Here is a 59890-nt window from a genome sequence, read left to right as displayed (position 1 = left end):
TTTAATTCAGTCATTTTTAAAAGGAAAAGTTGATTTTTTTTTAGTGTGTTCACATATAGAGTTTGTTATTCTTATTTCAAGAATAATACAAAATATATATATATCAATTTAATACTTTTTGAATCATAGTTTAGGTTAAAAGATTGGTATAATAGTGCCAACATTTAAAATGTATACATTTTATCGATTTCATATGAGTGTAATTATTTTTGTTATAATTGGATTTAATGGTGTCTATATCGAATTTTTGAATTTTTGTATTGAATCATTGAATTTAATAATGTGTATGTAATATGTTGAAAGGTTGAATCAGAATCAGATTTTCTTTATTGTCATTGCATACTTCAAATACAATTTGATTTTTGAGTTACATTTGTTTAAAAAATATATATAATATATCTAAAAAAATGTTTTTTATTTTGGTGCTGTTATCTATATTTTGAATTTGAATTTGAAAGGAAACTCTGGTTATTGCTCCTAATGATAAGATTCCAGGGTTGAGTCAGTACTTGGGCTACTTAGGTCAGTCTGTCAAACTGAGCCTGAGAAACCTGGGTGTTGTATTTGTTAAAGACATGTCTCTAGTTCGACACTGCAAAAACTGACCAGAAACTGTTTCCTTCAACTGAGAAAAAACTCTAAATTTAGGAAAATGTTGTCATAACATGATCTGGAGCTTATAATCCATGTGTTTGTTTCTTCTCGTCTCGACTATTGCAACAGTTTGTTTTTGTGTCTAAACAAGAAGGATCTGTCTCGCCTGCAGTTCATTCAAAACTCTGCAGCGAGAATTCTGACCCGCTCTAGTAGAAGAACTCACATTTCTCAGATCCTTAAAACTCTTCACTGGCTGCCAGTTTCATTCAGGATCCATTTTAAAATTCTGGCTCTTACTTTCAGATCTATTCATTGAATATAAAACTCTACATGTAAAAGAAAATTTTATTTGGAAAAGAATCAATTATAAAAAAAAAGCAACCTTTTATTTTACAAATAATTTAATTCAATACTTAAATAAATTCAATCTTTCAATATAAAAATAATGGAATTAAATTATAAAACAAAACATCACTACTTAAAAAACATGAAGAACATTTCAATTAAAAGGTTTCAACATTTAAAATATAGTAATGGCACTGATATACTTTAAAGTCCACTTGATTTTTCATATATTCCTGAAATATAGCAACCTTGGATTCCACAGTTCCCATAATGCCAACACCTTAAGTTTCCACAAAATCCAACATTTTTAATTTAAAATAACATCTATTTATTTCTCATTAATAATGATAAAAACAGTGACCATTTCTTCTCAGATTAAAAGTGGAACATTGAAAATATTTTGGTCTCATCAAAGTATATACACAAATGTGTACAATGTCATTTTGAAATGAATCTGTGTTTTATTTCTGCTTTTATGTAAAAAACACTCTGTGACTTCTGTATGTCAGATGTCCATTTGTCTTCTACCTATTATCTGAGGTGGAGTCGCCAGGGCAGCATCCGCACCAAAGAGACCCAGATTTTCTCCCGACACTAATGACCGACCCAAACTAGTTCTGGCCCCTCGTATCTGCGACCTTGTTCTACAAACATGTCCATTATGGACAGACGAATGGTTAAAAATGTCCTGGAAAACTCATTTTAACATCTGAGAGTCAGTTTTGACCTCTGGGCTCCCTTGACTTAAATAGAGAAACCAGCATCCCCTCCTTCGTCTCCACAGGGTTGCGTGTCGCCGTCATTGCCACCATTTGTGTGTGTGTTTAGACGACACAGCTTCCTAAATGAACCCTAGTTTGGACGTCCTGTAACAAGACCGGTCAATGGAGGGTGGCTGGACGCATGCCGTCTGTTGTACATTAAACAAGAGTCATAACTTATTTTACAAGACGGTCACACTGACGATGAGATCAATGTACAGACGGTGACAAATAAGGAAACTTGGCAGGTGTTTTACTGTGATTATTTCCTCATTTATTTCCTAGTTATTGATCTGCTTCCTGGAGGAGCCAAAGCATCTAAGGAGTTCAAAGGTCAGAATCAAGATTCAATGAAGATATATGGGCCAAAAAAGAAGAGTCAACATGTAGAGGTCGTTAGCATTGAAAAACACTTGTCGAGGCCGACGTAATTTCTTAACCCTTGTGTTGTCTCTGGGTCAAAGTGACCCGGATGCCTTAAAAAAAATGTGTTTGTGGTATCCCTTGTGTTGTCTCTGGGTCAAGATGAATGACCTTCACCCCTGTATATGTATTTGTGGAAGCCAGGGAGGTTGAAAACAAATCTGTCTTCAGGCCTTTGGGTCACCTTGACCTTGAGATAACACAAGGGTTAATGTCCAAGATTATAAAGTGAACCTTATTAGCTTACGGTTTAATTAAAATTATATTCTCAATTTTAAATGTTTAACGTGTTAAGTCTTGTTTAATCTTGATTGTTGTTTTGGTAAGTTTGTGACTAGATTTATGATCTGTACCTAGTATGGACTTTTCGAGGAGAACTATACTTTGAACTGATAGTTTTATTAGACATTTTAGGTGAGACTTTAAATTGAAATGCATGCAATGAAATTCAAAGACTTCCTCACAAATTAATAGCAGGGAAAACATGATAATATGTTTGTAAAGACGTGTAACTAATGATCAGATTTCCATTTACGTATTGTTTAATACATTTGAATGATGATATATGTCGAACATTTATTCTTCCTTCAAGTTGTCACAGCACTTCAAAAAAGTTAATACATGTGATATTAAGACATACAGTACACATGTTAAATATATTCACAAAAACAAAAAAATATATAATAATAATAGAAAGAATAAAACAATAATAATGATAACAGAACAATAATAAAAGAAAAATCATGAAATAGCTACACATTATATCAAGATAAACATTACAAATATTATGAAAAATAACAAAAATAATAATAGATTAAAAAAAAAAGATGACAGAATAATATTAAAAATAATAACAGAGTAATACATAATAATAGAAACACTACTAGTACAAAATTATATAATATAAGTATAATAAAATAATAATAATAAAATAATAATAATACAACTAAATATATACACTTCACATCAAGACACTTGTTTAAAATAATAACAGCGTAATACATAATAATAGAAACAATAATAATACAAAATGATATAAGTATAATAAAATAATAATAATAATAAATAATAATAATTAAAATAATGATAAATATATCAAAACAATAAATTAACTTGAAAAGGTTGTGCTATGCCGTAAAAAGAAACTATAGAAGCAAATATAATATATATATATATATATTCCAAATTTAAGTAGTCCCTGCTCTGAAAATCTTAATTAAAAAAAATATATTATTATATAAATAGAAAACTAACAAGAAAATGACAGTTAAAGACATTCATTGAATTATTTTGTAAATTACACTTTCACTTCTACAACAAACAAAACAAGTTTACTAAACAATTTTCGTTGTGTTTCGTTTTACACTTTTGAAAACAGTGAGAACAATGTATCAACAAAGTAAATCATGTCTTCATTGAGTAATAATCTCGTTTGATCCATCATAAAAAATCATAAAATGAAACTATAAACAGTTGTAGCAGTAGAAACTGATTAATGAAATCTACTAATATCCAGAATTAATTGATGATATCTGGAAGTCGCTAGACTTTTTAGGGGGTTTCTTCTCTCTCTGTGCTCAGGTTTCCTCCCAGAGTTCTTAAAAACATACAGAGGTTGATGGAGGACTCTCAACTGTTTATGTGCCACATGACCTGTTCATTGTGTACCATGCGTCTTGCCCTAGGTAGCTGGAATAGGTGGTAGAAAATTGAATTTTTGGGGGAGAGTGTTGTTAGAAAAATGAGTTTGTCACTTTGACATGAATGTGCTGACACAGCAATACTTTTATTATAGCTCCATGAGTCACTGAGAAATACTAAACAGCAAATATTTCCGCAATCGTTTCCTTGAATGGATTTCCTCAGAGGAACAATGTCAATATTGATAAACCGTTTAATAAAGTTGTCAGTGTTCCTACAAGGCAGGTATTTTTTTTTATCAAACAAAGAAACATTATCAGGACATTTTTATTTTGACAATCACTTCCTCTTTGATGTTATTGCAGAGAAAAGGGCACCTTTTCCTGTGTGTAGTGTCGGATTGCATGACGATGGTCTTTGTTTACAAGTTGACAGTTTAAGTAACAGCTGCTTTGAAAATGCTGGTGACCTCTAAATCGGTCTGTCCTTTCTCCCTGACAAAATCATGTACCAAATATCAATGAAAGCATAAAATTACACTGGGATCCATTATCTCTGCTGGACTACTTGTGCTGTTCTGACTTATGCTTGCATCTGATTTACATGATTTGTCATTTTTATATACATATATATATATATATATATATATATATATATATATATATATATATATAAGAAATGGTAGGTGTGTGTTTCTTTCCAGCTTCATGTATGCGTGTCCACTAGATCGTAATGTTTATAGACTGCAAAACTACTCAAAAAAAGGGAAAAATACTATGTATACTGACCCCATATGAATGTAAATGTGACATCATTCTGTCTTTAGATGAACACGATCATGGGCTTGTAATCCATGCGTTTATGTTTTCTCGTTTAGACTATTGTATCAGTTTATTGTGGTGTCTAAACAAGAAGGATCTGTCTCGCCTGCAGTTAATACAAAACTCCTGCAGCGAGAATTCTGACCTGCTCTAGTAGAAGAACTCACATTTCTCCGATCCTTAAAACTCTTCACTAGCTACCAGTTTCTTTTAGGATCAATTTTAAAATTCTGGTTCTTACTTTCAGAATTATTCTAACTCCACGTTACATCAGTGATCTTACACCCCAGCTCGGGCTCTGAGGTCTGTGGATCAGAATCTACTGATGGTTCCTGAACACGCCTTCAAGAAACATCTGAAGACAATTTATTTGTGCTTTTTCCGGATTTTCTGGGACTCCTGTGTTTGTCTTATGTGTCTTGATAAAATATATATTTTAACTGTGTATTGTTTTTGATTGTTGTCTAGAAAGGCGTTTTACAAGTAACCATTACTTACGTACTTTTCTTACTTACTCACTTACAAATCAACAGAGGTAAATCCATTGATTTCGAGGTCGTCCACCTTGACCCAGAGACAACACATAAAAAAGAAACTAGCCCGTCTCACTCTAGTCTAGTACCCCGGTGTCTACTAGAAACTGGGTTATGGGAGCAGTTTAGTTTTACAATTGTTTTGTTCTTGAGATGTATTAAAAGTACACGTGCCAGAGGAACGATTTTACAATATTGTTTTGGAAAAAAAACATTTGTACCCATAACCGAGTATAACAAATGTGTGATGACAACATACCTTCAAAGGTAACCTGCTGCATCTAGGTCAGGACAAGGTGTCAGATTTAGGCGATAAACAAAACATAAAAGGAGGACGTTTTCAAGGATTCGGACACATTAACATGCTTTAAAGAGATTTCAGACAGTTGATTTTATACAGCAGGTAGTTTGACCGTAACAACGCATCATTGAAGTATCAGCAGCTGATACTTCAAAGTAAAGAAGCCACGTCAACACGTGAAAGATCTTTAACAGGGAAATTGAATTTATTTTCCTTCCGAAAACCTTTTGATGGTAAAAAAGAGTCAATAACAATTCCTTGAGTGGCAATAATCCAAATGTTATCATGGCTATCAAATACACAATTACGTTATAGTGCTTTGCTACCGAATCTGGCTGTTGTGTTTAAGACCGTCGATAAAATAATTTGATTCTGTTTCTCCTTTTATGATGTTTTGATTGCTTTGTCCTTCCTTTCCTCTTTAACTATCGCTTTTTTTTTTTTTTTAATCTTTACATTTGTTGTTTTCCAGATATCTGCATGACAAAAATATAGGATCACCTATTTTAGGTGGTGAATTATTGATATAGTTTGGTCGGTGATGGCAGTTTCATTCATTTCCGGATCACGGGTAGTATTTTCAGAAGCATCCAGGAAGAAAAACACAAATAAACCATTTATTTGTTCGAGACTTTGTCTCATTCAATGCAAAATATTGCAACGTGCCCACTACACTAAAGACTTGCAAAGATTTACGATGTTCTATCTTGGATCAACATTTTCCAAGATGTTCTGTACTTCTTGAAATTAAAAAAAAATTAAGCACACAATCTCATCGCACAAGTTCAATGTTGAAGAGTGTGGAGCCCTTCAGAAAAATCGGTGTCACAACACAATTTGTAGTTTATAATCCATGTGTTTGTGTTTTCTCGTTTGGACTATTGTATCAGTTTATTTTGTTGCCTAAAAAAGGAGGATCTGTCTCGCCTGCAGTTAATACAAAACTCTGCAGCAAGAATAGTGACCCGCTCTAGTAGAAGAACTCACATTTCCCCGATCATTAAAACTCTTCACTGGCTGCAAGTTTCTTTTAGGATCAACTTTAAAATTCTGGTTCTTACTTTCAGATCTATTCATGGTCAGACCTTCCATCAGTTATCTAAACCAGACTTACACCCCAGCTCGGGCTCTGAGGTCTGTGGATCAGAATCTACTGATGGTTCCTGAACACGCTTCAGGACCAGAGGAGAGAAATCCTTCCAGACTGTTGCTCCTAAGCTTTGGAACGATCTTCCTCTGTATTTGATGATCTACTGACTCCTTCAAGAAACATCTTAAGACATTCTTATTTGATCTTTCCCCTGATTTTCTGGGACTTCTGTGTTTGTCTCTATGTTTTCTTGGCCAATAACAGTATTTAAATGTGTAGGTATTTTTAACTGTGTAATGCTTTTGATTGTTCGAGTGCTTTGTGACCCTGGTCTAGAAACGCGCTTTACAAATAACTGTTACCTACTTACTTACTATCTGGAAAAAAATAAACTTTACACACATACCACATTAGTATGATTAGCAGATACAAACTAAATTGTATTAGTTGTTGAGGTCTTGAGTTTTATCTATTTTTCACTGCATTTTGCACAAGTGTTTTTATGTTGTTTATTTTTGTTTGTTTGGTATTTTAAGTATAAATAAGTCATTTTGTTTGCACTGTGTAATAAATTGTTTGATTTGAATTGTTTTGTTGTTCACAATGTTATTTACTTGTACCTATTATTTACACATTTGATTTATTGTTGTCAACTATTTGTAGACATGTGTTGTTGTTTTTATTAGATATCAACTACAACATTTTTATTCTTTAATTTTGAGACAAACCAGCGGGCCACGTTAAATGACCTGGCTGGCCCGGTTTGAGTTGGACACACGTACCCTAAAAATATACTGGAGGTTTGCCATGACACTAGTCTAAAAGTGGGCGGAGCCAGAAACAAAAGTTACCAAAAACTGCCATTTTGACCCCAATTCTAGCTCTGGCACACAAGGACTGAACCAGCCAATCATCTTCTGCGATCTGAAGAGCGTTTTCTTGATAGTCTTTTGTCAACGACAGGTTAAGTAAACAACCGGTGCTGGACTCTGGTCTCTTGGGTCTGGAATGACCATCACTAGGTTTTCCTTCTTCACAGGTTTTTGTTCATTTATAAGGCATCACATTTCTTTATTTTAATGTATCTATTTGAAGTTCAAAGAGTTGATACTGAAGCGACGCCTGGATTCTTTACTACAGAGCTTAAAAAAAATGAATCTGGGTCTATCTAGTGGACAGAAGCAGTTACTGCGCACAGAAGAGAGTGGCGACTGTTTTTTTTTTACCAAATAATATAAATTTATAAGTAAATATTAACGTTTTTTTCTCATTAGCTTCCAGATTTTGTTATGAAATCCCTCAAATTCAGCCCGAGATCATAGAACTGAATCCGATTTTTAATATGTTATCATTGTTTTTACTATGCACCTCTCAAAATATTTTAGATACATATTGCAGTAAAAATAAATACACTCAAAATATCCAAAATAATCTTGAACAGGTTGCAAAGAACATAATTGAACTTTTTTATATATATACTACTGTTTACATGTACATTGATGGTACAACTTGCTAATAGTAAGTATTTAAAGTAAAATATGAGATACTCCTTGGTTGGTCGAGTTAAGTTACAAAAAAAACTAAAAACTAAAATATACAGACTTATTCAAGTTGTTTTTTTTTGGAACAATTGAGCGTAAGAGATGAGCAGTATGGAGGTATTTGGATGTTTTTACGTTCCTTTTTGGACGAAGACAGTCGCTACATTAAAATGAAGAAACATTTTATACATAACTCTAAAAAGGAACAGATTATAATCCCAACACTTAGTCGACATGAGGGTGAGTAGAGTATGAATGAAGTTAGAATTTTGGGTGAATTATCCATTTAACTTATGTTATTAAAAATATTGTATCAGTAGATAAAGGTGACGAAAAGAGGTCCTAAAGACAAAGCTCTTATCATTCCATATGAATTTAAATTATTTTATTTTTTAAAGGAAACTTAAACTAAACTATGAAATACTCTCAGATCCTTTAAAAACATAATAATAATAATAATAATAATAATAATGATAATAACAATATCACACTGTATTAATAATATTATAATATCTCATACTATATCAGGAAAGGGCAATTAAATGTCCTCTGGGGCCACATCATATACTGTGACTGTACTGAGGGGCCGTCAATCCAAAGGAGTGAAGCGAAGAGCTAAAATATGACAGAAAAACATTGAAAAAACAAAGCAAGTAAGAATAGTTAAGAAAGAAATATCAGCATAAAATAAACCTGTCTATGTGAAAACACTTTTATAAACCTTTCATGTAAAAGAAACTGATAAATCCTCTAAATATGAAGTCAATAATTTCAATGAGCAAGGAATTTTCATAAAAGAAAAAACAAAAAATAAGAAACTAAAGAAAATATATATATATATATATTTACAGTAAACATAGTTAAATGTACAAATACATCAAAGTTTAAATGTTAAAAATAAAAAAATAAACGCAGAAATAGCTTGACAAAAAGTAAAGTTAAACGTTTTTATTTTTTATTTACACGTTTCTTAAAAATGTATTTATACGTTTATTTATTTATAATCATTTCATTCATCCTTCATAGAATCTATAAGACAAATACATGTATTAATAATACTTTGATGACTTAATATAAGTACATATTAATACAATAATAAACGGAAAATATGTCTATGTTCTACTCTGACCTCTCAAGGGCCGCATGAATACACATGTGGCCCCTGGGCTGTACTATATGACTGAAGGAATTTTTTACCAAATATGCAATCAGCCTTTATCATTTATTTATGTATTTTAGGTAATATCCTCAAAAGAAAATCCTTCAATATTACAATAAAATAAATAAACAGATGAAATGTTACCTTTTTTGTGTTTGTTTACTTCTGCTTCCGAGGAATAAAATAAAAATAAAAAATCTAAATAAATAATAATTTTTAAAATGTATTTAATTACCCTCCTCGTGTGATAATGTTGCGTATTATTATTTAACTATACAAAAATAAAAATAAATAAACGTGTCTCCAGAACTCAGTACCTGTTGCATGCTAACTGGCTAACCTGCTCACATGACGTTACCCAGCATTCTACGGGGAAACGTCACAACAACTGACAGGAACTCGTCGAGGAGGATGTCGCTCGGTAAGAAAAACGACTTTAGATTTAACTAGAAATATATCCAGACAACAACAACAAAAAGCAAAACGACGCCTTTTTATTATCGACTCGATATGTTTCGGTTAGTTTCGCCGTCGACTGTCGTGTTAAAAGCAGCGAGTGACGCGTTGTTTCCGCCTCAGCAACAGGATGAGAAACACATGTTGAAACTTTAAAAGTTTCATTTCATTTATAAGTGACAATAACTGGAAATAGTTTCTGGTTATTGACTCGCACCGGTGAGAGTGTTGTTACCTGTGAATAAGCGTGTGTTTGTTTAGAAACCGTGAGACGTGATAGCCTCGATGGAAGTGATACCAGTGGACTTGTTGTCATCGAATTACACATCAATATTAAACAACAAATACTTTCGATTTGTTAACGAGTATTTTTAGACTAAGGTAGAATATATTCCCAGCGATTTAATTTATAAATATTTGTTTGTTCTCTTGACCAAAAGCTTGAAAAACTATAAAAAAAACACTTTGAATAAACAAGGAAAACATGTTTTCTTGCCCTGTGATAGTTGACGCCCTGTTTTTTATGTTGCAAGAGGGTCAAAAAAAGGTAAATAAATTAAAGCAGCAGCCCTGGTTTAAATGTTTGTTTGTCTGTATTTAAGGAGCTTATTACTAGCTTTTATATAAACCCAATCACAGCCGGTTTCTGGGAAAGTTTATTTTCTTTATTTTTTTTAAAACAAGGGTAACAGTTAAACTTCAACTACATATTTGACTGCCATTCTCGTATATTCATGTTTGAGTAAAAATCAAAAGATTCAAATACCTTAAAATCTCTTTTTTTTTTGTCAACAGTCATTATTGTAACAGGTTCATATTGTCAAACATTATTCTTCTCATCTTTATAAAAGTAAGTAAGTAAGTAACTTGTATTTGTATAGTGCTTTTCCAGACCAGGGTCACAAAGCGCTTAAACAATCAAAACAATATTCAATAAAGTATATATTTTAAAGATCAAGATAAAACTGATAACACAACAGGAGTTCCAGAAAATGAAGGAAAAGCCTGAACAAATAAGAACGTCTTAAGATGTTTCTTAAAGGAGTCAGTAGATCCATCAAGCGCAAAGAGAGAGAAAGATTATTCCAAAGCTCATTTGTTCTCTATGACTAGGAACAAGTTGCAACATACAGTGGCAACTATTTCTCATTAATTAAACCAAATATAATTGCATTAATTTCAAGTAAAAAAATATTTTTCTTCAAAAAATTTGACCGGTAAATTAAGAGCTTTCCGCCTTTTATCTTTAGAGTTCTTCTCCAAAACAGACAAGAGTCCTAACATCTGATCCTCACTCGTGAACAAGACCCATGTTACTCGAACTTCTTCAGCCATTCAGATAATTTGACCCCATTTTTGCTTTGGTTTAAAGATCAATAAAGATTACAGGGTTTTTGTATAAACTAGGTAGTGTTTATGCAGTAGCTTACTTTTGATGCACACCTGAAACCCTTATTAAAATACTGTGATCTTGTGTTATATTCTTTAGAGTAATCAATATTTAGTCTGAATAACTTCTTGAAATTATACCAAAAATGTGTTATTTAAAAAAAAATGAAGAATGTGATTTTAAATGGCGGTCACAGAGGCCTAATCTTATTGATCTTGATAAGATATTCAGTGTCAGTTTTCACATTATCACAAGGTTCTTGTAACAAATGTGCCATTCATTGAGGCACTGACTAAGGGGGGAAGAAAAAAAAGCTTGTGTCGTATTAACTCATAATGAATCCTCTCTTCCACAAATGACACCAAAAAATATTTGTCAACTGCCGCAGGGGGTTTGCAGAAAATATCAGAATATACTGGTTCACTTGTACTACCTTGTTTTGACTTCTATTAGAATCAGGCCTAGAAATTCCAATTCCAAAAAGTCCAATTCATCAGTACGATTATCAGTGTATAAAAACTGCTCCAAAACGTGCACGCCCTGAGATTAGTCTAACAGTCACTCATCATTTCAACACAAAAGATGGTGAGATCACAACAATGTGTTGACATTCTTAAATGCATGTTTGTATGTTGTCATGGCGACTGTTTTAAGTCCATGAAATTAATCATCCATACGTTTAATGGTAGGGTTTTGAACGGTAAGAGACGGAAAATGTTAAAGACGATAAAAACAAAAAAATGTAATGTAATAAAGGTTTTTAATGACTTTGTAATTTAACATGAATAAGGATTTATTATTTCAATTAAAAAGTTAATTATTGTGACATAATTTCATTGAAATATTACAATAGTCATATAAAAAAACGAAATAGAATTTTAAGAAGAGGTTTAAATAATTTAGATTTCATTTTTTTTAATGGTTTAAAAGATATGACCAGGAGCCACTAAAAAGAAAATCAGAAATAACATTTAGTGAGTGTATTTGTCTTTATCATATTCTTCCTTCCTAGAGAAAGGAAAAAAAAAAAGGAATCTGATTTCTAGGAACTATTCGCCTGTACTTTTCTGATTTGACCCTTTGACCCCACAGATAAGACGGAGCAGCAGATAGCGAGGTGTTTCTCATGACTGTCTTGCTCTGTTCGCAGAGATTAGAGCACTCTGAGGACGGCCGGCAAGAGTGTCTCGCCACCATGGATTACGAGGTCGTGTTCGCGACACTAGACTCCGTGTGCGAGGAGAACGTCTCTTCCCTGAGCGCCTTCGCCGACTTGCCGTCGGGCGCCGTCGCCAAGCGCCTGGTGACGTGTCTGAAGGAGATCCAGCGGCACGGCAGAGCGCTGGAGCCGATAGTCGCCGGCCTCTCCCTGGTGTTCCACCAGTACGACTTCGATGAGCAAACACCGGGGAATGGTTACCGCACTCTGGTCAAGGTATGGAAGACTTTTTATTCACAGTTTCACATTTTCATTCAGTATTTCAATTTTTTTTTACTTGTAATTAAAGCATAATTTAGTCAAGCTCAACCTCAAACGTTTGTATAAGTTACCACCAATCATGTGCTGTAACAGTAAATTCCTACTGTAACACAACAGTAACACAACATTCTTAAAATAAAGACAACATCTAACTCAATTTGTATTTGTTACATCTTCAACTATCTTTACTATCCTCCTGATAATTTGACAATACTACACTGTATTTATCAGTGAAAATGCATATCATGCTGGTTATGTGTTGATGACGCTTCATGATACAGTTGATGAGGTTATCATGATAGAGTGTCTTCAATTTGAATTACCACTAGATGTCACTCTCAGTTTGAAAATGATGCCAGGCTTCATTGAATTAGCAGATAAAAAACAAAGATTATAAAGTAAAGTACTGATAAAAAGACATGTTTGATTAAATCTAAAAAAAAAGGTGCTCACTCACTTATTTAGTAGTGAAGGTTTGATGAGGCTTCATGATACAGTTGATGAGGTATCATGATATAGTTTCTCTGTTTTTAAAGACCACTAGATGTCACTCTCTTCCTTATAATATTTGGCTCTGATCTAATCATTCAATAAAACCTGGCATCATTTTCAAACTGAGAGTGACATCTAGTGGTCTTTAAAAATGAAGACACTGTATCATGAAACCTCATCAACTGTTTCATCAACACATTACTAGTTTACCAGTCTTTCATTGTGTATAAAATAAACCACAACAAACACTGCACAAAGATTATTTTTAAATGTAATATAATTTTAAAAATACAAAAGAAAAAAAACCAGAAATATAAATTGTATTTAAATTAAAAAATATATATATAAAAAATATTTCAGGGGGAACTTTCAGTTTTTTTTACTTCTACTAGGGTCTCGTATCTTGATACAGTGTCTTCATTTTGAAACACCACTAGATGTCAGTCTCTGCTTCATAATCTGCTCTGATCTACTAATTTAATGAAACCTGGCATCATTTTCAAACTGAGAGTGACATCTAGTGGTCTTTCAAAATGAAGTCACTGTATCATGATACCTCATCAACTGTTTCATGAAGCCTCGTCAACCCATCACTAATAAACCCTTATCCTTTAAATTCCAGGTTCTGCTGACCTGCCTTCTCCACATCATCCAGAAGGGGCGCTACATCGCGGCCAATTACGCCGGGGCCTTCTTCCGCGCCGACCACAACGCCTGCGAGATGGAGGCGTACAGCAGCGCCCTCTGCCAGCTGAGGGCGCTGCTGCACCTCGCCCAGCGGCTGATCAACGACAACCCGAGCGGTCAGCTGTACGCCCTGCAGGACGGGGAGCTGAGTCGCAAGCTGGTGCAGGAGTACAGCTCCATGCACAAGGGATGCTTCTACGGACGATGCCTGGGGTTTCAGGTCAGTGACACATACACGTGGATACGGAAGTAAGTGAGTGGCATCGGAATATTGAGTGGTTGAAGTTAACATTTCACATTGTTGAATCTTTGAATTATCATTAAATAATTTAATTAACTAGTTGTTTATTTGCATTTCATAAAAGGTAGAATTTGTTTTTGTTGAATTCATTCTTTTTTTTTATCGAAAGTTTGATTTGTTATTTTAATAATATTTGAATTATTATATATTATGATTCTAAAGAACTTCAGCCAATCATGCTGGCACTATTACACCCATATTTTTATATTGAATTTAATAGGCTGCGAATTTGAAATTATGGAACTTAGAAAAGTTAATTTTCATTCATTAATATTAGAGTTCGAATATTAAACTCTATGTGAAAAAAATAAATTTAAGTGATTTGATTTATTTATTTTTTTCAATAATTTTAATTTCAATCTAGAAAATATTTTATTCAGTAATTTAAATAAATTATTTGATCAAAATTGAAGTGTTAAATTCAACCCTTTGTATTCTGATGTTACTGAAATACTAATGGAGCAAATATTTAAAATATTTAAACTTATATTTAATCTTTAGACTTAGATTGTATCATCTTGTTCTTTCTCTTTATTTCTCTTTGTTAGTGTTCTTATTTTATTTATTTTTTTATGAATAATTGCTGTATTGCTGTGGCTAATTGGAAAAAAACAATTTCCCAAAGGAGACCTCCTGAGGGACTAATAAAGTTCTAACTACCTACCTAACTACCTAATGCACACATGAAGGTATTTGTCTCACTGTTGTTATGATTCCCGTCAGTTCTCTCCATCTCTGCGTCCGATCCTCCAAACGGTGGTGATCAGCATGATCACCTACGGAGAGACGTACGGTAAACATCAGTCCGGCATCGGTGAGTCGTCTCCGCACAAGCCGGAGTTTTCCAGTTTTTTCTTCCGCCATTTTGTTCGTCACCTTCTGATCGATCTTCTGTCATCTGTGGTCCAGGGTTGGCGGCTCTCTCGCTGCTCACGTCGGGTAAATACCTCATCGATCCAGAGCTGCGCGGCACAGAGTTTGAACGGATCACGCAGAACTTGGACATGCAGTTCTTCAAATCCTTCTGGAACCTCACGGAGTCTGGGCTCATGAGAGTAAGCCGGGTCACGTGTTTTCTCTTGAATGTTTTGTTTTGTTTTTGACTCTGGCGGCTCGTTCGTGTTTTGGTTTTTTTCAGGGGCTCAACAGAATTGCCTCAACCCCGGTAGAGGTCAACCTGACCCTGACCATTCCTCCGGTGACCCTGACCCTCCCTCTGGCCTCTGACCCCAGTGTGTCTACGAGTGTGTCTCCTCCTGTCGCCCACTGGGGTCCCGGGCCGGTCCAGGTGCGACTGATCTCGTGGCGAGTTCGGGAAGGTCAGGTAAGACCCGACGCTAAGTAGATTAGCATGGAGCTAACACTGAAATACTCTGATCTATCACAACGTCTTTTGTTTATGAATATAACACCTAATATTTAAGATAACACAAGATATTCCTTTAGTCATCCAACAGTGGGGAAAACTGAGTTCAATTTAAGATTTTTCACCCATTTAATGTCATTTTAAATGCAAGTTTAACAGTGATAAATCAATACTTTTCCTGAGTTACAATCAATGATCTCTTTTAAAGGATGTTAACTACTATCACACACAATATCATAACATTTCAATGTCTGGATTTAAAGAAATTAATAATTAAGTAGTAGTTTTCTAACCATCTCGGCCACACGTCAAAGATGGTTTATGATGCTACACCTGACATGGAGGTCAGGACATCAGTCTTATAAATCGTATAAATTGACATTAAAAGTACATTTAGTACCTTTCAATTATCTGTTCTTGTGTTACAATAATTATTTTCACAAGTTCTCATATTGCTTAATTAAAGAAACCAGTATGGCCTGAAAATAAGTCCATTAATAATAATTTATTGTGTCTGAATAAACCTTTTTCTTTTTTCACTTTAGTTGTAATTTCATATATTTAAGGTTTCTGGACTAGATATGTAGTCATGTAAAAAGTGATTATAGCACCTTATTTTTCTTTATTTTACTGTCTTGTACAATGTTTGTGTTTGTTTGGACAAATATCAGAATCGGCTCTATTGGCCAAGAATATATCAAAAATATACATGGAATTATAATTGAGCTGTTTTTTAATTTTTCAGGGATTTAAGACATTTTATGTGCACAAAAGATGGAATCTTAACAGATATAAAGAAAATAAAAAATGTCCTCCATTTCTATATTTATTCCGATGTTATCTCCTGGAAAAAGGAGACACATATTGATTGTAAAATGTTCTGTTTATTCTTTTCCCAGGACAGCGAGGAGTTGTTGGCCTTCTCTAGCACCAACCCTCCTCCAATATCATCCACACAACTCCCCTGGGTGCAAACACAGACTCGCTCTCCCGGCCTGCTCATCCACTTTCACGGAGGAGGATTCGTGGCTCAGACGTCCAAATCGCACGAGGTCCAGATCTCTTGACTTTTACTTTATCGAAAATGTCTACCTGAGCAGTGATTCAAATAAAAACTTTATATCGTTCAGAACTATCTCCGGAGCTGGTCGAAGGAACTGGACGTCCCTGTTCTCTCCGTGGACTATTCCCTGTCGCCTGAAGCTCCGTTTCCCAGAGCTCTGGAGGAGTGTTTCTACGCTTACTGCTGGGCTCTGAGCAACTGTCACATGTTGGGTGAGTTCCTGTGGTGTAGTGCATACATTTCTGTAGTTGATGAGGTATCATGATACAGTGTCTTCATTTTGAAAGGCCACTAGAGGTCACTCTCAGTTTGAAAATGATACCAGGTTTTAATTCAATTAATATACCTAAGCCAGAGTTTATAAAGAAAAGAGTGCCATCTTGTGTTCTTTCAAAATGAAGACACTGTATCATGATACTTCATCAGTTTTTTCATGAAGCCTCATCAACCTATCATATGCATCTCTTTGGGTCGCGGGGGCAGCAGCTTAAGCAGAGAAAAAATCACGCACTTCTCCGAGTGCACTGGTTTAAATGAACATAGATAGTGCACGTACTTGGCTAGTACTACATTTTTGACATATAGTACTGTCTCAAAACAAACACTGCTGCTACACACTTACTGGAAATTACTCTATAGCTTCTTCTACTACTTTTTAACACTGATTGCAACCAGTTGTTGGAACTCTATCAACGACTCTTTTCTTCAATTGAAACAAGTTATTAAGTTGTGTTTCATCGTGTTATTATTGTTGTTGTGTTGTTTTGTGGTAAAATTAGTGCTTTCTCAAGACATTTACGTCGGTATCTGCTCCGAAGACACGTCGTCAGTGACGTAGCTTTTGTTTAGCTTCATCTACGTCACTAAGATGGCGGCTGTTAAGGGTGGAAAGTGTCCATCGATCCACACTCAATTTTCTGTCCAATTGAGTGCTCATTACGCACTACATTTTCGCACACTGCTCATTGTGACAGACTTAAAATATTAAGTGTAAGTACACGATTTTGGAAACACCCCCAGACTTTCCTCGCCTCAGCTACTTCGTCCAACTCTTCACGGGGCAACCCAAGGAATACTCAGACTAGTATCTACATAGTATTACTCTCTCTCTCAACAGGTTCCACGGCTGAGCGCGTGTGTTTGGCGGGCGACAGCGCCGGAGGAAACCTCTGCATCACCGTGTCCATGAAAGCCCTTTGTAACGGCATCCGGGTGGCCGACGGCATCGTGGCCGTCTATCCCGCGACCTTGCTCACCACAGACGCCTCGCCCTCCCGCCTGCTCACGCTCATCGACCCACTGTTGCCTTTGGGTGTTTTGACGAAGTGCATCAACGCCTATGCCGGTGAGTGTGTTTCCACGTGAGACTCTGAATTGTCGTCCGACTTGTTTTCTCAGCCTCATCAGTCAGTCTTAGCAGGAACGCTTCAAAGTAAAACTGTAAACTGAAATGAAACCATTGTTATCGAGTTCTGAGTAGGGTTTGTAATTTATACATACTTATTTAATATTTATTAAATTTGACCTTATACAAGATCCCCCACCTTAAACCTTTACTGGGACATCATTGCTATAAATGTGAATTTTGACAAATGGTTTGGGAAACTATTACAATCTTAGATCAGGCTGACACACACACAGATAACTTATTACTATTATATATTTATAAATTATAACTGTGGTAACTGAGAAAGTGCAATTTTAACGTTGGTATTAATATGGGTGTTTTTCTTATCCCTGGATTACTGTTTTCACTTTCCATTAAGTTATTTCTAGGGTTGTGTATTGGCAAGAATCTGGCGATACGATATGTGTCACTAAACAAAGGCAACATTATAATATAGTGTGATACTGTAGTAACAAGTATATATGGGTATTATTGTCCAGTACTTGACTCTGGTGTCGCAGAATTTACAGACCACATGACTCTTGACGAAGTCGTAACTGCTTTCATTTGTTTTGAAACCAAAATATGTCCAAACCTCGGCTTTAAAAGTTGCTGAGTCGATTGTAGCCTCTTGTCCTCAGTCATACTTAAGATCTTTAGCTATTTTATTCTTCCTTTAGCTGTAAAAGACGTAATGACTGCTGCCATCTAGTGGCCAGAAGTTTAATTGCAAGACAAAAATGAACAAACGCTGTGAATATTTGAACATAAATTGTAAATAACAAGTCAAATGATTTTTATTTTATACACACTTTATTGAAATGTAAACCATAAAAGAACTATGATACCAAAAAGTGTAATTTGAAAGATAAATAAATAATATCGTTTACAGTACCTGTGACAATAATATGCATCTACTCAGTACAAGTAACAAGTAACAGTAAAATACATTTCCATTTAATGATGCTACTCTATCTTCTGGTCTCCTAGGAACAGACTCTGGCCGAGTCCAGCCGGTCCTCGGCACCAACACCCTCAGCTCTATGGGCCGAGACACGGCCGTGCTGCTGGGCGACCTCACCCAGGGAGCCTCCAACTGGATCCACTCCTTCCTGGACCCGACACGAGCAACTCGTCCTCTGTCGTCCGCTCAGAGATGGCTCGAAGCTTCTCGGAACTCGAGGGCCGCCCTGGCGTCTGAAGCCGAGGAAGACTGCGTGGATTACCCGGAGGACTTTAAACCCATGCGATCCGAAAGCTGGGCGTTCGTTCACCCGACAGCTTCCCCCATTATCAAGAACCCGTTTGTGTCTCCACTGCTGGCTCCCAACAACCTTCTGAAGGGTCTTCCGCCTGTTCACATAGTGGTAAGAACACATAGTTTGATATTTTCATTTTGGTTATAAATTAAAACACATCTTTTTTATTATTTTATCATTGGAATTAGGATATCAAACTCTATGTGTTAAAGTTTCGTATTCATTTTGAATTATACATTTCCTTTGCTTTTTAGTGAAGAACAACTTTTATGAGATCAGTTTCTCTATCATTTATGGGTAAGCTGAGCCTTACCTTACAAAAAGAGCAGATAAATCAGGTCACGTTGTGTGAAAACTGTACCTGCTTGAGACCCTGGCTCCTTGGCAATGGTTTAAAAGATATTAGCTGCGATATCACTTTAACAGTGTCTTTGTAATAGTCATGAAGAGTAAGCTTTACAGGGTGTCGAGTAACACTGCAGGACAGACTTAAATCTTGATTTTGATATTGGCTCTTATTTCATTTAATTATGAAATGAATTCAAATTTCAGTTAAAATTGCTAATCTTAGGAGCTCACCGAACAAAATGGTCACAAAGGGTTTGGAATAATTCATGAATTAAAGTTCTTGTTAATGGTATCTCACAAGTCCAGTATCATGATACAGTGTCTTCATTTTGAAAGACCACTAGATGTCACTCTCTGCTTTACATTATTTGACTATGATTTAATAGAAACTGGCATCATTTTTAAATCTCTAGAGTGGTCTGTCAAAATGTACACACTGTATCATGATACTGTATCATCAGCTGTTTCATGAAACACATCCTAAACACCGTTCATAAATCAATGATCTGATTCCACTGATTGTCTCTGTTTCCACTCAGGCTTCGGCTCTGGACGCGTTACTGGACGACTCGGTGATGTTTGCCAAGAAGCTGAAGAGCATGGGTCAGCCGGTGAGCCTGAAGGTGGTGGACGGCCTGCCGCACGGGTTCCTCAGTCTGTCGCAGCTCTCCAAGGAGACGGAGTTCGCCACAGAAATCTGCCTGGAGCGAATGAGGGAGATATTCCGAAGTCCAAGCCTACGGACGGAAAGCTAAGTCGTGACGACTCGACGTGGTCACATGAGCTCGAGCGTCGCACCGAGAAAAGACTGCAAATGTCTTAAAATCAGGGCAAAGTGCATTTATGAAGGATGGTTTACTTTCTTTTTAATTCCCTGTTGTTTACGAGACAGTAGTCCAGCGCACATGGATACAAATAAACACTAATTTAGATCAAAATTAAGGCTTTTTACTTTTATATCTGACATTCACAGTGCAGACCTCTGCCAAGCAGCTCCTTTACTCAACCAACATTATTGTCCTACATTTCTTTTATTTATATAATTAGATATTTCTTTAGTAGGGGTGTTGGCAAATATTGATAGGGCTATATACTGTATATATATAGCAAATTTCTTTTTTCACGATAATGTATTAATTTATTATATTATTATATATTTAACAGCGCTGTATTGATTAAGTTTGTTTAGGGTTTTTTTCTTTCATATCATATTTTATTTTATCATAGTTATTCTATGGTTTGTTTTTCAATAAAATGTTAATGGTAATATTGTATTTACTATTAACATGCAAATATGAATTGCGTTTGTTTATTTTTGTGTTTCAATTAAACTTCCAGGCACTATATGGCAACAGTCATTACTTCCTCCACAGCTAAAAGAACAATAAATTCACCCAGGATCATTCCGGCGATGACTGAGGACGAGAGGATACAGTCGACTCCAGCAGCTTTTTGAAGCTGATGTTTGGACATATTTTGGTTTTAAAAACAAGGGAAAGCAGTTACGTCTTCGTCAAGAGTCATGTGGTCTGTAAATTCTGCAACACCAGAGTCATAATTCAATTGAAATCTAATCACAACTTTCAGTTATTTTGCTGGAAGGCAGATTAAAATCAGGAAAAACAAGCTTCTTGGCAGAGGTCCCCAAAAACAAATAACTTATCCAGAATTCACAGTCATTTTAAATCTGTGTATCTGCTCTTTAATTGTCACTATAATTGCACTTTATACACATTCATCCATCACAGTTTTTTTACTTGACTCTTAAGGAGAAAAGATGTAAAATAATGTTTTGCCTTGAATCTGTTATTGTTGTGTTCTTCACGGTCGTCAAATGTTTACAACATCAACAAGGAGGCCTTCACTCTGTATTGACCAGCAGTGTTTTTATGTGAAGTTTACTGTGTGACAATTGATTATTTAACGTTTATATTGTTTTTTCTAACTCAGGGAATTCAACTAAATGTGTTTCTTTTCAAGTTTCCTGCTGTCACTCATGTCTTAATAAAACTTAAACTATTCTAAAGATCACCAGCCAATAAAATATATGTCTTTTTGAAATCAAATGTGGATAGTTTTGCTCTTTTTAATCGAATAATAATATTAAAGGTGTAAAAGCAGTGACAGTTGGCGGCCAGCAGGAGGCTCCACATCACTTCTGGGTCAACGGCCACTTTTGAACAACAACCGCAAAGAAGACGAGACGCAGAAGGAAGGCGACCATGTCGATGTGAAACGAAACACAAGAGACGTTTTATTTTACGCTTAAATTGCCCATTAACGCCGAATGCAACGTTTTAAAACCATATCTAACAACTTAGGTTGACGAACAACATTATTCGGTGAGTCGCAGCTTCTTCTTTTTACACCTGCAGTCATGAGCTAATCGTGCTAATGCTATTGTTGTTCATTTTGCGATCGATAGCGAACATGTTGGTAAGATTGGGCTCCTTTGTTGTTTGTGTGAACTTTAAAATGACGATAATAATTCCATCCGATTGTTTCGCGTAACATTTATAGATTTGGCTCCAAGCTGGTGTTTTTGTTGACAAACACCGAGTCTGCGTTTTCTAGCGTCATTTTAATCGGTGACGTGTTTTTGTGTTTTTGCGTTTGAAAAACGCGAACACGGTGAGAAAATTGACTTCATGTTTTAAAGGTGAGTTTTAAGTTAAAATCCCACTTGTACCGAGGTTAAGGTTAAATTCGGTAAATATTCACGTTTTTTTCACTTTTGACGTCATAATTTAAGCAACGATCGCTGCTAAGAACCGCGTTGAATGAATTTATATACATGTTCGTTCGAACATTTTTAATCTCTTACGAGTCGAGTTTTTATAATAAAAAGCAAAATAATAGTGTTTTGACTTTTGGAGTATAATAGAAAATATATATAAATTAAAAAAAAAAAAAAGTATTAAAAAAAAAAGTGTATTTTCGAATAATACTGAAGAAATGCGATATAAAATAATTGATACAATTAATTGAAATAAACATTAATCGCCCAAAATGTCAAAGTAAACACGTACCTAGTCAAGGCTTGTTTTTATTTTATTGCATTAAAACATAAAAATACTAGTAAGTATTTAGTAGTTCTTATCGAGAGTGAAATTAATGTTACTTTAAATCCAAATACATATTATTGTATTATTAATACCAAGATAGAAATGATAAGCATCTTATAAATCTTTGCCTCATCGGCAGCAAATAACACATTCAAGTTTAAAAAAAAAAAAATCGAAAGTATTTAATGGAAGTAAAAGTTAATTTGCTTTACTCAGGGGATTGTATAGGAACGTGTAGTATTTGCGTTGCTTCATGTTCTTTGTGGATCTGTTCAGTCGTCGATATTAGACAAACTTTTTTTGTGAGTGATTTTAAATATTCTTTTATTCAAAACGATCTTTTAGTCACTCTCATTTGTCAATGTATGTCATTTTGTGGTCCTTTGTTTGGATCTTGTGTGAGTTCAAATCTAATTTTGTATCTTTATTAAAAATAAAGTTAGTAACTTTCAATGCATTTTATACCGGATATTGTACCCATACACAACAACAGAGTCCCAACGTTACCACACGTCTCATCGGTGTTATCTTCTTTCCTGTCAGCTGTGGTGATTCTTTGATATAGGCAGCAGCACAGATGTTGCTGTACACAATAACATATTTAAGTACCAAGACTTTTGCAGAAGTTCATGGTTTCTTTAGTCAACCATCTTCTCTGTTAGTAGTGGCGATCTTTCGCTCCCTCTGCATTTGGTGGAGTCTACTGACCTTTAAGAAGGATCTTAAGACCTTTTTATTTGTGCTTTTTCTTAATTTTCTTAGGGCTTTGGTGTTTGTCTTATGTTGTCTTGGCCTTTTAAAGTATGTATTTTAACTGTGTATTGTTTTGATTGTGTAAGCGCTTTGTGAACCTGGTCTGGAAAAGCTCTTTACAAATAATAATGACTTACTTACTTACAATAACTAAAATACATTATTGTTATTTGGTTACATAAATGTAAGTTGATTTGTATTACAGCTCAGCATCATCTGTTTCCAGTTGCAGTCTGGTTACTTTTTTTTTCAACTTTTTTGTTTTATTGAGTTTGTAAGTGTTTACATTTTTTAGCAAGAAATCCCACCACATGTAACAAATTCAATGCCAGTGTTTAAGACAACATGACAAATATGATTGTGATTGAAAATACATAAACATTGTTAATTTCACCCCATCACAATCATTTTTTCCACCACATTAATTTCCAGATACTTTGTTGACAATTTAAATCTTTTTCTGATATCACTTTTCATCATTTCTTACTTGGAGAAGGGTTTCAAAATGTTTTCTTGTAAAAAAGAATAGTGCTAACCTACTTATCTGCAGCAAGTTAAAATGTAGGTTTCAACGTCTCACTGTATTTGGTTAAAGCTCCTACTGGCCAGAGTTGCCATCCAGCCCTTGTGTTTGCCTCATGCGATCTTACTTTACCGAAGCTATTTCTTGTACTATCTTTCAGTTTGCTGTGGAGCGTGTAAATCACAGTTGCCCAACAGTGTCCGGAAAGAGAAGATCTACTTCCTGAATGTGAGAGGGAAATACACAGACTACAGACGACAAAGGAGTATAAAGACTTTTTTTTTTTTTTATTCGGATTGGATAACCTTGTTTTTTTTTTTTGTTTTTTTTATTCTAAATGTTTTTTGGGAAAAAAGACTATTTCATGACAGAAACATTGATCAGTGGGGCTAAGTTAAAACTGAGATCACATTAAAGTTATTGCTCGGTTTCAAACTGCCGACGTTCTACTTCAGGACTGGACTGCTTACATTCTTGATCACGTATAATTTTCTATATTGTGGTCAAGGAAATAATTGTAAATAAATTCAGGTTCCTCTTCTTTTTGAAGAGTTGTGTAAACAGATTTTTTTGGGAGTGTTTAGCGTGTGTCAGTCTCTGTTGTTTAAGGGAATCGAGCTGCACATGCCTGTACATATGTAAAAAAAATTGAATCTTTTTTTTTTTGTTCTTGACGCTTTGGACTAAGAAGATAACTCTTTTCTTTATCAGAGGTTTCAAACCTTTTACGTTTGAAGGAATTTTTTGATAGAGTAAACAAAAAACTTTTATTAAAGCAAAAGAAAAGCTTTTTTTTTTTGGAAATGGCAACAACGAGGAATGACAACGTTGGGCCAGTCGTTTTGGGGCTGAACAAACAGAACGGGCAGCTCAGGGGATTAACCAAACCAGCAATGCTCCTGCCAGCTCCTCCGACACAAGGGGGCGCTCACAGAGAGGCTGGATCTTCTCAAGAAGTCGGGGTGAAGTTTGTGGAAGACTGGAAGAAGAGTCTGCAGCTGCCGCCCAAAGACCACCGCATCAAGACCTCTGTGAGTCCATGATCTAGTTACTTACAACACAGCTGTCGGTTTACATTTTACAACAACTTGTGTTCTTCAGGATGTAACGTCCACGAAGGGGAATGAGTTTGAAGACTACTGTCTTAAACGGGAACTCTTGATGGGCATTTTCGAGATGGGTTGGGAGAAACCATCACCCATCCAGGTACGATTTTTGTTCTTCACAGCTGACTTGACGACACATTGGACCCTTGTTTAAGTTGAATCTCTGCACTTGTTAAATTTTCTTTACACTGGTTAAGAATACAGCCCTTTGACTGTATTCACGTGGCCCTCATGAGGTCAAAGATCATGTAGAAGTTAGAGATGAACCGATCTGACTTTTATGGTCCTGATACCTGGGTTTTGATTATCCACCGATATCGATCTGATACCAGTGTTAAAATATTAACTTTATTGTGAGAAAACACTTGTCATGCTCTGTTTAATTGAAGTGTGTAAATGTTTACCAGCTTCTTAAAAGATTCTGGTTGGATTTTAAAGTCTGTTTGCCCTATAAGCTGCAAATAAATGAAGACAGTGTTGGTGTATCAACACACTTTTCCACGGTGCAAACAACCCTGCAAATGTCAATCCTTTCAAGTGAACACAAATGTTTCACTACACTTAAGAAAAATAAAAAATCATTATTATCCCAGTTTTGCTGCATCCCTTTACAAGGTGTCGGCTCTTCTTTTGCGCCCTTGCCCCTGTTTTATGTCGAATCATATGTGTTTACTTGCTGCCCACAGTGTCGTTAAGCAAACAATAATAAATATTTTACCATCACCAACCCACAAGACCGATCAGCATTAGTGGTGATAAGTGGTTTGGTGAGGCTTCATGAATCAGTTGATGAGCTATCATGATACAGTGGCTTCATTTTTGTAAGACCACTAAATGTCACTCTCAGTTTGAAAATGATGTCAAGTTTCATTGAATTATTAGATCAGAGTCAAATATTATAAAGTAGAGAGTGGCATCTAGTGGCCTTTTAAAACTGTATCATGATACCTCATCAGCTGTTTTTATTAGCCCTAGATAACCCAGAACTATTGGTGATCAACCCTCAGTCAATGACTTTCGTCATTAGAATTTTTTAACCATGAACAGCTGGTAACAAACTCGGTAATACGTGAGTCGGGGAGTTAACATGTGTTACCTTCTTTCACAGGAGGAAAGCATTCCAATAGCCCTCTCTGGGCGGGACATTCTTGCGAGGGCCAAGAATGGAACCGGGAAGAGCGGAGCGTATCTCATCCCCATGCTGGAAAGGATTGACCTTAAGAAAGACCACGTACAAGGTGAGTTCCTCTCTGTGACCATCGCGCCCTCGAGAGAGTCCAGTGTGATGGACAATGCTCTGAAGGTTATTCTCCTCGTCCCCTTGTTAGCGATGGTTATGGTGCCGACTCGGGAGCTGGCTCTGCAGGTGAGCCAGATTTCCATCCAGCTGAGCAAACATCTGGGGGGAGTCAAAGTCATGGCCACCACTGGGGGAACCAATCTGAGAGATGACATCATGCGTCTGGACGACATTGGTGAGATTAGCAGCAGTTTGCAGTGATAAATACATCTTATGGGTAGATGAGGATTCATGAAACAGCTGATGGGGTATCATGATACAGTGTCTTTATCTAGTGTCCTTCCAAAGAGAAGACTATGTATCATGATCAGATGTTTCAAGAAGCCTCAACCATTGCATTTTCACAAATGGTAATTACCTCTCGTGTTTCCATCAGTACACGTGATCATCGCCACACCAGGCAGGATCTTGGACTTGATCAGAAAAGGTGTGGCTGTGGTCGACAAAGTCCAAGTGATGGTGATGGACGAGGTAAGCGACTCGGTGCCCAGAATATATTCTCAAGTAACATTCCTGATTTAAACAAATACGTTTGTTGTTCCCCTCAGGCTGACAAGCTGCTGTCTCAGGACTTCCTGGTCCTCATCGAGGACATCATCAGCTACCTGGCCAAGAACCGACAGATCCTGCTCTACTCTGCAACCTTCCCCATTAGCGTGCAGAAGTTCATGGTGAGAACAAAGTCAAATTTTTCACACCGCTCAGCTAAAAACCGGTGGCCCGGCGCCACTTGGCTCGCCCTGCCACGCAATGCAGATCAAACTGTTCCCTCTTCCCTTTTGGCCGGATTTTGTTTTGTCATTTTTTGGCCCGCTGCACTTCTTCTGCAAGTCCCATTTATTCCTCTCTTCCCCTCGTGTAGAGCAAGCATCTGGAGAAGCCCTACGAGATAAACCTGATGGAGGAGCTGACTCTGAAAGGCATCTCTCAGTTTTACGCCTACGTCCCCGAGAAGCAAAAGGTTCACTGCCTCAACACGCTTTTCTCAAAGGTAACTGCTTTTCATGTTTTCAAGTGATCTTGAGTGACTATTTACTTAAGATTTAACACCCAAAATGAATCATCTGTCTGTATCAAATTATACAAATTCCATTATGAGTAGGATTTATTTTGGCCAATTTATGCTCAGTATTTTCTGCCTGTGGCTGCAAAATAGCATCTGCAATCTGTTTTAAGCAGATCTACAGCAAACGACTACAACTTCAGTTTAAGCAGCAAGATTGCATTTGTGTAGGCATTAACGCAATGATCAAATGTTGATGAGTCTTTGTGAGAATGAGGCAAGTTAATGACCCAAGTGGCGTATAGTCGGATGTAGACGGTGTGTGTCAAACTCGGATGTTTGACTTAAAGTAGGTTGAGGTTCATGTTGCTATCACAACCTGTAAAGATGCTATATATATATATATATATATATATATATATAAAGGAACAGACATTATTGACGTTGAAGGAAAATAAGTGTGTTTGAGTGTTTGCTTGAAGACGATATATTGAGCCTCCAAGAATAATAAGACAATATCACATTCGGAATCCTACTTCCTGTTGGATAAATATACTTCTTTTTCCATTAACTTTCAAAAATTCATCTGCTCTCACTTAATAAAACCCCTCAAGATTCGTCCCGTGCTGAAATCGTTAATTTGTTTTAAGTTAAGAGGTGACTAAGCAAAGAGGTGTGCAATGAAACTGTGTCTCCATTGACATTTATTGTCCAGCAGGGGGCTGCAAAGTATTTTCTTGTGTCCTTAATGACCTTTCAGTCAAGAAACCAACATTTCTTTTTTTTATGTTTTGTGTGTTTCTCTTTTATTGCCACTTCTGTAGCTCCAGATCAACCAGTCCATCATCTTCTGTAACTCCACTCAAAGAGTGGAGCTCCTGGCCAAGAAGATCTCTCAGCTGGGCTACTCCTGCTTCTACATCCATGCCAAGATGATGCAGGTCAGAAGAGTGTGAAGATTCTTGCCACTCTTGTCACTTTGGTTATAAAAAAAAAAACAAGATGAATCAACTCATGCTTCTTCCAACAGGAATACAGGAACCGTGTGTTCCACGACTTCAGAAACGGGCTCTGCAGAAACCTGGTCTGCACCGGTGAGTTTCTCCTTCTTTATTGACGTTAGTTTTAAAGTTTTATTGACACTTCTGCTTCTGTGGGACAGATCTCTTCACCAGAGGCATCGACATCCAGGCGGTCAACGTGGTCATCAACTTTGATTTCCCCAAGAATGCCGAAACTTACCTCCATCGTATCGGGAGATCAGGTATGTCTCTTTCATTTCAAACAGGTTTTTCATTTACAATTTCATGTGAATGTTTAGAAGACGCTTTTCTCCAAAGAGACTTACAAGCAGCTCTCTGGCTCACCATCATGAGCAGTCAGTGTTAAGTGTCTCGCTCAGTGGCACAACTACACAATCTAATCCGAGGCAGGATGAGCCTGCAACTTGTTAGCAAATAAACTGTCTCAGCTATTTCACCCCAAAGATATATATATGTAGTATTGTCGAGTACTTGACTCTGGTGTTGGAGAATTTACAGACCACATGACTCTTGACAAAGTCCAAACTACTTTCACTTGTTTTGAAACCAAAATATGTCCAAACATCAGCTTAAAAAGCCGCTGGAGTCGACTGTATCCTCTCGTCCTCAGTCATCACCGGGAACTAATTGTTCCTTTAGCTGGGGAGGACTTGATGAATGCTGCCATCTCGTGACCAGAAGTTTAATTGCAACACTAAAATTAACAAACGCAGTGAATATTTGCATGTTAATTGTAAATAAAATATTGAATTGTTACACAAACTCTAAACCATTAAAGAACTATAGACAGAAAGAAATGTTTTTGAACCAAAAACGATATCGGTATCAATATTTTCTAACATCGCTAGTCACATCGCAACTTCACAACATGGAGCTCTTCACGTTGAGTTGGGTTTACGTTTTTCTTTGTTTGATGGACTTTTATGAACTAGTCACGATGTAAGAACATATCTGGACTCTAATACAGCCTCTCATTTTCTTCTTCTTTTTTTGTTCAACTAAGTCACTACATTTATTTTACTAAACCTTCTTTCTTAGAGGGGAAAAGTACAGATTTTTATCGTGCAAAGGGATTAGAAGAATCAAAATCATCAAGTTCCAGATCTATCTGGTTTGAGCAAACATTTTTAAAAGCCTTTAAATCTCAGTTGTGCACGAGCCACCGACCACATCAATAAATGATCAGATTGGAAAATCCATTCCTCTTGCGAAACCGGAGCACACAATCAAACCGTTTTTCCTCCTTTACTCAGGCCGGTTCGGTCACCTGGGCCTGGCCATCAACCTGATCACGTCGGAGGACCGCTTCAACCTGAAGGTGGTCCAGGACCAGCTGGTCACCGACATCAAGCCCATCCCCAGCAGCATCGACAAGAGTCTCTACGTGGCCGAGTTCTGCCAGAGCAGCAGCGAGTGGCAGGACGAGGACAAGCGGGACGGAATGGCGCCGACATCAGGTGAGAAATGAACAGGAGGTTGAAACGTGAGACAGTTGATGATGGCGCTCATGGTTTTATAATCTTTGGCTCATTTTCAAACTGAGAATGAAGACACTTGCTGTGTCTCAAATCACATACTAGCATACTAAAAGTTAGTATTTTTAGTGCGTTAGTGCGTCTCAATTCTTAGTACGCCAATTTAGTGCGCCATGCACACTAAATTGGCGTACTAACACGCCCACAAAACTGAGCATGGTTCGATGGACACTAACCGCACTAAACAGCCGCCATCTTAGTGACGTTTTAAACGGAAGTTACTTCATATACAAATGCATATATATTCATATACTTACAGGTGTATTTTCCGCAGCAGTAGAAGGATAAACACGTCTTCGGTGCTGATACCAGCTTAAATATCTCGCGATTATTTAGATTCTCATATTTTTTCTTTATTTATTTTTCCAAACTTGCAAAGCGTGCTGCCAGCATGTGGCGATAGCGTTCAAACAGCTGCTTGAAACATCGTTAAATAGAAGTAGAAGAAGAAGCTGTCATGTGATTTCCGGTTAGTGTGTAGCAGCAGTGTTTGATTTGAGACATACTATCTGTGGAGAATTTGCGTACTAGTTAGTATGTACACTAAACTGATGCATACTAACTTCTAGCATACTAAGAGTAGTATGCGATTTGAGACACAGCTACTGTGTCATGATACCTCATCAGCTGTTTCACGAAGCCTCATCGACCCGTAAACAGTTGTATAAGAGACGCTAACGTGTATATTTCTGTCTTCTAGCCGGACATTAGAACTCTTGGCGCTCTAGCATCGTCAGCCGTTTTAAGAGCTCAACCGCTGATCAGGAAGTTCCCTTTTCCATCCCTAAGCTTCTTACCTTTGTTGTCGCCCGTGTCGTAAGTAACTGTTTTGCACCACACTCCCCACTGCTAAACCTCGGTCCTCGACCACCGCCGTGGTCACCAAGTGCCTTAATCTCCTACTCATGGACCCACACCACGCCGTCACCGTGCAGACGAAGCACAGACACAACACATGAAGACGAGCAAATCACGTGACGGGAAGTGTTTTTATTTAGGCGTCGACGAGGATAAAAAAAACAACACAAAAAAAACACTGAAGGTCTGTGAATCCACTAATAGTTTGAGGGACATTGTTTTGTGTTTTCATGTGCGCGTGACAGTTTTTTTTATATTTGACAATGAACAACATTCAAATCTGCAAACATACAATTGGCTTCAAATAAAAGTTTAAAAGTATATTTTATTCTTTATAATCCAACATAAATATAGTTCAATCTAAATAATGGTCGAGTGACGAGTTTGGTGCAAAACAGTCGAACTTTGTCTCCATGTGACTTCAATCCAAACCTGTTTTTTTTTTTTGTTTGTTTGTTTGTTTACCATCGTTTTCGGGAACATTCGATTCTCCGTCGTTAGAAGTGTGTGAATGTATCTCTTGTCCTTGCTGCACATGGAAACTCCAGCAGAGCTCCGAGTGCGTCGGCGAAGCTCCTTGTGTGTGCGAGCACAACTGTAGCAACTCTGAACAAGGCAGCTGTGACTTTTGTCCAACAATGGAAAACGAAGGAGGAAAAAAAAAAAAAAGTATTTTGCTTTAAAGACTTTTTGTTTTGTTTTTTAAAGCAGGAGACTTTTTTTTTTCATTCTAGAGGTCGGGCCGGGTTTATGTAAAAGCCAAGGTTTTCTTCGCGACTGCTATTTGGTGCTTAAAAACAAGGGCGCACAACTTGATCCAGGAGACAGTATTTACTTTCCTTTTAAGTCCTGGCGTGAGGTCACCGTGCTTCTAACACTCTCTAAGCAACAATCTTTCACCCGAGCGGTCACTGGAAAAAGGTGTTGGGAATCATTCTTGAAGGGAGACTCATGGTTGTTTACACTCTTCCCTGCATCCACTCTACTGTTGTTCCTAAAACCTTTTTGTTAGTTTCTTTTTATAGAATGTTTTTTTTAACCCATTTTTGTGTCAAGGTACATTTTTAATTTGAAGTAGAAATCCATAAACTAGTCAAAAATGTAAAGCATTAGCTTAGAAATTCGTTTGTAGTCGTTTATATTTCTACTATTATTCTCGACCCATAATGCAATGTGATTTGCCTTCCGCCACCTACTGGTGAGGAAGAGTATTGCTCTAAATTTCCAACGAACGCGGAGAAGATCTGCCGTTGATCGATCGGCTTCTATTGATCCAGTCGCTGTAAGCTCGACAATGGCCCATTATTCCAAGATAATACTTCATTGAATTGAACTGAACCTGCGATGTTTACATGGTTTATAACGTCAACAGTAGAGTGGATTCTTCTTAACAATAGTTTGGCTTCATCTGGGAAGAAGTTTTTGTTTTGTTTCTTCTTTTCTTTTTTTTGTTAATGGATTATCAGGATTGAACAAAACCAAAAAAAAGTGTGATGTGTTGTTGGCTGAGAGAGAGTGACTGAGCTGCTTTTCTAGCTTCTTTCTACTGTAACACTGTCAACAGGATTTGGATTAGGATATTGGAAGAAAAAAAACAAGTAATTTGAAACTAAATGGGTGAAATAAAACCAAACAGTAACCAAGTTCTCCCATAGATGACTTAAAAAAAGGTCAGACCAGTTCGAACTAGTGACGTTTTTGATCCGCCTCGACATATTCTCGACGCCAAGTAGTTTATTAGGATAAATAAAGAATGGTTTGTGGAACACAGATTAGATCTTCCTATAATCTTTCAGAGACTCAGAGTAAATCTTCGTCTATTCAACAACTCCTGGTTCTGAGAGGAGTGATCTTCACTCTGATGCATAAGCAACATGCCGGACCCGTCGAGGAGTCTCGTCTATCTACCTTGGAGACTACTAGGAAGATCATAGACCAGCAGGAGAACCTTGATCTCCTCCACTCTGGCAGAGGAACCTCTGAGACAAACATCATGTAAATGAGCAAAAACTAGTAAACGTGTGCGGCGTCAGCAGCCAAACACTGCAAGAGAAACGAGTTTAACTTAAATTTAAAAGTAATATTATCCCTTTAAAAACTCTGAGGTATTTGTTTTTTAGTCATTAGAGCATCTTCTTACAATCAAGATGCTCTAATGAAGTTTCTGAAGTCGCAGAAAAAGCTGTATGTATGTGTGTGTGTATGTGTGTATGTATGTGTGTGTGTGTGTGTGTCTGGACTCCTTGAGCGGTCAATGGAGCTCACAGTGGAGGTCGAAGGGTCAGAGGTTAAATTGGCTTATTTTTTGAAACGTCTCAGGCTCTGTAGGAACCGATTTACTAAAAGTCTATTAAATTCAGATCATTGGCGATGATTCAATTGGACGATAAGTTTCACTGCAGTAACGGAAGGAAAAAGGGTCTTTTAATTTTTTTTTAATAAACATTCCTTCAATGTTTTTTTTTTTTTAATCCTTCGATTTTCAATTTTCATTTTCTCTTTCCATGGATCGAGAAACGAGGTAAACATGTGTTTAACTTCAGACTAGGTTGACTTTTTCTTTCTTTTACCGTTTTTTTTTTTTGTCGCCACGTCTCACGATTATGTTCGACTACTGCCCTCTACTGTTCTAAACTGAAAAGTGATTCTAAATTGAATAAAATTTGTTCTTAATTCGACTACTATCGTTTCTGGTCTCGTTCTTTTTACAATTGTCAATAAAATAACGTTATCTTATCCAGAATGAATCTGATATAAATGTGTTTCTTTTTGGTCATCTCAGACATCAGGATTTGAACCAGCAACTTATCTTGATCGTCCACCCTGTCACCTGTTACACCCTACCTGCACTAGGGGGGGAAGTTCTGGTAAGAATGTGGCAAAACGATTAGTATCACGATACAGCGGCAACGATACGATATATTGTGATACTGTGGTAACAAGGATATAAGTGTAGTATTGTCGAGTACTTGACTCTGGTGTTGAAGAATTTACAGACCACAGGACTCTTGACGAAGTCGTAACTGCTTTTATTTGTTTTGAAACCAAAATATGTCCAAACATCAGCTTTAAAAGCTGCTGGAGTCGACTGTATCCTCTCGTCCTCAGTCATCGCTTCATTTCCCTTTAGCTGTGTTATTTTTGATTGAAGCTACTTTTTTTTACTACATTATTAAAAACAAAAATCTACCTCTGTAGAAAAGCACTTTATTGTTTTCATCGCTTTCAAATTAACATTTTATTATAGTTTATCATAACTATTTATATGGTTTATATTTCTATCGAGTGTGTATAATTAATTCAATTTTTAATTTACAATTAACATGCTCATTCATTTTTATGTTGCAATTAAATTTCCACCCGCTAGATGGCTGCAGTCGTTACGTTCTCCGCAGATAAAGGAACAATGATATCCCGGGGATGACTGAGGATGAGAGGATACAGTGACTCCAGCAGCTTTTAAAGATGATGTTTGTACATATTTTGGTTTCAAAACAAATGAAAGTAGTTACGACTTCGTCACGAGTCATGTGGTCTGTAAATACTACAACACCAGAGTCAGGTACTCGACAATACTGCAAATATATCCGTTACTACAGTATCACTATATATTATATCGTTGCTCCTGAATAATATCACACCCCTAATTATTTTTTTTGGCCTCTGAATATTTTTTAAATGTTTCTAAATATCAATGAGTATCATTGAGTTGAACTTTGACCCGACCACACTTGATTTTTAAAAACAAATAAATAAACACGGTTTTCAAGATTCACAGTTTTATTAGAGAAAAATAAATTATTCAGATTTCTGGTCGTGGTTTTACTGCATGTTCTTGCTGAAGGATTCCCAGAGCGTGGCGAGCTGAGCCTGCAGGTCCTGAGACTTGGATGCCATCTTGGTCTTCAGCTCCTCTCCGTAGACGGCCAGTTTGTTCTGGACCTCCTGCGTCTTCTCGCTCAGCTGGATCCCGAAGTTCTGGGTCATCGGCCCCACGGTCTTCTGGAACTCCTCCAGCTTCTCCTTCATCTGCTGGTTCATCTCCTCCGTGTAGGGAACCATCTGGGCCTGCAGCTCCACCACACGCGCGTCCAGGTGGTTCTTCATCTCCTCGCTGTGCTGCTGGATAATGGTCTTCAGGTTCTCGGGGTCCATGGACTCGGCGTAGACGGAGACCTCCTTCTTGAGGTCCTCCACCTGGGCCTGGAGCTGGGCCACCAGCTGCTGGGCGTGGGGCTTCAGGCTGTCGCCGACGGCGGTCAGATCCTTGTCCAGGCTGGCCTTGAGGATCTCGGCCTGCTGGGTGAACTGGGTCAGGAAGTTCTCGGTCACGGGACCCGCCTGGGTGCGCAGAGCTGCGACGTACTGGTTGACGGTGTCGGCGCTCTGAGAGATCCAGACGCTGCAGAAGGACGTGAAGAAGATCTTGTTACTGACTGTGAGTTGATGAAAAACTTGCTTCTTAATAAAGTATTATTTCTTAATATTTTGAAATGTAGATATAAAAAAGTAAAATATAATTGTGACATATTTGCAACACAAAGAATATTGAATCATTATCTATGGAAATATATCAGAGTCAGAATATTGAATATTAAATGTTTATACTTGTTTTATTGAAATTTAGTTTTTTATTTAACTCAATAATTTATTTATTTCTTTTAAAAAAATCTATCTTTTTTATTCATTTCTATCCATTTAAATTCAATAGAAAATATTTCATTTAATTAACATGATTGATTTCTTTTGTGTAACGGCAACACTTTTATATTGAATTAAAAAGGCTACAAATGAAAAAATATTCAATTTTAAAAGTTTATTTCTGAATTGTCAGAACTAGAAAATCAATATCTAAATGTTAAATTCATTTTTTACAGTTTTTAATTTTGTCATTTAATTATTATAAAATTAAATATAATTAATATAATTTAAAAATATAATAAAAAACAACAACTAATTAAACATTTTAGTACAGAAACTGTTGAAATAAGTTATTTTAGAAACACTAAAATGATTTAAAACGACATTTCAATAAAAAAGATATTCAACATTTAACCAATTTAATATTTGGATTAAACTGATTAATTTATTTAACATAATCTAATCTAATATACTTCCATACAAAGGGATTAAATTAAATAACTTAAATTTGTACAATATAAATAGAATTATTTTATTTAATTTATGATAAATCGATTTATATAGTTAAATTAAAGAACAATATATAATATAAAAGGTAATACTTCGATGATTTATTCCTTCACTCACTTGACTTCCTGTCCGAGCTCAGACTTGCGGATCTTGTCCAGGGTCTCCTCGGCGGGCGCGGCCACCTGGTTGTAATAGTCCCAGAAGGCATCTTTCACCAGGTCCAGTTGGGTTTTGGGCTTTTCGTGCCACAAGACGTTTGCGTTGCAAACTGTTCCAGGAATAAAAATGTTAACAAACGTGGATCCAAGAGAGAGATTTCCAAACACTCACCGGAGAAGAGAGCGAGGAGCAGCAGCGTCTTCATGGTTGGACCTGTGGAGGAGCAAGACTGTGAGACTGTGATCTGTGACTTCACACCTTTTATAGCGGCACCCATGAGACCAAAGTCCGGCCACAGGTTCCCCGCTGGACTTTTCTCTGTCACCGTTGTCACTCCACGTCACGCCTTGATGAGCCAAAGAACTTCTGATCCAGAGGGAAATCAAGGACTTGAGCTGAAGATGTGGCCTCAGTTCTGGTGTTTTGAAACCATCCAGTGATTTTGATCAATATTGGATCAAAAACAAGCAGAAATGTTCAATTTGTGTTTCAATCTTTATGTATTTTCGCACATTATTGTCTTTTTAATCATGACTTTAGACACGCGTGACTCGGATTAAACGCATCACGTGATAATGTAGAATGTTAACGAATTTAAATGTATCTTAATAATCTTTTGACAATAATATAACATTTTAAAAACGATATCCTGGTCTTGATGGTCCGTTTAAAGAGCAGAACAATAAGAAAAAGGGTCGTGTTGTATTTGTTATGTAGGAAATGTAATGAATCACTAAATGTGAAATTCAATATGATTTATATTTAAATTCAAATATTTATTTATAATGTATACATTTTTTAAATAATTATATTAAGGACAATAATACGAGTTAATGTACATTTTTTACTTTTTAAGATTTCTGTAGTTAATAAATAAATATGAGAAAAAAGGTCATATTGTTTGAAATACTACAAAGTGTATTTTAATGTTCCATGAATTAAAGCGGCAAGGGTCTTTTAAGTCCCAACAAATACACAACAATAATATATATACAGACCTGTATATACATATATATATTAAAGCAAGATAGTTTAAGTGAATATATATTTTACTTTGATATTTCTAAATACGTATGATATACCAGTTATATTGTTTTAAATATTGCGTATTTGAGTATATTTTTTAAAAAATGACATGAATTTTAGGAAATAAAGCTACAACGGACTGGAAAGTCTCACAAATAAATACACAACAATTGAAATTGAAATTTCATTAAAACATGATTTATATTTCAATTAAAATGTGATTTTAAAGTTAAAATACAGTATGTATAAGTATCTAGTAATTCTAGTAAATATATATTTTAATTTTCTATTATAAATAAATAAATATGAAGTTAAAGAGATATTAGCTTAGCTTAGCTAGCTGTAGCTTAGCTTTGCTAGCTTCAGAGTTACTGTCGCTGTTTACCTGCAACTCTTTCTCCACCTTGACTTTCAGAAAAAAACTATAGGAGGAAAAACTTTTCACTATTTGAAGAGTGTAGTTCATGAGCTTGTATGGAAAAAATACAACTTTTCCAGAAACTTTAGTAAAAATGTCGGGAGTTTTGTGAGCGAGTTGGAAGAAAAAAAGCAAACAAACCAAAGTAATTTGTCTCCACAATGTAACAATGATTGATTTTGATAACACAACAGTTACACACTTAATCTGAACATTGTACTACACACAACAACCACAATGTTAATAATAATAATAATAATGAGGTTTACTGCAGTATTGCTTGCTTAACGCTATCAGTTGGCGAGCGGGTTATCATTCAAAACTTTATTAACAAATCCAGTTCACAAGATTTCAGCTGTAAAAGTATCTCAGTGTCAGCATAAATTGACTGGTTTAATCATTTATGTATATATATTCAAAGGTTTAATTTTTTTAAATAAAATATAATCATAAGGTTTTTGATGTTCTAATTTCAATAATTCAAAAATATATTTTTCTGAAATATTTTTAAGCATTTCCTTATTATTTTTATTTTATTTATATAGACATTTGTTAATGAGATTTAAAATAATACAAATTAAAAGATATTGAATTAAGAAAAAGTGTTTTTTAATATTTCTTTGTGTGTGTAAATACAAGAAATTAATTTAATATTCAATTATAAATTAATCTTTAAATACACATATAATTGAAAAGTTGTATTTATGACAAAATACAACAACAAATAAACCTTTTAATAGTTATTAATTTAATAAACAATAATCCAATGTTTAAAAAAAGGAATTTCAATGTTTTTCAGTTTAAAAAATTTGAATTGTTAAATTCCACGATTCAATAATGTGATGCAATAACATATTATTTCAATTTAGTCCAACATGTGGACTTTGAACGGAGAAAAGCACAACAACAAAGCAGAGATTTCGTCACACTCTGATGACATCATCGCAGGTCTCCACTGTTGCTGTTGTGATGTGGAAGCGCCGGCGTTGACAAACGGACTGGACCTTTGACCCCCGTCCGTCCACCACGAGGGTCCGCCGCCTATATATTTACCTCCGAAAGTCCGAAAGGGTGTCAAAAGAAAAATCTCTTCTCGTCCTCGAGTCATGAAGGTCCATGTGGTCCTCGCTCTCCTCGCTCTCCTCGCCGGTAAGAGAACCACACGGTCCACGACACGGTCCACCTTGAACTCACCTTCGCTCTCCTCTCTTGACCCTAGGCTGCGAGGCCTCCAACTTCATGAGGTACGACCAGCGCCAGGTGGACTTGGTCAAAGACGCCTTTTGGGATTCCCTCTCCAAGGCTTCCGTGATGGCCGAGGACTCCATGAAGCAGATCAGGAAGTCTGAGCTCGGAAAAGAAATGAAGTAAGAGCTTCGATTTTCTGGGTCTCGTAGACGCGACCCCTTCTGACCCCCTTGGTCTTGTCTTCCAGTCAGATGATCGCTCAGAGCTCCCAGGCCGTCAGGACCATCGCGGGCATCCTCCGCACCGAGGTGGCTCCCGTCACCCAGGACCTCCTGTCCAAGCTCTCCCAGCAGGCGGACAAGCTGAAGGGTCGCCTGGAGAAGGATCTGACCGACATGGGGGCCAACATGCAGCCCTACACCGAGGAGGTCGTGGGTCACCTGCAGACTCGGGTGGAGGAGCTGAAGAAGCAGGCGGCGCCGTACGCCGAGAACATGGACGTGGAGACCCTGAAGGCCGTGCTGCTGGAGAAGAGCCAGGAGATGAAGGAGAACCTCGGCAAGTTCCAGGAGCAGATGACCCCCTACGCCGAGGAGATGAAGGAGAGGATGGAGGCCCACGTGGCGGAGTTCCAGAGGACCATCGTGCCCATGGCGGACGACTTCCAGGTGGAGCTGAGCAAGAGGACGCAGGAGGTCCAGGAGAACCTGGCGCCGTACGCCGAGGAGCTGCGGGTCAAGATGCACTCCGACACCAAGAACCTGAGGAAGCAGCTGGTGTCTCTGTGGAAGACCTTCTCCAAGATGGTGCAGTGAACCTGAACGTGTTTTGAGGGACACGCGTGTGCAATATCTTGTAAGTCTCTAGTCTCTAGTGTGTGTGTGTGTGTGTGTAGTTGTCTGAGCAACAATAAAGTGTTACACTCACACCGTCTCTCAGAAGAATCATTCCAACCATATCTGCACAAACATGACTTGTTTTTAAGGTTCCAGCGTTGATGTTTATTCTCGTTAAACGAGTGTAAGTTAGAAGAGATAGATGTATTACAGGCAGGACTCGGCGGCCAGGAAACAGAATACTGCAGTAACATACACCCTCGGACCTGGCATTTGAATTTAGACGGCTTTGAGGTCTGTGGATCAGAATCTACTGATGGTTCCTGAACACGCTTCAGGACCAGAGGAGAGAAATCCTTCCAGACTGTTGCTCCTAAGCTTTGGAACGATCTTCCTCTGTGTTTGATGATCTACTGACTCCTTCAAGAAACATCTTAAGACGTTCTTATTCTTGCAAGATTTTCCTTGATTTTCTGAGACTCCTGTGTTGTTCTCGGTGTTATCTTGATCTTTAAAGTATATATTTTATTGAGTATTGTTTTGATTGTTTAAGCGCTTTGTGACCCTGGTCTAGAAAAGTGCTCTATAAATATTACTCACTTACTTACTTACTAGGGGCAGGATCCAGGGGTTTGGTTCTTGAAGTCTGTAAGTAAGTAAAGGTTATATTTAAAGCACCTTTCTAGAGGTGGTGGAAAATGAAGGACAGACACTTGGATGAGTTGAAATGAAAATGGTGGATCTTTTATAGTAGAATATTCAGGTTAACGGTCAATTGTACATGTCGGATTGGTCAGAGATTCTAAACACTTGTCTTCTAAGATGGCCGTCGCACGTGGTCGTCGTGGAAATTCACCAGAGTTTGTTTGTCTTCTAAAGAGAATCTGTTCCCAGTGACTTGCTGGCCTGTTGTGTCTTTCAGTGTGAGTTCTCACACAGGTTCCCACAGACTTGCTGGAGTCTGGGTTTGTTTAATCTTTCTCTTTGTGTGAAAGGCTTTATCTGACCTCGGCCTGTGAACCTGAGTTTGTTGCAGTGAATGGATGATTATTTAATATGAATTAAATATGAAAGATTATTAGTTAATCAAGTGACTATTTGAAATGTTTGTTAAATCTAGATGATTGATTACAGTAAAGTTGTCATTTCCTTACAAGACAAACACAGGAGTGCCAGAAAATCAGGGAAAGGCACAAATAAAAATCTTGAGATGTTTCTTGAAGCAGTCAGTAGATCATCAAACACAGAGGAAGATCGTTCCAAAGCTTAGGAGCAACAGTCTGGAAGCATTTCTCTCCTCTGGTCCTGAAGCGTTTTCAGGAACCATCAGTAGATTCTGATCCACAGACCTCAGAACCCGAGCTGGGGTGTAAGTCTCGATCAGATCACTGATGGAAGGTCTGACCATGAATAGATCTGAAAGTAAGAACCAGGATTTTAAAATTGATCCTGAAAGAAACTGGCAGAGTTTTAAGGATCGGGTGAAATGTGAGTTCTTCTACCAGAGCGGGTCAGAATTCTTACTGCGGAGCTAATCGTCTCCTCCTTGTTGACGGCACAGATATTGTGACACAAACATGGGAATTGCTTTGTCCTCGTGTGAACTTCACGTCCCACTAAAAGGTGACGTGATGCATTTTACACACTGGAGTTCCTCGGCTTACCTTAAGAAGCAGCTATTGTAGAAATTCTCATAGGCTTGTAAATTGGTAGTTTTACTTTACAACCCTATACCATTGTTTTTATTTTATAACACATCTCTAGCTTCATGTTGCAAACCCCCTTAATCTTTAATTTGTGAATCTAATCCATTTCAAACCATTCATGTGAGCGAAAGATTCCCAACACTTTGTCTAAGCAATAGTCAAACACAGGCCTCTGGAGAGTGGAAGGTCTTATTTTGCAGGTCCCTGTAGATGTTGAAGTAAACACGAGACATAGGCACAGAGTTGAGCGTCTTTATTGTCACACAACAAACGTGTCATGATGCTGACGGGCGGCTCGGACTGGACGACAGCGTCTACAGGTTCTCGTTGATCAGCTCCACCATAGGCTGGAACCACTGGCTGATCTCCTCCATCCTCTTCTGCAGGATCACGCTCAGATCGTCGGAGGTCTTCTCGAAGCTCTCCTTGAGGTCCTTGCCCGTCTTCTCCACCTGGACTCTCACGTTCTCCATCTGGGTCTTCACCATGTCGTTGGCGGACTCGATCCTGGTCTGGGTGTTGTCGCGCACCTGGGTGAAGTAGGGCTCCAGGTTCCTTCTCATCTCATCCAGGTTCTCGACGGTGCCGGTCTCAATGGCGGCCACGTAGTTGTCGAACTGCCTGCGACAAAAGAGAATGAGTTCAGTGTCAAATGTAGTTGGTTGAAGTTGCAAAGGTGCAAAGGCCAGAAGAACTACAAGGTCAGCAGGACCTACCTCCTGAACTCAGCTGTGTCCTTGTTGAGACGTTTCTTCAGCTTGCGGGTGTAGGTGGAGACCCGGAGGCGGACGTCTTCCACGTTCTGCTCCATCATGGTCTGGAGTTCGTTGGTGTACTTGTCCATCTGCTCGCGGCCTTCTTTCAGGTGCTCCACCAGCTTGTCCCCGATCTTCTTCAGGTCCTTGCCGACGCGGTCGGCCGCCTCCTGAGAGTACGGCGCCAGCTTGGTCTCCAGGTCGTCCTTGTAGGTGGCGAGCTCACCAGCGGTGTCCACGATCATCTTCCTGGTGGAGGAACGAAGAGAAGATGAGCCTCAAACTTTAGAAGAAATCTATGATCAATAACGAGTTGCTAGTCATGTGTTGATGAGGCTTCATAAAACAGTTGATGAGGTATCATGATACAGTGTCTTCATTTTCTTCACTAGATGTCACTCTCTGTTTAAAAATGATGCCAGGTTTCATTGTATTAGTAGATCAGAAGCGAAGATTATAAAGCAGAGAGTGACATCTAGTGGTCTTTCAAAATAAAGACACTGTATCATGATACTTCATCAGCTGTTTCATGAAGCCTCATCAATCTATCGCTACTACTTCCTGCTCTTGTACTTGTTTTATCTAATATGATTAGACATAAAATATTCAATATAATTTATTTTATTACACCATCCAAGTTTTTTAAATTTCCTAACAGCCAAAAAATGTGTCAAGTTATCCCACAAATTTTAATTAAGTAAAGATATAGTTAGTGGTTTGATAAAGGAAATGTTAAGTGGATGTTTCTAATCTTTTTTTATGCGAATAAAATCCATTAATATATATATATATTTATAATTTGCTTTAACTTGTTTTTCTGTTTAATTTTCATTTAACTGAATTAAATCTATTACATTCTTTTTCTTTGCTTGATTTTAATAGATTTATATTTTGTGTTATTAAGGCTTTTTCTCATTTATAAAAAAGATTCTGGTACAAACTTACTCCATGTCTTTGGTGAGCTGAGCGCTCTGGACGTCCTTCAGGATTTCATCGGCCCTCTTGGTCAGAGCGCTGAAGTAGTCCTTCATGGTCTCCACGGTGGAGTCCATGGAGTCCAACCAGTCGTCCTGGGGGACCATTCTGCCATGGCAGCCTGAGGGATTTAAAAAAATGTTTAGTTTAAATTTGTTTGTTTTAAACCTGATAAAAACTCACCTGAGATGACGGCCAGTGCGAGGAGGACCACGTAGACTCTCATGATGATCAGATGAAAGCACCTGAAGACAAAGTGTGTTTAGAAAACCCTCAAATGTGTCCGATAATCACAAGCGTCTCACCTCAGGGATCAGGAATCAGAGACGACGTGTCTCGGCTCGTCGGGTCGTATTTATACAGATCTCGAGCTTTTATGTGACACAATAAATATCAGGTGAATAGTTGACCCCTGTCCGAAGTTCCCAATATCTCATCCGTGTTGTCACCTTTTATTGCTCCGTGATATTCAGTCTCCACGTCACGCGTGTGGAGAGACACCTCGGGTCCAACTGAGCAGAAAACTAAAAAACCTGTGACTCTGACTCACTTTCGGAAGGTTTGAAGGTGAAACTGGAGAAAATCAATAAAACACACACAAAAAAAACAAACAAGGATCAATGCGTCAGGTTTCTGACACACTAACACAACAGAAGAAAGGGCAAAGGTCGCGCTTCCATGTCGTCTCACTGGTCCAGAGTCTGCCGTTATAAGATGGGAATGTTTCCAGTGAGCGGATGATTGTGTAAGAAAAGTTATGAGGCCGTGGTGATGAAACACAACAACAACAAAACACAAGAGACTCACTGTTCTATTATTCAAGATCACCTGACCAGCGATTGATGACATATGCAGTTTTGTTTATTTATTATTTAATTTAAAAAGAAAAAGAAGCTTTAATAAATAAAAAACACAATTTAATAAATAAAATAAAAAAATAAAAAATAATCAACAAACATTTAAATTAAGAGAAATCATGAAAAAATAAATTAAATATTTTTTATAAAAAGAAAGAGTTGCTTGAATTGTTTTAATATAAAAAATGGTTTTAATTCAAAAAAGTATATTTAATTAAAAAACGGTTTGAGTGCAGAAAATAAAGTTCAAACTTTTTAATTAGTAAGTGAGTAAGTACGTTAGTAAGTAATGTATATTTGTAGAGTCTATACAAATATACACTCTATAAACAAATAAATATAATCTATAAGAAATATTATATATTTGTATACATTTGTAGAGTGTATACAAATATTTATATAGTCCATTAATTGCATGTGTTTTCTTTAAAGATAAAATTGTTTGCGTTTGTGGCATTTTTTTTAATTTCTGTTATTCAATCCGAAATAACTTATAAAAAAAACCCCTCATTTTTTATTGTAAGTAAAACACTTAGTGAAGTAATTTTTAATTAAAATGAAAAAAAAAGTATTTTTTCCTTATTTTTATTAAAGCACATGTTATAATTGAATTATAAAGAAAAATATACCTTGATAGAAGTACAGTTGTTGCCAGTGTGTGGATGTAGTAGTTTGCGATGTGACCACTAAATAAAAACACTTTTAATTGTTTGAATGGAAATATTTTTGATAGAAGCAACTTTTTACAATTTTGTACAATTTACAAAAAAATAAACAAACGAATCTTGCTACCTGGACACACAAAACATTTAGTTGTTTAAAAAAATGAGTATAGATCGCAGTGAATTTCATGTTATGGACACAGAATTTGAAACGAAGTTTCTGTGAATATGCGGAAAGGAAAATATAATCATGAAATTATGTCAATTTACTATCATAAATCCCAAAACTGGATTTAACTTATTTATACACAGTTCGAGGTTCTCGCAATATAACTGAACGGTAGAATGGCGCCATCTGCTGGAAAGACATTTTGTTTCTTTGTGTTTTCTTCATAGTTTCCATTACTGATATTAAACATATATTAAAAAGTCTATATTTCTACACTATTGATTATTATTTATCTCCATTTTTGTGGCATTTTTAGTATTTGCCCCACGACGACCGGCGTCACACTGTAGTCCAATCATCGAGCTCCGTACTGCACTCTCAGCCAATCAGAGTTGTTGTCACTGCGGAGCTCCGCACGCGTGTGACGCCGGCGCTCAGTGAAAACAATCATGACTGTCATTTCTAGTAAGTTTCAAGTAACGCGTTTGTTAACTTTTTCTTAAGTTTCTTCCGCGTGTTGACGCCACGATGAGCGGCTTCCGCGGCTCCGTGATCACGCTCCAGCTCGGACATTATTCCAACTTCGTGGGGACTCACTGGTGGAATTTGCAGGTACGAAGGATGCTAACTGGTGTTAGCTTAGCATGCTGCGTGTTTACATCTCAGCTGATGCTGCGGATGAAAATATACATGAAGGATGTTTTTCTTTTGCCATGTTGGCACTGAATCATAAACGGTTGGCATTTACTGTAACTATTTCGTATACAATGATATCAAGAGTGAATGACATCACATCTTTATAATTATTCGTCTTTTAAGTCTTTTAAAATTTGTGAAATAACGTCATGGCACGTTGACATTTGTTAAAAAAAATAATAGTTCCGAGTCGCGAGTTTTTTTAAGACAAGACTTTATTTACCTGATCATTTGTTTTTCATTTTATAGTAAATGGTGTACAAAATTATATGTTGCAGAGTTACTGCAATACTATTTGTACACACTGGAATGTTTACATTTATATCTGAATATTAAATGTAAACACCGGTGCAGTATTTCCTGCGTACAGTGACATTGAATGTCTAATACGATACGTTATATTACGTTATTAGTGTTTCTTAGCGTTTTCACATATAACGTACATAGTAAATAATTAAGTAGTAAGTAAATGTTATTTGTAAAGCGCCTTTCTAGACCAGCGTCACAAAACGCTTAAACAATCTAAAAACAAAACGCAGTTAAAATATATACTTTAAAATGCCAAGACACAAAAGACAAACACAGGAGTCCCAGAAAATCAGGGAAAAACACAAATAAAAATGTCTTTAGATGTTTCTTGAAGGAGTCAGTAGATCATCAAACACAGAGGAAGATCGTTCCAAAGCTTAGGAGCAACAGTCTGGAAGGATTTCTCTCCTCTGGTCCTGAACCGTGTTCAGGAACCATCAGTAGATTCTGATCCACAGACCTCAGAGCTGGGGTGTAAGGCTGGATCAGATCACTGATGTAAGGAGGAGTCTGACCATGAATAGATCTGAAAGTAAGAACCAGAATTTTAAAGTTGATCCTGAAAGAAACTGGCAGCCAGTGAAGAGTTTTAAGGATCGGAGAAATGTGAGTTCTTCTACTAGAGCGGCTCAGAATTCTCGCATCAGAGTATTCTATTAACTGCAGGTGTACTTCTTGTTTAGACATGAAAATAAACCGTAACAATAGTTCAAACGAGAATATACTGTATATTATATGTTTTTCTACATTGTTTTCTGGTTATCTTAAGCATTGTAGACGTATTTCGTTACCTACTATCTTCTTACGCTGTGAATGGATCAACTACAACTGAAAAATCTATTTCTTTTGTGGATTAATAAAGTATTTTTCATTCTAATTTTGTCTGATAGCATCATGGAAAAGAACAAATATTCTTTTTTTTCTGTCACATCATGTCAGCCTTCTCTACCATATGCTTGTATACAACCCATACATTTTTATTTTTAATAAAAAAAACAATCGTGTAAAATGTTGACCTTATTTTCTACATGCATTGAGCAATAAATATTTCACATAGTTTGGATTTAGTTATATGATATTATAGGATACAAATGTGAAAGAGATAAGTAAAGAATCTGTTGTGAAAAATAGAAAGTAATTTATTTGTAATTTTCCATTTAAATAAAAATATATGTATGTTTCGTTGAGGACTAATAATGACGTTCATTTTCTTCAGGATGCATCTTTATCCTACGACCCAGATGCTCCACCCGGTGAGATCCAGAGCGATGTGGTCTTCCGAGAAGGTCAGACTCTCGGCGGGAGCATCACCTACACACCCAGACTCATCGCCATGGACCTCAAAGGTAGCAGTGACGGCATCACTTCCTGCATCAAGCTCCAGTTTCTAATTCTAATCCCTTCTAAATCAGGAAGTCTTCGGGCCCTCCCGCAGCAGGGAGGTCTGTACGATGATGGCAAGGACACCTCGGCGTTCACCTGGTAAACACAACACAACACAATCTCAAGTCTCACTATTGTTGACTTTCATGCATCTTCTGATCTGTTCCTCGACAGGGATGGGAACTTGATGATGCATAAAGAAAAGCCTCCTCCTAAAAATCCTTTCCTGGAAGATCTGGAACTGTTGGACGTGAGTTTTTTATAGTGTTGGTCTGCACTTGTGCAGTTTTTATAACGGTAAAAACTAGTGATGTGTTGATGAGGCTTCATGAAACAGTATCATGATACAGTGTCCTCATTTTAAAGGCCTCTAGATGTTACTCTCAGTTTGAAAACAATGCCAGGTTCATTGAATTAGATTAGAGCTAAATATAATGAAGAGTGACATCTAGTGGTCTTTCAAAATGAAGACACTGTATCATGATACCTCATCAACTGTTTCATGAAGCCTCATCAACACATCCATAGCTGACAGTTCTTACTCATGTAATCTTCTCCAATAGAGAGGAGGAATTCTGGCCGAAGCTGATTTCCACCGCAAAACTCAGCCCCAGCGCTCCGGTAAGAACTACGACCCATGAATTTTTTTTTTAAAATATGGTTTCCTTGAATAGAGTTTTCTCCAGCTGCAGGGAAGGTACGGGTGGACACGGTGAACAGCCGCCTGGAGAGGGCGCAGAAGAGCTACAAGCTGGAGGGCAGCGTGAAGGTTTGGTCCGACTTTCTCCGGATCCACCTGCATCCTCGCACCGTCTCCATCGTCCACCAGTACAACCACGACGGGTACCTCCGACTTCCAATTATGCGCACTATAAAAGTCTCTTTTTGTAGCTGTCGTGAGATAACTGTTAAAGTATTGTTACATTTAAGGGACTATAAAGTAAATATTGTGAACATGGAGAAACTCAGGATTTTTCTTCTATCGTCGGTGTTTCTGCAGCGACTCGGACCGTCTGGAGGCGTTCGGTCAGGGGGAAGCTGTGCTGCACGGGGCTCTGCTGGACGAGTTGGACGACAAGCTGCACTTTTTCGTCGAGGAGTGCGATTACTTCCAGGTATGTGTGTAACTCTTTGTAGGTACTAGTGATGGTTGGAAAAAGGCCCTCGAGACTCTTTTCTAAAATGTTGTTTTTTAAACCAAAAAAGTCCAAACGGCAGCTTTAAAAGCTTCCGGAGTCGACTGTATCCTCTCGTCCTCAGTCATCACCGGGAACCTCGCAGGATTTTGTTGTTCCTTTAGCTGCGAAAGGATGAAATGACTGATGCCATCTAGTGGCCAGAAGTTTAATTGCGAGACATAAATGCACTTTCTTAAGTGCAGAAAATAAAGTTCACACTTCAAATGCATTCTTCTTATTTTCTTTTAAGTGGTAAATAAAATAACTGGTTAAAAAGAACAGCAAAATGTTTTTTGTTTTTTATTTAAAATCGATACAGTGCCGTTAAATATCGATATTGTATCGTGAATTTAAATATCGCAATTTTTAAGTGTATAATTATTTTGATTGTATCACGATACCTCATCAGCTGTTTCATGATGCCTCATCAACACATCACTACTTAAAACTCCAAACTAATCCTTAATTCAATACATTTCCATCAGACTTGTCACATTTTATTTTATCACACATTTTAAAATCATTTCTATTTTCTCCTCATGTCATCTTGTTTTATTGAACTTGTGGGTCACCAGTGTCGTTCTCTCTCAGGGATTCCAGGTGTTGTGCGACCTGGCGGACGGGTTTGCTGGCATCGGGTCAAAGGTCACAGAGATGCTTCACGACGACTACGGGGGGAGGGGCATCCTCACCTGGGGATTGGCACCCGTCAGTCATCCAGACTCGGTAAGATTTTAAAATGTTGTCGTCAATTAGATCTTTTTGTTTGTCATTTTTATTTCGGACCTTTTGTTCGTTCAGACGCCGACGAAGGAGTTTTACCACCTGCTCAACTGCTCTCTGGGCGTCGTCCACATGTCCAGCCACAGCTCCATGTTCTGTCCTCTGTCGCTGCGAGGAGGTCTGGGGTTAAAACCCACGTCCCCCGTCAGCTTCCCTCACCTCAGCTTCGACGTGAGTATCGGGTGTCGCCATGACGACGGGTCGCCCTCAAAAACCACTTCCTCGTCGAACTGAAACTGGCAACCGCAGCTTTTTTATGAAGACAGATTTTTTTTCTTTATTATTCCATAAAAAATTTGCTTCACAACAACTTTATTTATTGAATAACTAAGACATAATAATATCGATAATATCTTACACCAAAAAGATGACTTCAATCAAAGAATAGGTTTCAATTGTAAAATTAAAAGTGTAAATATAATAAATAAACAACTGTTTTTACTTTAATTTAAAAAAAAACTTGAACATTTGTCATTATAATAGAAAAACACCTTCAAAACCTTTTATTTAAATAGAAAGAAAACAATTTCTACATCATAAATAAATGATTTTTAAATAAAATAAAATCAGAAAAAATTAAATTCTTAACTTTTTACATTTCAATAAAAATAACTTTTCCTATAACTATTCTCCTTAAGTTAAAAAAAACAACTTCAAAAGTATGTACTTTAATCGAAATACACCAAAAGAAACGACTTCTTTTTTAATTGAAAGTATTTTTATTTTTTATGAAAACAACTTTATTTTGAACAAGAATAGTAAAGAAACACACGTCTCTTAAAGGAAAAGACGGAGAAGTAGAAAGTAAAATGATGGACACTTTAAAGTTACACAAGTATAGTAGACACAGAAGGTACTAATACATGGCTCTCCCACAGCCCTCCCTCTGGTACCACTCCAGCTCGGTCCTGGCTCTGGCCCTGGACTCCCTCACGGTGCCGTACAGGATGAGGAGCGACTGCGTCCCCATGTGGCAGATGTCGGACGCTCTCTGCTCCTCGGGAAGAAAGGTGAGAGGATGTGATTTAATCTCTGCAGTTTATCTTTAATCTTTAATCTTCCGCTGGCGCTCCAGGTGGTGTCCGCCTACTGCGCCCTCCCCTTTCCCATGATGCACGGCGACTCCCTTCCCGACGCTCTGGGCGCGTGTGCCGACTCGCCGCCGTGGAAGCCGATCTCGACGTGTCCGGAGGCCGACAACGGCCGGTGCTACGGTCAGTGGGTGACGCTCCGAGGCTTCGAGGGACACAAACTCAGCAGGTTTGTGTTGCCGTTGTTGGTCTTTCGAGTCGCGTCTCGCACCCGACGACACAAACGAAGCTTCGCTGTTTCTGTTCCCTCAGCTCTTTGGCTGCCGGGACGATTCCCCCGACGCCGCTTCACGGCCTCGCCAGCGGAGAAGACGTCCTCGCTTCATACGTCGACTCCTTCTATCCTTCGTCTCCCTTGTGAGTGTAAAGTGTGTTGATGAGTCTTCATGAAACAGTTGATGAGGTATCATGATACAGTTGATGAGGCTTCATGATACAGTTAATGAGGCTTAATGATACAGTTGATGAAGTATCATGAAGCAGTTGATGAAGTATCATGAAGCAGTTGATGAGGTATCATGATACAGTTGATGAGGCTTCATGATACAGTTAATGAGGCTTAATGATACAGTTGATGAAGTATCATGAAGCAGTTGATGAAGTATCATGAAGCAGTTGATGAAGTATCATGAAACAGTTGATGAGGTATCATGATACAGTTGATGAGGCTTCATGATACAGTTAATGAGGCTTAATGATACAGTTGATGAAGTATCATGAAGCAGTTGATGAAGTATCATGAAGCAGTTGATGAGGTATCATGAAACAGTTGATGAGGTATAATGATAGTGTATTCATTTTGAAAGACCACTAGATGGTGCTCTCAGTTTGAAAATAAAGCCAGGTTGCAAGAGCCTGGCGATACTGGCATTATTAATTGATATATACTGTATATATAGTGATACTGAAGTAACAAGTATATATGTGTAGTATTGTTGAGTACTTGACTCTGGTGTTCCAGAATTTACAGACCACTGCTGTGTCTCAAATCGCATACTAGCGTACTAAAAGTTAGTATTTTTAGTGCGTTAGTGCGTCTCAATTCTTAGTATGCGAAATTTAGTGCGCCATGCACACTAAATTGGCATACTAACACGCCCACAAAACTGAGTATGGTTCGATGGACACTAACCACACTAAACAGCCGCCATCTTAGTGACGTTTTAAACGGAAGTTACGTCATATATAAATGCATATATATGCATATACTTAAATGTGTATTTTCAGCAGCAGTAGAAGGATAAACACGTCTTCGCTGCTGATACCAGCTTAAATATCTCGCGATTATTTAGATTCTCATATTTTTTCTTTATTTATTTTTCCAAACTTGCAAAGCGTGCTGCCAGCATGTGGCGATAGCGTTCAAACAGCTGCTTGAAACATCGTTAAATAGAAGTAGAAGAAGAAGCTGTCGAGTCATTTCCGGTTAGTGTGTAGCAGCAGTGTTTGATTTGAGACATACTATCTGTGGAGAATTTGCGTACAACTTAGTACGTACACTAAACTGATGCATACTAACTTCTAGTATACTAAGTAGAGTAGTATGCGATTTGAGACACAGCACACATGACTCTTGACGAAGTCGTAACTGCTTTCATTTGTTTTGAAACCAAAATATATCCAAACATCAGCTTAAAAATCTGCTGGAGTCTACTGTATCCTCTCGTCCTCAGTCATCGCAGGATTTTATTGATCATTTAGCTGCGGAGGACGTAATCACTGCTTCCATCTAGCGGGCTGAAGTTTAATTCCAACACAAAAATGAATTAAAAATGAATTTAATACACACTTTATTTCAATATTAACAATAAAAGAACTATGATAAAAATGAAATCTGATTTTTAAAACTCAAAATATATATTTCTTTAATTTGAAGAATTTGATATTCGTGTATCATGATGCCTCATCAGCTGTTTCACGAAGCCTCGATGTACCTCAAGTTTTTCAACCTGCAGCCTCTCATTTCTCCGAACTCTCAACCACGACAGGAATCTCCAGCTGGTGTCGAGCTCCAGTAAGTTGACGCCTCCTTTCCCGCAGATCTTCGCCGGCGCTCAGGCTCCGCACCACAGTCACCAGAACGGTTGTGAGTACGATTCCCACTCGCATCCTGTCACCATGAAACTTTATTTAATGTTATTTAATGACATCGACGGTGTCCGTCCACAGTTCTGTCTCGAACCCCGTCCTCCGTCCCCGTCATGACTTCGCTCCAGTCGGGCCCCGCCATCGGCCCCTGGCTCGCCGACCTGCATCGTTCCGTCAGCGCGTTCGACGTCCGCCGCGTGGCCCCCAGCTTCCTGTCCCACGGCATGGACCCGGATCAGTACCAGGAGGCCCTGGAGCAGCTGAGGGACCTGTCCAGGTGTTACCGAGACGACAGCGGAGGAGTGACGCGCTCTTCCTCCGAAGACGATGATGACGATGAATAAATCACGGGTCTTCCATTTTGAAAATGCTCCGCAGCTTCGACTCCCAGTGAAACGTGTCATGAAGAAAAACTGTATCAGAACCTGAGGAACCTTTTGATCACGAGTCGACAAGCACTTCCAAAAACTGAAATGATGAACCTGAATGTTTTGACTCATATTTGTAAATAAACGTTTTTTTTATATCGCTTTGTTTATTAAATGTTGTTCTATGTTTCTTATAGGATGTGTTGATACCTCATTAAACTGCATTTTACTGCTTTTTACTAGAGCGAACTTAAAGTACAGAAATAATTTGGAGAACCATCAATATTGTACTTTTTTCACTTACCTTTCTTCATCCAAGTATCTTTGACAATGTGATAAGTGTTTCTATGAGGACAATATGGAGAAATGAATGTGTAGAAATAGCCATTCATATTTTTTTAATGAGTAGTTGATAGTATATATTTGTAGTATTGTCGAGTACTTGACTCTGGTGTTGCAGAATTCACAGACCACATGACTTGACGAACTGTTTTCATCTGTTTTGAAATCAAATTGTCAAAACATCAGCTTTAACATCTGCTGGATTCAACTGTATCCTCTTGTCCTCAGTCATCATGGGATTTTATTGATCCTTTAACTGCGGAGAACGTAAAGGCTTATTTGATACATTGATGACTGATTTCGAAATTTTAAGAAATCTTGATATGTATCCTGTATTATGATACCTCAGCTGTTTCATGAAGCCTCATCAACTCATCACTAGATTACAAAGTTCCTGACATTTAATACAAATCTGACAAATGTTTCACATTTTTTGTTATATTCAAACACACTCAAACTATATTTAACCTTCACTTTTTCTTTTTTTTAAAGTGCAATGACTTCTTGTTAGGATTCATCCAAACAAAGCAATTTTTTCAGGGTGTGTAATAGATGAGAATAAGCTCCTAAATGGCTCAAACACATTCCTGGTCTAAGAGTTGTTGCTACAAAAGTTGAAAGGTTGTTGAAAAACAAAAACTTATAACATTTTAATGTTTTATTTTGTAATGAAAACAATACATGGATCTCACAAAAAGGTCAAAATGACAAAACGATAATCCAACCAGCACAAACATGCTTTCAAGATTTCAAATAAAACCCATCTAACAGACGCACGCACACACAGCCACTATTGAAGTCGAGTCTGCCAGGTCATCTAAACATCCCTAAAAAAAAAACCAAGGCTAATACGGAACCAGCAGCGACATTTTCAACGGGAACGCTGCAGACGCGGGACGAGCACAGACGAGCTAGCTATCAAAAAGGGGCCGGGGAACGACTAGTGGCGGGTTGTTAGCGGGGCGGGGGGCCGAGACACGGGGGGGGGGGGGGGGTGTGTTTGAAATAAAAAGTTCCCTATCCGGATCTAGGAGCGAGAGCGGGAACGAGAGCGCGAGGGCGAGCGGGACATGGAACGAGAGGCCGATCTGGAGCGGGAGCGAGCTTTAGTGGGAGAAGGGGACGGGGATTTGGACTTGGACTTTGACCTCGCTCTGGGTTTCGAATCTTCAGGTGACTGGGAGCGAGAGCGGGACCGTGAAGCTCTGTCGGGTCCCGGGCCTTCGTCTTCGCTCTTGGGCTGATCCCGACCCTTGGACACGGACTTCCTGGACGTGGAACGGGAGCGAGACCTGGACCGGGACTCGTCTTTCTTGCTCTTCTTCGTATCCTTCTTGCTCTTCTTGCTCCGGGGGCTGCGGCTCCGGCTGCTCTCCTTCTTCTGGCCGTGCTCGTCGTCGTCCTTGCCCTTGTTCTTCTTGCTCCGGGACGGGCTGCGGGAGCGACTCCGGCTGCTGCTCTCGCTGCGACTGCGGCTCTTGTGGGACCGACGGCTCCTTGAGCGAGACCTGGGATCACAAAGGTGGAGTTAAGAGTCCGGGTCGATTCAGGAGAGTCTTCGTCGACGTACCTGGAGCGACTGGGGCTTCGGGAGTAGGAGCGACGGCGTCTGGCTCCGGGACGGTCCTCGATCAGGCGGATCTTCCTGCCGTTCACTTCCGTCCCGTCCAGCTTATCCAGGGCCCTCTTCATGTCGGAGTACAGGCGGAACTCGATCACGCCCTCGTTCTTCCGGCCCTTGTGAGTGTCTGCATAAGTGACCTCGCCGGCCTGCCTCATGTAGTCCTGAGAGACACGACCCTAACGTCAGGACGGATCGCTCCGCCACGGACCACCGGGAGACGTACCTTCAAGTCTTGCCAGCTGCAGCGACTGGACAGATTCTCGACTATGAGCCGATAATCCGTCCTTATAGGCGGACCGTATCGGTCTCTTCCCCAGCGACCATATCCACCTTTCGAGGCAACGAGAGAAGAATATGAGGAACGAACACACGGGCAACATCTGGATGTATGTCAGCTCAAAAAAACTCTAAACTACAAAATATATCCAAAGAAATAAAGATGCAACTCAAAATAAATGACTAAACTGTACATTTAACTATAAAAAAAAAGAAAAATCTAGACATTTACTAGCGCTAAAAAAACAATCTGCTTAAAATTACAGAAAAGATTTTTTCAATACTTAAAACTGATTCAAAAATGTACTTACTGTGAACTTAACTCAAATTACCTCAGGCTACATCCACAATACAATAAGGGTTTAAGGATTGTTGGAAATTCAATACAAATTGTGTGCCAATGTTCAAATTTTAGTTTTTTGTTATCTAGACAAAATAATTAGTGAGAAGGATCCACCTATACCTACTAGAGGCCACTAGATGGCAGTCTAAAGGTCTGTTCCACATCAGGAACCATAATGATTTTAAGATTGAACGTCCATTAAAATGTTTTTTCAGGAAACACCAGGACTCAAAAAAAGAATTTTAGCACAAAACTAGGAAAGACGTTGTAGTCAAAAACGTATTCTTTGGTGTGTTGAGAAAAAAGTCTGCATAAAAAAAAGATCCATTTGAAGCACATAGAGCTGGTGTTGATAAAAGATCGACTGATGCTGATGCAGAGCATCGACGTGGATGTAGCCTGAGCTAACTCATGTATTAAAAAAGCTAAACAAAAATCAAAGCACTGTATACAAAACATGTTGTTGTTAGGCACCTATGAGAGCTGAACCCACATCTGATCCTAACCCCATGGCATCCTCACCACCCGGCCAGGGCCTAATGGCAAAATGGCAGTCTTCATTCACAATGGCTCCCTTTACTGGTCTGCCCAAGGGCCCAGAATGGTCAAACCACACTCTTGGAAAGGGGGGACACCATGGCCAGCAATAGGGGCAGGCACTCAGCAAAGGACTCTTTCAATTAAAACATTGAGGTTCTTTGTTAAATCTTTACTTTTAAAATCAACATTCATTTTTTAAAAATATTAGATTTTTCTTCTACAAAATAATCAGTATCACGTATAATTGACAGCCAAATGTTACAGCATCAATAAATATGCAGATCGGTTGTTACTCCGTTTTTCTCAGCATATGCTCATGCAGTTATAATCTGGTCTTTGGTGATTCTGGTGCAACAAATATATCCTTAATCTAGTATGAAGTGTGTAGACTTGACATATAGAATCGTTGACATAAATCCGTACAATAAGTGTGCAAATATGTGTACTGGTGTAAAAATGTCACGATGATGTGCAGACAAATGTTTGGCTAGAGGGATAGTTCACCAAAAACTCACATTTCTTATTATAGTTACAGGGCGGCACTGCATGTCAATGTGACGGTAACAAACAAGGCTAACGTTTCTTCATCCACAATAATACGCCAAAAAACACCCAAATACCTCCATCGTGATCGTCTTTACCGTCCCTCTTGTATTGAAGGACAGATTGTTCTGAAAAAAAATAAAGGTTTACCCAGAGACACTAGCAGCTTCTTCTACAAACTATCTTTAAAATATAAACTTTTGGCTGGCTTCAACACAAGCGGAACAATTACAGACAAGCAGTAACGGAGCCATTTGGATGTCTTTGGTGTCTTTTTTCCACAGAGAAAGTAAGCGGTCACTGCTGTCATATGGACATACATTTTTTGCATGTAACTGCAAAAGAAACCGATTACTCTGAAACGTCTTGCAACGAGGGCAAGTGGAAAATGATTGCATTTTTTTGCGAGGACTATACCTTTAAAGTCTGAAGCAATGTGTATGGTTAACATTAATTCATAAACATGTTGGTGCACTGGTGTAAAATGTCACAATGACGTGCCAACGTTTAGCAAGAGAGTTTAAGATGCTTGTTTCTATATATAATCGTGTTATTGTCAAGATCAGTTACAGTATCATGTGTATGTATTCTACTCATAACAAGCTTTATGTCAATAGCTAATATCTTACGTTTTATCTGCACATAAACAACGACTGTATTCAGTCAGATCGATGCACATGAACCACCAAAGGACGAGATTGAAATCAAGGCTTAAGATAACAAGATAACTTGATCAATAAGTGAGAGAAACACGGCCGTGTTTGTCTTGGATACTCACTTCCTCCGCCGCCGCCTCGGTCTCCCCGGCCGCCACCGCCACCTCTGTCGCCGCCACCACCACCACCTCCTCCCCCTCCTCCGCCGCCGCCGCTGTAGCCGCCGTCACGGCGCGGTCCCTTCGTGTGTTCCACGATCACCCGCTCGCCGCACAGCTCTTTGCCGTTCAGGTCGTACACGGCGTCGTCGGCGTCGCGGGGGTCGTCGAACTCCACGAAGCCATAGCTGCGGCGACAACAGCGTTAGCTAAAGCTAACATGCTAAGCTATCGCGGCTAACATGCTAACTAGCTAGCTAGCTAACGCGGCTAACATACTAGCTAACGCGGCTAACATGCTAACCGCTATAACGGCCGACAATACACCGTCCAGAATATCCGATTTAAGTCGTTGTAGTGAATAAAAAAATGTTTAATATCATCATTTTAAAACATAAATATTCGACCAAAACGCATAATAAGTCGAGTCCTCCCACTAACTACTGGTATATTTAAGCAATAAAATGTCACGAATAGCGATAAAAACAAGGCCTCGGCTAACAAGCAGGTTAGCATGTAGCCAGGCTGCAGGGTCGCCGCGGACAAAAGAACCGTACCCGTTCTTCAAGTCCACCTCCAGAATCTTCCCGTAGCCCTTGAAGAACCTCTCCACGTCCTTCTCTCTGGCCCGGTAGCTTAACCGTCCGATGTACACCCGCGACATGGTGGCCTCACTTGGGTGGAAAATTAGCCCCGAGTTCGGCTCAGTCGCACCGAGAGACGGAGAGCGCGCCCGGAGAGAAGGAGATTCCGGGGGGGCGGGGTTTGCGGTGGTGGGCGGGGCTACGGTATTTTGACCGGGAGACCTCCAGGTGGACGTGAAGGTGTTTTGATTTGTTTTTTTTTTATCATCGTGAAAAGTTTACAACACAACATTAATACCACTACTCTTCAAATATCTAGATTTTGAAATTTAAATTTAAATGTAAAAAAGTAAGACATGACCATATTCAACACTTGTTTTTTGATTCCCTCATAATAAAAATACTAAAGTTGTAAAGAAAAAAGATCTTATTTGTGTCAATGAAAGTCTTTATCATTCATTTCTATATCTTTTGAAAAAAAATGTGTGGAGTCTATGAACAATTCCAGTATGTTAACCAAAGTATGTGTACCAAATAAATCAGAAATGTATGTAATAGATTTATAATAGATATTATAAGATTAATATCCAACGTTGTTTTCCTTTTAAATATCTATATCTTTCTAACCAAAATTGGAAAACGTTTGTTGAATATAATTCTCCAAATAATTTTAGTATGTTAACCAAGATAAGTAGAACAAATATGAATAAAATAGTTTCTACATTATCGTATGTATAATAAATATAAAAAGATTAATATCCAACATTATTTTCATTTAAAATGTATACATCGTTTGCAATAAAATTAAAAAACAATCGTGGAATATGGAGTCTCTGGAAAATGTCTGTATGTTAAACGAGATATGTGTGAAATAAATAAATAAAAAATAATTTCTAATAGTTATATGTACAAAAGATATTATAAGCTTTACATCCAACAGTATTTATAAACTTCTATATCTTGTGTTGTGTTTACAAAACTAGCAATACAAGTTGTGTTTTTTATACGTATAAATTGTTTCTAATTTTTAGAATTTATTTTCGTGATAACCAAAGTATGTTTCACCAAATAAATCTTTTATTTAAATAGTACATTATTATATGTATAATACATATAAGATTAAAATCCAACATTATTTTCCTTTTAAACACCTTTACCTTTTCAACTGAAATTGGAAAACGTTTGTGGAATATACACTTAGAAATTTCCTTATTTTTGAAAGAAAAGCACTGTTTTTTTAAACAGTGCTTTAAACTAATCTAAGTTTAAACTAATCTATACATTGCTAATGTGGTAAATGACTATTCTAGCTGCAAATGTCTGTTTTTTGGTGCAATATCTACATAGGTGTATAGAGGCCCATTTCCAGCAACTATCACTCCAGTGTTCTAATGGTACAATGTGTTTGCTCATTGGGTCAGAAGGCTAATGGATGATTAGAAAACCCTTGTGCAATTATGTTAGCACTCTGAAAACAGTTTAGCTGGTTAGAGAAGCTATACAACTGACTTTCCTTTTGAGCTGGTTGAGTATCTGGAGCATCACATTTGTGGGGACGATTAAACGCTCAAAATGGCCAGAAAAAGAGAACTTTCATGTGAAACTCGACAGTCTATTCTTGTTCTTAGAAATGAAGGCTATTCCATGCGAGAAATTGCCAAGAAACTGAAGATTTCCTACAACGGTGTGTACTACTCCCTTCAGAGAACAGCACAAACAGGCTCTAACCAGAGTAGAAAGAGAAGTGGGAGGCCCCGCTGCACAACTCAGCAAGAAGATAAGTACATTAGAGTCTCTAGTTTGAGAAATAGACGCCTAACAGGTCCTCAACTGGCAGCTCTTAAAATAGTACCCGCAAAACGCCAGTGTCAACATCTACAGTGAAGAGGCGACTCCGGGATGCTGGCCTTCAGGGCAGAGTGGCAAAGAAAAAGCCATATCTGAGACTGGCCAATAAAAGAAAAAGATTAATATGGGCAAAAGAACACAGACATTGGACAGAGGAAGATTGGAAAAAAGTGTTATGGACAGACGAATCGAAGTTTGAGGTGTTTGGATCACATAGAAGAACATTTGTGAGACGCAGAACAACTGAAAAGATGCTGGAAGAGTGCCTGACGCCATCTGTCAAGCATTGTGGGGTAACGTGATGGTCTGGGGTTGCTTTGGTGCTGGTAAGGTGGGAGATTTGTTCAGGGTTAAAGGGATTCTAAATAAGGAAGGCTATCACTCCATTTTGCAACGCCATGCCATACCCTGTGGACAGCGCTTGATTGGAGCCAATTTCATCCTACAACAGGACAATGACCCAAAGCACACCTCCAAGTTGTGCAAGAACCATTTAGAGAAGAAGCAGGCAGCTGGTATTCTATCTGTAATGGAGTGGCCAGCGCAGTCAC

The 59890-nt window shown here is 37.9% G+C and overlaps 7 protein-coding genes across 11 annotated transcripts; 4 read left to right on the top strand and 3 right to left on the bottom strand.

Moving 5' to 3' along the window:
• The first annotated feature begins 9589 nt into the window (after window positions 1-9589).
• Window positions 9590-21507, top strand: lipea (lipase, hormone-sensitive a). 2 transcript variants are annotated; one of them, XM_087786473.1, is made up of 11 exons: window positions 9590-9633; window positions 12209-12493; window positions 13653-13937; window positions 14742-14832; window positions 14928-15073; window positions 15157-15342; window positions 16284-16436; window positions 16515-16659; window positions 17565-17792; window positions 18825-19201; window positions 19981-21507. In XM_087786473.1, exons 2-11 carry the CDS (start codon window positions 12254-12256, stop codon window positions 20194-20196), a joined length of 2067 nt encoding a protein of 688 aa, XP_087642599.1. In that variant the 5' UTR covers window positions 9590-9633; window positions 12209-12253; the 3' UTR covers window positions 20197-21507. The 2 variants fall into 2 exon arrangements, with proteins under 2 accessions (XP_087642599.1, XP_087642597.1); XM_087786471.1 differs by lacking the exon at window positions 9590-9633 and having other exon boundaries at window positions 12185-12493.
• Window positions 21508-21637: 130 nt separating this feature from the next.
• On the top strand, window positions 21638-33305 carry LOC148083297 (putative ATP-dependent RNA helicase ddx6). Its single transcript, XM_087786470.1, has 13 exons — window positions 21638-21783; window positions 23943-24813; window positions 24884-24988; window positions 25997-26126; window positions 26217-26363; window positions 26565-26659; window positions 26737-26859; window positions 27051-27179; window positions 28016-28132; window positions 28222-28285; window positions 28354-28455; window positions 29488-29691; window positions 30470-33305. The coding sequence occupies exons 2-13, from the start codon at window positions 24586-24588 to the stop codon at window positions 30478-30480; spliced, it is 1455 nt and encodes a 484-aa protein (XP_087642596.1). The 5' UTR covers window positions 21638-21783; window positions 23943-24585; the 3' UTR covers window positions 30481-33305.
• A 1144-nt stretch (window positions 33306-34449) lies between these two features.
• Window positions 34450-36307, bottom strand: LOC148083296 (uncharacterized). Its single transcript, XM_087785705.1, has 4 exons — window positions 36263-36307; window positions 36109-36150; window positions 35896-36046; window positions 34450-35029 (listed from the first exon to the last, which is right to left on the bottom strand). Exons 2-4 carry the CDS (start codon window positions 36140-36142, stop codon window positions 34450-34452), a joined length of 765 nt encoding a protein of 254 aa, XP_087641831.1. The 5' UTR covers window positions 36143-36150; window positions 36263-36307.
• A 2063-nt stretch (window positions 36308-38370) lies between these two features.
• LOC148083295 (uncharacterized) lies at window positions 38371-39502 on the top strand. Its single transcript, XM_087785702.1, has 3 exons — window positions 38371-38530; window positions 38601-38748; window positions 38817-39502. Exons 1-3 carry the CDS (start codon window positions 38488-38490, stop codon window positions 39382-39384), a joined length of 759 nt encoding a protein of 252 aa, XP_087641828.1. The 5' UTR covers window positions 38371-38487; the 3' UTR covers window positions 39385-39502.
• Window positions 39503-41349: 1847 nt separating this feature from the next.
• On the bottom strand, window positions 41350-43419 carry apoea (apolipoprotein Ea). 2 transcript variants are annotated; one of them, XM_087785704.1, is made up of 6 exons: window positions 43291-43419; window positions 43147-43212; window positions 43025-43086; window positions 42812-42962; window positions 41828-42115; window positions 41350-41732 (listed from the first exon to the last, which is right to left on the bottom strand). In XM_087785704.1, exons 3-6 carry the CDS (start codon window positions 43065-43067, stop codon window positions 41426-41428), a joined length of 789 nt encoding a protein of 262 aa, XP_087641830.1. In that variant the 5' UTR covers window positions 43068-43086; window positions 43147-43212; window positions 43291-43419; the 3' UTR covers window positions 41350-41425. The 2 variants fall into 2 exon arrangements, with proteins under 2 accessions (XP_087641830.1, XP_087641829.1); XM_087785703.1 differs by having other exon boundaries at window positions 43147-43383.
• A 1543-nt stretch (window positions 43420-44962) lies between these two features.
• Window positions 44963-52549, top strand: msto1 (misato mitochondrial distribution and morphology regulator 1). The gene is made up of 14 exons (XM_087786466.1): window positions 44963-45141; window positions 46751-46880; window positions 46947-47016; window positions 47092-47167; window positions 47481-47538; window positions 47604-47760; window positions 47918-48032; window positions 48687-48821; window positions 48897-49049; window positions 49757-49888; window positions 49954-50138; window positions 50222-50326; window positions 51958-52055; window positions 52139-52549. The coding sequence occupies exons 1-14, from the start codon at window positions 45058-45060 to the stop codon at window positions 52399-52401; spliced, it is 1761 nt and encodes a 586-aa protein (XP_087642592.1). The 5' UTR covers window positions 44963-45057; the 3' UTR covers window positions 52402-52549.
• Window positions 52550-53407: 858 nt separating this feature from the next.
• Window positions 53408-57641, bottom strand: srsf4 (serine and arginine rich splicing factor 4). 3 transcript variants are annotated; one of them, XM_087786467.1, is made up of 6 exons: window positions 57465-57641; window positions 56872-57095; window positions 56171-56221; window positions 54615-54721; window positions 54338-54552; window positions 53408-54275 (listed from the first exon to the last, which is right to left on the bottom strand). In XM_087786467.1, the coding sequence occupies exons 1-6, from the start codon at window positions 57569-57571 to the stop codon at window positions 53795-53797; spliced, it is 1185 nt and encodes a 394-aa protein (XP_087642593.1). In that variant the 5' UTR covers window positions 57572-57641; the 3' UTR covers window positions 53408-53794. The 3 variants fall into 3 exon arrangements, with proteins under 3 accessions (XP_087642593.1, XP_087642594.1, XP_087642595.1); XM_087786468.1 differs by lacking the exon at window positions 56171-56221 and having other exon boundaries at window positions 57465-57640; XM_087786469.1 differs by lacking the exons at window positions 56872-57095; window positions 57465-57641 and adding an exon at window positions 55485-55683 and having other exon boundaries at window positions 56171-56857.
• Window positions 57642-59890: the final 2249 nt, after the last annotated feature.

The sequence above is a fragment of the Callionymus lyra genome, chromosome 3 (genome assembly GCF_982586985.1).
Source record: "Callionymus lyra chromosome 3, fCalLyr1.hap1.1, whole genome shotgun sequence".
Lineage (NCBI taxonomy): Eukaryota > Metazoa > Chordata > Actinopteri > Syngnathiformes > Callionymidae > Callionymus > Callionymus lyra.
This window is presented reverse-complemented; position numbering and strand designations above follow the sequence as displayed.

What these genes read in the sequence shown, in the direction of transcription:
- lipea (XM_087786471.1), top strand. Translation starts at nt 12,185, where the DNA reads ATGACTGTCTTGCTCTGTTCGCAGAGATTAGAGCACTCTGAGGACGGC. An exon ending in GACGATGCCTGGGGTTTCAG is followed by an intron (nt 13,938 to 14,741) that starts GTCAGTGACACA and finishes GATTCCCGTCAG; the next exon opens with TTCTCTCCATCTCTGCGTCC. An exon ending in TAAACATCAGTCCGGCATCG is followed by an intron (nt 14,833 to 14,927) that starts GTGAGTCGTCTC and finishes TCTGTGGTCCAG; the next exon opens with GGTTGGCGGCTCTCTCGCTG.
- LOC148083297 (XM_087786470.1), top strand. Translation starts at nt 24,586, where the DNA reads ATGGCAACAACGAGGAATGACAACGTTGGGCCAGTCGTTTTGGGGCTG. An exon ending in TCAACACGCTTTTCTCAAAG is followed by an intron (nt 27,180 to 28,015) that starts GTAACTGCTTTT and finishes CCACTTCTGTAG; the next exon opens with CTCCAGATCAACCAGTCCAT. An exon ending in CCATCGTATCGGGAGATCAG is followed by an intron (nt 28,456 to 29,487) that starts GTATGTCTCTTT and finishes TCCTTTACTCAG; the next exon opens with GCCGGTTCGGTCACCTGGGC.
- LOC148083296 (XM_087785705.1), bottom strand. Translation starts at nt 36,142, where the DNA reads ATGAAGACGCTGCTGCTCCTCGCTCTCTTCTCCG. An exon ending in GCTCCTCGCTCTCTTCTCCG is followed by an intron (nt 36,047 to 36,108) that starts GTGAGTGTTTGG and finishes TTCCTGGAACAG; the next exon opens with TTTGCAACGCAAACGTCTTG. An exon ending in GAGCTCGGACAGGAAGTCAA is followed by an intron (nt 35,030 to 35,895) that starts GTGAGTGAAGGA and finishes GTCCTTCTGCAG; the next exon opens with CGTCTGGATCTCTCAGAGCG.
- LOC148083295 (XM_087785702.1), top strand. Translation starts at nt 38,488, where the DNA reads ATGAAGGTCCATGTGGTCCTCGCTCTCCTCGCTCTCCTCGCCG. An exon ending in TCTCCTCGCTCTCCTCGCCG is followed by an intron (nt 38,531 to 38,600) that starts GTAAGAGAACCA and finishes TCTTGACCCTAG; the next exon opens with GCTGCGAGGCCTCCAACTTC. An exon ending in GAGCTCGGAAAAGAAATGAA is followed by an intron (nt 38,749 to 38,816) that starts GTAAGAGCTTCG and finishes CTTGTCTTCCAG; the next exon opens with TCAGATGATCGCTCAGAGCT.
- apoea (XM_087785704.1), bottom strand. Translation starts at nt 43,067, where the DNA reads ATGAGAGTCTACGTGGTCCTCCTCGCACTGGCCGTCATCTCAG. An exon ending in CGCACTGGCCGTCATCTCAG is followed by an intron (nt 42,963 to 43,024) that starts GTGAGTTTTTAT and finishes TAAATCCCTCAG; the next exon opens with GCTGCCATGGCAGAATGGTC. An exon ending in CAGCTCACCAAAGACATGGA is followed by an intron (nt 42,116 to 42,811) that starts GTAAGTTTGTAC and finishes TTCCTCCACCAG; the next exon opens with GAAGATGATCGTGGACACCG.
- msto1 (XM_087786466.1), top strand. Translation starts at nt 45,058, where the DNA reads ATGAGCGGCTTCCGCGGCTCCGTGATCACGCTCCAGCTCGGACATTAT. An exon ending in AGGAGTGCGATTACTTCCAG is followed by an intron (nt 48,033 to 48,686) that starts GTATGTGTGTAA and finishes GTTCTCTCTCAG; the next exon opens with GGATTCCAGGTGTTGTGCGA. An exon ending in TCTGCTCCTCGGGAAGAAAG is followed by an intron (nt 49,889 to 49,953) that starts GTGAGAGGATGT and finishes CTGGCGCTCCAG; the next exon opens with GTGGTGTCCGCCTACTGCGC.
- srsf4 (XM_087786467.1), bottom strand. Translation starts at nt 57,571, where the DNA reads ATGTCGCGGGTGTACATCGGACGGTTAAGCTACCGGGCCAGAGAGAAG. An exon ending in TAAAGACGATCACGATGGAG is followed by an intron (nt 54,722 to 56,170) that starts GTATTTGGGTGT and finishes TTGCCTCGAAAG; the next exon opens with GTGGATATGGTCGCTGGGGA. An exon ending in GCAGCTGGCAAGACTTGAAG is followed by an intron (nt 54,553 to 54,614) that starts GTACGTCTCCCG and finishes CGTGTCTCTCAG; the next exon opens with GACTACATGAGGCAGGCCGG.